This window comes from Vicugna pacos, chromosome 7 (genome assembly GCF_048564905.1).
Source record: "Vicugna pacos chromosome 7, VicPac4, whole genome shotgun sequence".
In the NCBI taxonomy this organism is placed as follows: Eukaryota; Metazoa; Chordata; class Mammalia; order Artiodactyla; family Camelidae; genus Vicugna; species Vicugna pacos.
The window spans coordinates 5,853,328-5,920,544 of record NC_132993.1 but is presented as its reverse complement, the minus strand read 5'-3'; the positions used below and the strand labels follow the sequence as shown (position 1 = coordinate 5,920,544).

Below are 67,217 nucleotides of genomic sequence, written 5' to 3'. Positions count from 1 at the left end.
CGAGCACTGCCCAGAGCTCCTAGTCTGCAGCTAAGAGAACCAGCTTTTAAAGGGCTTCCAGGAGGCCTTCTCAGACCCAGGTTGCAGAGGATAAAATATCCACATGTGAAAGTGAAAGTTTTGGCTGCATAATTATTAAAGGCAATTTTATGTCTTATTCAAGTTTTCAAAGTCAACTTCTGCAGAAGGGACTAGTAAATTATATCAACTATCTCAAAACCAAAGAATGTGATGGCTGTCTATGGTCTGGAGAACAAACAGCTGAACATTTGGGTAGACGCACTCAGAATTCATTGTGGGTTCAGGGATCCAGCACGTAATTCTGAAGTACAGTTCATGACTTTTACTTTCCCTGACACTAAATCTCTTTTATGACCTTCCTCACAACCATCTAAAACACATTTCATGATGCTTCAGGTTTATATAAACAACAGAAGTCTATACTTTATATGGGCTGAAAACAGGTTCTTGAAATAAAAGTATTTGACAGCAAGAAAGTCTTAGTCACTTACACTGACTGGCAGGAAAACACAAAAAAGAGAAACAGTCATTTAAGACAGTGCACAGTCAAGTCTAATCTTCCTTGAGACTTTGTCTAACCTGGTAAGTCGGCAAGCAGCTCTTCGTCTAACTCCCCGGGTTGTAAATATTCTGTTTCCTCTGAGTTCTCTGATCAGCCTATGACATAAGTGCCCGTAAAAACAAAACTTTCATCTTCAGGGACACGCTTCAGTTTCCCTTTCAGTAAAGCTAATTCATTTTGTTAACAAGGGACTCGAATTTTTAAATTAGGACTTTTGTCCTCAGGGAGGTGGCATTTGCTATTCCAATTTCATCAATACTTGGACTTTTGGCTTAGAATCCCGTTGCAGGTCCCTTTTCTGTCCCTGTCCTTCCTGGACACCTCCTGATATTGGAGATGATCTTGCTGACGACAGCTTCCAACTCGCCTCCTCATTGCTGCTTTGGATCCTGCAACCCGCTCCCCCTAGCCCTGCAGCCAGTTTGGGGCACCTCATTCAATGGGGGGCAGTTCCTTCCTCCTTAACCTTTCCCTCTAACCCCCTCTTTTTCAATTTGGTGCCAGTGTTTCCCTGAAGAAGTCCCTCTTCAATCTCCCACCCAGGGAGGCCACTTTCTCCCTCTTCTGATCCTTTATTCCCCACATCACCCCTTCTAGGTCCCAGCTCATCACTTCTCCTTCAGAGCCACCTCTGTCTCCTGAAACCACCCTCTCCTCATCCTCATTGATGTATGAACCCATGCTGGGGACTCCGCAGACTCCACGGAAGATTTCAGAGCCAGGCTAACAATCATATTTCCTTGCTTCCCTCTGCTTTCGTCCTCAGAAGTGTCCACATCACATAAGCAATCCTTCTGAGGTGGGAAGCCACATAAAAAAGACTGGCAGGACTCCCAGGCAGGGCCACCACTCTCCTGCCAGCACCATCTGGTTCCCTGGCCCAGAGGCTCTATCTCACTTTTTGCCTCTGAAAGGGCTTACTTGTAGGAAAGTGGAACTTACCCCTAAAATTCTATTGGTTCCTGAGCTCACTCCTGATTAGTTATTTCCTTCACTCATTATTGGTCCATTCCCCTAACTTCTGATTGGTCCATTTGTAGTACTTCATTTGCATGGAACTCACTCCTCATTAGTTATTTCTCTCACTCCTGATTGGTCCATTGCCTTCACTCCTGATTGGTTATTTCTCTCCCTCCTGATTGGTCTATTTCTACAAAGCTTGTTCATAATTAGTCAACTTTTATTATACCTTATTTGCATATGATGCTGCAAAGTGTAAACTGGCAGCCTATAAAAGCCTGTGTAAACCTACAGACGGGGTCCAGAGCTTGGAGTGTTAACTCCTGTGGGCCAGCTGGTGTAATAAACCTGAGTTCTCCAACTCTCTGAGTGCTGCTTGTTCTCTCACCTGAATCTAGGTTGCTGTCACAACTGAGCTATAACACTGAGCTATAACACGTTTTTCTGCAACACTTCCAGTGCTAAGGTTTCCATCTTCTTGGCTCTAGCAATGCTCACAAATTCCACCCCACTGCAGCTATCAAGAGGCATAGTGAAGCAGAAGTTGAGTGTTTCCCCCAGTCTCTGTTCCATCCTCCCTGGTTGTCAGCTGGGCACGTGGCTTCACAGAAGAAAAACTACATTTCCCAGCTTCTCTGGAGTTAAGGGAGGCAAAGGGCATTGGTTTGATCAATGAAATGTAGGTGAAAGTGATGGGTGCCCTGAAAGGGAGAAGCTTGTCTTTCCTATTCCCCTTCCTACTGGGTACGAGACAGACATGATGCTGAAGTGGGAGGTGTCGTATTGGAGACCTCTGGAATGAAAGCCGTGGAGGCTAGAATACCCGAAAGAAGATGGGTTCTTGACCCTGTGGAACCCCAGGTCAAATCTGGACCATCTGAGTGTCAGTGTTTACAGGAGAAAGAAACTTCTTCTGGTTTGTTGCTCTGTTTTAGTCCTTTGTGATGTTGGGTGCTCTGCACTCGTGGCCAAATCTACTCCTAACTCACACCCGATCATTACTCAGAACCATTCCTGAATATTACTCAGCTGTAAAAAACAAAAAACAAAATCTTGCCCTTTTTGACAACATGGATGGACCTCGAAGGTACTGTGGTAAGTGAAATAAGCCAGACAGAAAGACAAATATCATATGATCTCACTTTTTTGTGGAGTCTAAACAAACAAACAAAACAAGCTCATAAATACAGAGAACAGGTTAGTAGTTGCCAGAGGCCGGGGGTTGCATGAAATGTGTGAAGGAAGTCAAAAGTTATAAACTTCCAGTTATAAAATAATCATGGGGATGTAACGTAGTGGTGACTACAGTTAGTAAATCTCTATTGCATATTTTAAAGTTACCAAGAGAGTAGATCTTAAAAGTTCTCATCACAAGAGAAAAACTTTTATAACTATGCATAGTGACAAATGTTAACTAGACTTCACAATGGATATGAATATTGACTCATTACGTTGTACACCTGAAACTAATGTGATGTCCTATGTCAATTATACTTCAATTTAAGAAAAAGGAAATACTCCCTCTCAAGACCTTTGATCTGAAAAGCCATTTCTGATACCTCTTCTAATTTTTACATTTCCTTGCCCTTGCTGTTAATGAAACTGTGTCTTATTCTCATATTGACCTCAATCTCCTTCATCTCTTTGTGTTTTGGTGATCCCAGAGCCACCTTGTGCTCACCTGTCCCATTATGGCCCAACCATTGGCCCCTCAATCATGATTCCTAGCCCCTTTGAGGTCTTTGCCTGTGGTCTGTCTACCTTCCTTACACAGCCGTACTTCTGCAGATACAATGCCATTGACTTCCTCCACCTTTGCTCTAGGGTAGCCTGTGTTTGCTGAAGTGAACTGTAGAGCCAGACAGGTGGTCCCACTGCAAATCTACACCAGTCTGGCCTCAACTGGCAGCCCTCTGCTAATGCGCAATGATTCCATTCCTTTCTGATTCACCTCTTCTCCATTTCCCACAGTGCCTAGTGCAAAATTGGACCTTCTTCTCAAGTAATGAGTCTCACCCTCCTCCTGCATTCCCCTTTATTCTCTTTAGAAGAACTTGCTTCCTACTGGATGGAGAAGACAGAGGCCCTTTGATGTGAGGTCACCCAGCATCCTTAGGCCGTTCTCATCCCCTCCAGCCTAAGAGAGAACAAGTTTTTCTCCCTCTTTTTAGAAAAAATCCTGTGTTCTTGATGCATCCCTTCAGCTTTCTCTGGGAAACTGTTCCACCTATTATCTCCTTTCCTTTTTGTTCACACATTTTTCACATTCATATATTTATTGGCCCCTCACTGAACGTAAGGATCCCCACAGGCACAAGGTTGCAGTGATTCCAGTAAAGTGTGAAGTGTGATGAGACAGAAGTGCAGGGTGCCGCGGGAGCACGTGGCAGGGGGCCCACCCATCGGGAGGACCAAGGAAGGCTTCCAGGAGAACATCCCTCCTCTGCCCATCTCTTCCGCGTCACTGAAACTGCTCTTGTCAACGACATCAATGCCCACCTGCCATGTTGATTCTCAGTCTTTGACTCAACCTCTCAAGAGTGCTTTCTCCAATTGACTTTGGACAGTCACTCTTTGTTTTGGTTTTTTTGTTTATTCATTTTGTTTTCTTTTTATTTCCACTGCCACCTTTTCTTAGACCCCTTTGCTGGCTCCTCCTCAACGGTGCAATTTCTAAACACTTGAGGGCCTAGGACTTAGTTGCCAGACCTCTTATCTGCTCACATTTGCTCAGTGATCTCACTCAGTCCCACGTCCCATGGTGGATGACTCTGAAATTTACACGTTTTGCTAGGAACTCCCCTTTGAACTCCAGTCTCATTTTCAACATCTCCACTTGGCTGTTTAATAGATGGCTCCAACTTAATATGATCCAAATTTAATTCCTGATGTCCATTATCTGTTCAAATTTCATTTCTGCTGCAATTTTCCCCATCGCAGAGAATGGCAACCACCAGCTGCTCGTGCCAAAATCCTTACTGCTGTCCTTGCCTTTTCTCTTTCTCTTACACCCTGCATTCAAGTCATTGGCAAATGCTGTTCACACAACTTCAAAATTCGCCCAGAATCTGACCGCATCTCAGCATTCTCCACCATTACTGCACTAGATGAAGCCACAATCATCTCTCGCTTAAATGATTGCAATCACTTCCTAAGTTCAGAACCCTGTTTCCATCCTGGCCCCCCATTCTCCTCATAGCAGCCAGAGGAGAAAAGCAGTGCATGTCATTCCTCTGCTCAAAATCCCCCAGTAGCTTCCAGTCTCACTCAGAGTGATGAAAGCTGATGTCCTTACATGGCCTAGCCCAGTGGTGGGTAAAATAGACATGGCCTCTTGAAACAAGAAGGGTAGATAGATATTTACAAATATTTCATAAAAATTTTTAACAATGGAAAATTATGACAAATATGACAACAATGAAAACATATGACAAATGAAGAAGATGCATGGATTCTGTAAGAATGTATTACTAGGATAGCAAAGCTATTTCACTAGGCAGGGAAATTTTCCTTGAAGAAGGGGTGTTGGCATCATTTCCCAGCATACAGGTAAGGTAAAACACTTGGGTAATTAATAGGCAAAGTAGCATGAGTCCCACTGGGCCTGATGTGGAAAACTCCCCCTCGTGGGTGCTGAGGCCACACTGTCTGCTTCTTCCAGGGGAACCCACTGTCCATGTTGGCTGCAGAAGCGGTGCTGGAATTCAGCTGCTCTGCTTGTGCAGAGTGAGAGGAGGCAGGTGTTCTGACCCGCCCCTCCCTTTAGGAAACACAACTCCATCACTGTGGCTCTTCAAGCGCTGCCTCTGCACGTGCCCTGTGTGTGTCTAATTCTCCCAACCCCTCTTCAGCCTCCCTGAGAGACAGTGGTTCTAGATTCTCTAAGTCTGGGTAGTAGTTAGTTATAGATGGTTCTTCGCATGTTCTGGACTACCAGGTTGGGACACCAGGAGCCAGTCTTCACTGCCTGCCTAGCCCCTAGGAGACACATTCTCCTTCATAAAGTAGAGTTTGCCATTACCAAAGATGTTTGCTGGTCCCCTCTCCTCCCTTGCCGAGGGCAGTATTCTAGCCTCTGGAGCTGGGGCAGGGAGAGCAGCAAGTCTGCCTGATAATGAGCCAGCCTCTCACTTCCCTGGCCTCTGTGTCTCCGTCACCACCTCTAGTTTTGCTGAGAGCCACCCCTGCAGGAGGGGGGCAACTTGCAGCCCTCAATAGGCACATGTCTTTCAGCCAGAACTCCCCCCAACTACTGCTCCCTCGAGCCTTCCGTTCCCCTACAGTGAGCACATTAGGCTGAGTGGTTTGTGCGTCCTTATGGAAGGTTAGGGTGATTTCATAAGGGAATCAGAATGCAGGAGGGAAAGGAGGGGGGCCCCAGCTCTGGGCCCCGGGTTGCCACCGGTGCTCCAGTTGCTGCTGGCTGGCTGGCTGCGTTGGTGGACTCAGGACAGGAAGCAATTGGCCAAGGACAGTCGTTGGCATGTTAGGGCCAGACCAGTCCAAGCCCAGCTTCTGGCACGTGGGGTCAGTACCCATTTCAGGCACAGGGGCCTTAGTGTCCCCTTTCTCGGCGCTGAAAGAGGCTGCATTCGCCTCTCTTTCCTGCCCTTCAGGAGGGCTCCCCAGTGTCCCCCTCATCTAACCAGCTCCCTCTCACGGGGAGGGAGGCCTTGTTAGTCCCGCTGCCACCGTGTATGATTTAATTGCTGAGCTGGAACCTGTCCCTTCCTTGAATATCTTGCTCCAAGTATGTATATAAAAACCTTCCTCTGCCTTTAAAAATATGGCCGTCATAATCTGGATTTATTGCCAGCCTCAGCTGACCTGGGAAGTGAATGTTCCTCTCATTATTTTCACACACCAACGAAGTTTGTCTGCTCTGGGTGCCCCTCCCTCTACCTTGGTGCCAGTCCTTTTAAGTTTGAGAGGCCTCTGGGGAGGCTGCAGGGGGTCAGGGCGGAGGAGGCAGGTGTGGCCTGGGAGCCGCTGGGTGTGGATCACAGGCAGCGGGCTGTCCTGGCCCACTGCAGCGGTGCCCTGTGCCCTAAGTCCAACCAAGGACAGCATAGGACATCACCCCTTTTGAGCTGGGTGCATAGTGGACAACCAGTGAGTGAAACAGGAGTGATGACATTGGAAGGGAGGGGGCTGAAAACCAGCAGAAAGAGAAAGTCCTGAAACTAATGTGGCAGAGATGATGGATGAGGGAAAGACCAGGAGGGGTTTGGATTTGGAAGTGACTGGGTTCTGAGGGAGAGGGAGGATCTAGTACCTCCATCGATAAATAAATAAATAGACCTAATTACCTGCTCCCTTCCCCAAGGGCAACATGCTCAGTATAGAAAAGTTGAAAGATAAATAAACACATATAAAAAGCTGAAATCATCTGTTATTCCTCATAGACACACTATTTTGTAACTGTCTTTTCACCTGACCAATTATCATGAACATTCTGTGTCATTCAATAGCCCTTGACATGGCTCTGAACCTTCTTTCAGTGCAGAAGGCATTGTCACCTAGTCCCAGTTATGTCACCATCCCAGCACGCCTGACACACAGTAGATGCTCAATAACCGTTATTGCAGAAGCGGATTATCTGGGTGATTTTAAAGTTCTCCCCACCTGTAATGGTCAAGGCTACCAGGGGTTCCTCAGCCAGATGCACACAGAAGTGATGAGGGGAGAAGAAGGGCTGGTTCCTGGCAGGTGAGAGACCAGCAGTCAGAGAAGCAGAGCTGACCAGGACATCCTAACCAGCAAGACAGCCCTGGTGTGGCAACACAGGTAAAAGGTATTAATTATACCATTCATTCAGGTCAGGGGGTATAGCTCAGGGGTAGAGCATTTGACTGCAGATCAAGAGGTCCCTGGTTCAAATCCAGGTGCCCCCTGTTTTGTCTCACTTTTAATCCCAAAGTGAGTCTGTCATTACCTGTTCCCCTGACCTCCTCACAGGCCAGGACACCTGGAGAAGAAACAGAAAGTCTATTAAACTCTATACATTAAACATAAATACAAAACAGAAATAGACTCATAAACATAGAATACAAACTTGTGGTTGCCAAGGGAGGGGGGGTGGGAAGGGACCGACTGGGAGTTCAAAATTTGTAGATACTGACAGGTATATGCAGAATAGGTAAACAAGATTATACTGTACAGCACAGGGAATATATGCAAGATCTTGTGGTAGCTCATAGCGAAAAAAAATGTGACCATGAATATATGTATCTTCATGTGTAACTGAAAAATCGTGCTCTACACTGGAATTTGACACAACATTGTAAAATGACTATAACTCAATAAAAAATGTTAAAAACAAACAAAAAACCCTCTATGATTCATGACTCCTTAGAAAGTGCAGATCCGATCTAAATTTAAAGATTCTTTGGGTGACGTGTATGAAAATTCATGCTCACCAGGCACAGATCCCTGCCTCCTCCAGCCCCTCTGGGCCTCACTTAGCTCCAGCCAGAGATTTCATCTTCCACAGACCCACCCATTCTCCACAGAGAGGGCTGGTCTGTCTCCATCTCCTGCTGTCAGCTCCACGCACTTGGGCTATTACACAGAGCTGCACCGACAGGGCTCCTGCACCTGTGCCCCCGGGCAGCTGCTTAGCTTTCTGAGCCCTGAGTGCTGGGCTGTGGGTCGGAGGCCCTGGGCTTAGATTCTGTGTCCCCAGGCCCTGAGCTCCCACTGGGTCTGCTCCAGGCTCACAGACCGAGACCAGGGCCTGGGGAAGAACCGCATTCCACTTGCCTCTGTGGGATTAATGCCAAGGAGTGAGGGAGTAGAGAGGATGGAGGAAAGACTGGCCTGACCCTCTGTGCCTCTTTTCTCTCTCTCCTCTGTACAGAATCATGGGCTCTGGTGAGGGGAAGAGAGCTGGAATCACATTCCAAAATAAAAATGTAAAAATAAGAACAGGTAAGAAGCATCTGCCCTTAAAAGCTCATCTCATTGATCTAATGAAGACCTCTGGCCTCAGAACTCCTTCAGAACTCACTACCCTCTTCTGTCTAGTCAGTCCTCGAGAACTGCTCTACTGCACACAGAAGGCATCCCTGCTCACCATCCCCTTTTGCACAGTCTGCTGCCATGCCCAGCTACCCAGGGCCAAAGACAACAGTATAAGAGCCATGGCTGTGTCAGTGGAAGGCCTCTGGACTGAACTAAGGCCACAAACCTCCAACTGGCTGCCCATCACACACAAGTATGTGAGGTGGTAAGAGCAAGGCCGGGCTTTCATAGCATTGAAGTTCAAGGCTCCAAGTCAGACTTCCTGAATCAGATGTGCTGGGAGTGAGACCAAAGGACTCTATTTTGAACAAGTTCCTGAGACGATCTCAAAGGAAAGTGATGTTTGGGAGCCCCCAGCTCAGTTTTGTGCCCCGTGTTACAGGCTTGAAGGGAAGCTGTAATTAAGAGGCGTGCCCAAGCACACACACACCTGATTAATAATAGGGCTGAGGCCAGATCCACATGGCTGGTCCTGGGCTCTTCCCGCTTCCCCAGCCCTGGGGCAAAGCGCGACCTGGCCACCTCCTTCATCTGTGTCTCACTCCCATAGCCGAGCCCTCACTGGGTGGGGTGAGATACGCCCTCCCAAGAGACGACCCGAGAGGTTTCCACCCGCTGTCTAGGACTAAATGAGATCAGCCTCCAGGGGCCTGGAAACCTGAACCACACACCTCTTGACCTGCAGTCAGATGCTCTTCCCTGAGCCAGGAGCCCACCTCAAGCCCTTTCCTTACTGACACAATTTCATGACTGTGTTCTCCCTGGGAAGGCTCCCCCAGTAACTCGGTCATTTCTGTTTATCCCTGGTTGGCCCCAGATCTTGGCTGACTCACCCTCTCCTGACATAAGCTCCCTTTTCTACTGGCCCCTCATTTGAACGCCCAGCAGCACCTTCTGCCCTTCCTAGTACCTTCCCTCCTCCATCTCTGGCTGGTACAGATTCTTCACACAGAGTGACCCCAAACTTGCATCTGGAGGCAAAGAATCACATTTCTTGAACTCTGACACCTAGGATCCTCCTGTCCCCACTGAAATCAGAGAATTCCTTTCCACTGTAATGTCTCCAGACAGCATTCCTGTCTTTAGACAACCAAAATGCTTTTCAAAGACATGGACGCTCCACTTGCCCAAGAATTTCCAAGACTTCAGTGAAGGGAATCACTGTTGTTTGAAGGGGCAAGTCACATGTGATAAATCAACTCCGGCATTCCTACCCTCTGAGATCTATGACGCCTTTCTAGATTACACTAAGGGATCTCTATATTCCAAACGCATTTAGAATCAGCCTCCTGTGAATCCTGGTTCAAGCCAACAACTGAGTAAACAAGTTCATCCCAGCTGCTCCAGCTAGGATATTTTAAGTAGAATGTTGATTGGGTACACTCATAAAAATAAATTCAGGCTTACTTAAAATTATACTCTTCCTAATTTACAAAATCCTCCAAGAATCCATATCAACATGTGTTCTCTAGATCTTTGCTGATATAAATTAGCCGGTTTGAAATTATTTTCATGCGTGAGTCCACGTCCCAACAACTGGTACCCAGAGTCAGCTGAGCTGTTTCTGTAGCTGGAGATCAAGAGACAGTGAAGGATGGGGCAACTGATCGCCTCCTGCAATGAAATAACCCAGTCTCGGCTATTCAACTTTCAGACAGGGAGAAGGGGCTGGCTCCACTGACAAGGGAGATCCAGTAGAGTAGGTGATTTGGTATAATTTGAGTTTTCCAAATGCTCTCATACACCCACATTGAAATTCCTCATGTCCCACGCTTTCTTAACCACCGACCTATTTTCAGCAAGGAGACCTCTGAAAATTGTAGATTTCACTGGATCAGCTTTAACTGTTGTTTTCAGCTATTTCAGGTTCTGTGATAGGAGATAAGAGATGGTCCCAGTGCAGTCAGAGCAAGTGCTGGCTTTCAGCCCATACGGAGTGATACTTGAGCTTATGATTTGCTTTCTTTAAACTGCTAGGATCAGCCATCCAGCCCTGAAGCCACTTCCATATTCCATGGGAACTCAGCTTGATCACTTGGGGACAGCAGGCAAATATTCACTCAACTTCTTCTACTGGATCATATGGGCTCCTAGATTAGCACCCCCCAAACAACCTGATTTTCATTATTTTCAGGTCCAATGAGGCCAGAAGGAGACCACATTCCATCTTTTCTCTGAGGCTCTTTTGCTTATTAGTCATTCCTACTACCAGTCAGGGCACTTTGATTAAAGAAGATCCCACACTAAATGGAAACTCAGAAGGCAGTCGTTGCCAGGATGGCTAGGAGCTCATAGCACTGAAGGGAGGCCCGAAGAACTTCCCTTATAAAATGCTCATAGAGCGGGCAGGATTTCAGTAGGTCTGGGTGAGGGTGCCCTTGCTGCCACCACAATGGACACTGGCTGCAGCCACTGGTCCCACTGTCATTGCCAGACATCTCTGCCACCCCCAGAATGAATTCCAAATTCTCCTACCTCTAGGTGTGATTTATTCTACATTCACAGTCTTATTTATGGGCAGATAGTTGGCCAAGCATAAGGCATTACCAACTGTGTTGGTTAATTTTATGGGTCAACTTGTTTAGGTTCTGGTGCCCAGATGTTTGGTCAAACACTAATCAAGATGCTGCTGTGAAGATTCTTTCTTTGATGTGATTAACATTTACGTCAGTAGACGACTTTGTATAAAGCAGATTACCCTCTACAACGTGGGTGGGCCCCATCCAATCAGTTGAAGGCCTTAGGAGAAAAAGACTGAGGTCCCCTGAGAAATAGGAAATTCTGCCTCCAGGTGGCCTTTGGACTCAAACTGCAACATCAGTTCTTTCCTGGGTCTACAGTCTGCTGGCCTGCACCATTGCCAGCCCCCCACCATATATATATATATGTATATATATATATATATATATATATAGAGAGAGAGAGAGAGAGAGAGAGAGGGAGAGAGGGAGAGAGGGAGAGAGAGAGAGAGGGAGAGAGAGAGAGAGGGAGAGAGGGAGAGAGAGAGAGAGGGAGAGAGAGAGAGAGAGGGAGAGAGAGAGACAACACACATACATACTTACTTGGCATTTTTGCTTCCTCAGCCAGAGACAGGCCCTTGTCTTCTTTCAAGACTAAGACAATTGTGAATTCCCAAAATGGAGATAAGAGGGTTCACACGCTGGGCAAAAAAGAAAAAAAGAATAAATGCTCATTACAGGACCTATGAGAACTGACTCAGCCTTAAAGAAGCTGGGTTTATCTAGAGGTGCAGGTGTCCGGGGAGGCTTCCTGGTGAAGACCTGTCCTGCCTCTTCTCTTTGCAGGCTGAATCAATGTGGTGAAAAAAGCGGGAAGCAGAACTTGGTGTTTGGTGAGCAAAAAGCAAGTGTGGGTAGGGGGCACCCGGATTTGAACCAGGGACCTCTTGATCTGCAGTCAAATGCTCTACCCCTGAGCTATACCTGCACCTGTTCACCTTCAGTTAATAAGCACTCTAAGCCTCCAGAGCCACACCCTGAGTGTCATGTTCTGAGATGTGTTCTTGCTAGTGTTCTCCATCCTACACCCCTGTAAACGGATGCTCTTCCAACTATGACCACCTCCTGTGCCCCCACCTCTGCTTATAACCAGCATCCCTCTTTCCCTCAGCCCCTGGCTAAAGGCACTGATATTGAAATCATTGAAGTTCGCAGCTAGAACATCCCTCAGACTCACTTAGAAGAGCAGGATTCAAATCAATGGCTACTCAAGGAATCTTTGAGGTTGGGGTGGGAAGGGCAGGGTTGGGCAAAAGTAAACATGAGAATCTCTAAACCAGACTCTCCGGGAACCTGGGGACAATGTGCGCTTCTGACATGTTCCCGATGATTCTGACTCATAGGTGGTTTTGGAGCTTTAGTTTTGATTTAATCCGTACCCTTCATGGTCTAGATCTGAAAAAAATGACAGTAGTAATTTAAATCATGCACCTGCCAAAACACATCGGATTAATAACCAAGTCACAACTAGAATCCATGCATGTGATTAAGAGTGTCTTTGCACTAATTCCTGGGCAGGAGATGAACCACCTCCTTTATGTCTCCACTTCTTCCCTCTTAATCTCCATTTGCTGCATCCCTCCATGTGTCAGACGAGAAAAGTAACCTGAAGAGAGGATGCAATCCACGGAAAAATGATGAAGTGACAATGAGAAAGATTTATGGTCCCTAGGGCACAAAGGGCAGAGGGAATGCAAACATGTGGTCAGAACAAGAGCGCAGGCCTCCAGGTAACACAGACTTGAGCCAGGGAGGACTGGACGTACAGTCAGGTGCACTGCCTTGGACTGTATCCCCTTATCTCTTTAGACTTTTCTGATTTCCTAACACCGTTCACCTGTGTTGCCCACTCGGAGATCCAATGTGCACTGTAGTTTCTCTTCATTTCTAGTGACCTACTGGGACCTGACTGACTGACCTCATTTAGACAGACCTCTATCTGGCTTTGAACTTGCTGTGTCCTTCTCCAAAGACCTATCAAGTGACTTCTAGAAACCTCCCCAGCCCAGAGCCCTATGGCCTCCTTCTCAATACCTGTGTGAGGCACCAATCCGGAGAGTCATTATTTAGAGCTGAAATTGTCCCTCTCTCCTTCCCTCCTACTGAGTTTTGTCTTTACTAACCCATTCCCTGTACTCGCTCATAATCTCACTCTCATCCTCTGCACATTGGTGTCCTTTGGCTTTGTCTTGCATTTCTTATTCTCTTCTCCCCTTCTCATTTTCTACTGGCTTTAAAAGGGAGACACCTTGCTAGAGAGGTCACAGCGCCATGCTGGTCCCAAACCATCAGCTCAGCACAACTGGACAATCTGGGACCAGGCACAAAGACTGGCTATTTGAGCACCCAAAGTCAGGCCTCCAGTATCTTCTGAACTGGGATCAGGGATCTCTTCCTCTGTGGAATCCCTTCAAGGGATCCCTCCTCCCCTGGAAGTTGCCGCTATGAGGCCAAAGACCACATAGATCCCAAGGATTCAGAGACAGAACAGTCATCCAAAGGGGCATAGCATATGGAGGCAAAGAACTGTAGGAATGATGTCGGGGAGCCTGGGGCCCCAAATTCATTGTGATTTACAAAGATGATCAGGGTAAAGACAAGGTGTTTTCTTCTTGGGGCAATAATCTATTTAATTATTCTGATTAGATAGGAAATACACTTCCAATATAGAAAATATAATTCCTTGAATCTCTCTAACGTGCCTTATAGAATTTAAGAATATAGTGTGTTTTAAGTTAAGAAACAAGTAAGCATGAAGAAAAAAAAATTTCCTCTAATGCCATCAGTTTAACAAATGCTAATATTCTGATGCTTATTCATCCAAAATTATAGTTTAGAATCAAATTTCTTCCCAGGAGAAAGTTAAGGTAATAACCAGCCCTTGGCGGTCCACTGTTGGGCTCGCTCTCACACTGGCCGTCTGTGACCACTTAGAAACACTCCTATTCCTTTCCTGAAATTAAAAGAGAGAGTTCAAATTAAAGAATTCAGTTTTATCATCAGGTCTTTCTACTTGTTTATCTCCTGTTTCTAGCAAAACATAACTCTTAAAACTACATTCGTGGAATTTTCTTCAAAATAGGATGAAGGCGTTCATGGCATGCCAATAGTCCTGCTGAGATGAGTTTGCCTCTCCTGGGCTGAAGGCATTCACTTGGAAATAATTGATGTTTACCACCAGATATTGTTTAGAACTATACAGTGTTGTAAGTTCCAAAATAATTTTCCAGTCACTCAGAATCATTGGATTTTAGGATCAAGGTTAGCAGGGAAGTGTGCTTCCCCAAAATAAAGTTTCCCTAGGCCCTTAATCAGTCCTACTAAATCAGAATTTCTTAGGCTAGTCTGCATTTTTTTAATTTAAAATTTTTATTTTAGTATAGTTGTTGTACAATATTATATAAGTTACAGGTGTACAATATACTGAATCACAATTTTTAAAGATTATGCTCCATTTGTAGTTATTATAAAATATTGGCTATATTCCCTGTGTTGTACAATATATCCTTGTAGCTTATTTTATACCTAATAGTTTGTACCTCTTAATCCCCTACCTACCATGTTGCCCCTCCCCGCTGCTAATTTGTATTTTTAATAATGTCTCTAAGTAATTCTGGTGCAGTCAAGCTGGATAACCTCTGATTCAGTGTGTCCTCCATAACGTCAACTTTAAAGAGGAGGAACTCATTAAGAACTGAAACACACGCAGATCATTAAAGACAGAACCATGATATGTGCCACATAATAGAAGTGACCTAAGAAAGCTGATACAGACTATGGAAAAGTGGTGATGATGGTGACTCACAGTAAAAAAGATGCTGAAAAAGGGGAGTCATTTTTATCTATATCTGGCAATAAAGCAAGCTACCAGCAGGGGGCACCCGGATTTGAACCAGGGACCTCTTGATCTGCAGTCAAATGCTCTACCCCTGAGCTATACCCCCTTGCTGGAACAAAACTCCTCCTTAGCATATTTCACCTGTGTTGCCACATCCAAGGATTCCATAGTGCACTGTAATCTCTTGTTCATTCTCAGCCAGCCTGTGGAAACTGACATACCCCCCACAAACTGACCAGAGATCACTCTTCTGGCTAAGATTTCATCTTTCCATTCCCCAGAGACCCCTCACTGTCTAACAGGCACTCTTCTACTTTGTAGTCACAAACTGAATTCCTTCAAAAACTGAAGTCTCTTCCTCTTCCCTCAGAGGCTGGTGAGCAGTGCAGGGGGGAAGCAGTGAAGACGTGTAAGAATCACAGCTGTATTAGTCAGCTATTTCCACAGTAATGCTTCAAAACAAATCATCCTCAAATTCTAAATCATGCAATAAGCATTTATTTTCATATTCATAGGGTAGCAGCATGGATGCCAAACAGCGTATGGAGGCTGGGCTTTACCTGGTGGCCCTGCTTCAAGCTGGGGGTCCATTTGTGCCTGGTTTCTCTCTGTGAACTGGGCTTAGGTCTGCTCCCTTGTCTGTTCGTTCTGGAGTCTGCGCTGGAGAAGCAGCATCTAGCAGGGGCAGCTCTTCTCACAGCAATAGCAGAAAAACAAAAAGACAAGCCCAACAATACAAGCAGGTTTCAAGCCTCTGCGTGTATTACATGTGCTAGATCCCATCAGGCAAAGAAAGTCATAGGACCAAGCCCTAAATCAAGGGCAGGAAATATATACCACTTCTAAAGGGAGGATCTGAGAAGTCTTGAGGCAAAGGGCACAGAAAGAATGAGTGAAGAACAGGGGCTAAGAGTTTAATCTACCATGGCCTGCTCTCTTGGTTGTAATTATTTATGTCTCTCCCCCACAAGCAAAATACACTCATCTTTATCCCAAGCCGCCAAAGCCTCATCCAATTAGACAAAGTCCGGGATCTTGTGATCTACATTAGGTCCAGGAGAGGCTTCTCTTGATCCAGAAATGTATGCGCTTAAGAGACAAGTTATCCACCATGCACACATCCAGAAACCAGTGATAGTACAGGAACAGATTGACTGCAATAAACATTACATTCAAAGACTGGACAAAATGGGCAGCACAAATAGATAGTCACAGCAACTGGGTATGCAAAAGAAACTGTCACACTCCCTTCTACCTTTGGGTACAGCCACAGCCTCCTTCTAGATACCAGTTTAAGTCTTTGCTAGCCTTTTCACAATAATGTTGCATAACAAAACACTGAAAACTCAGTGGCACACAATAAGCATTCCAGGAATATGAAATGTTCCTTGCTTAGACCCTGGTTCTGCTACCTGGGAGTGGCTCCCAGTCCATGGCTCTACATGACTCTTGGCTCCACCCCCTGAGAAGTCTTCCTTTTTCATCATTTTCCTTTGCAAATTCTGAAGAGCTCATTGGAAAATATGCCCCTTTTGGTGGCTGAGCATTCCTCTCAGCTTGCTTCCCACCCATGGAATGTTGGAGGCCCAGAGATCTTTTGACTTCCCAGTTTCAGTCTTTTTTAGTTCAGGCTGTGGATGCTTTTGTTAGTACAGCTTTCTTAAGAAATTTGTGGGTTTCCTATGTATTTCACTCCTTGTATCAAAAGCCATGGTCACAATTTTTTTTAACCTATGCCCTCCCTCCACCTCCATTATCAATATTTGGGCATTTCTGTGAGACCACATCCTTAATCTTTCTAGGAACACTTTTGTACAACTGAGAGGATATTCTTGACATCACATTAATTCTTTTAGTGCTCTTAATAAAAGGCATTAAAGCCACACCCTTGATTTGAACTGTTCCCTGAGGCTGTGTTTTACTGGAAGGCTCTACATTTAGTCTTTTTTCTAAAGTGATGTAATAATTCTGATTACAAGTTCTCTTCTGAACTCAAATCTTTTTTTTTCCTTTTTAGTTTCTTATCCAAAACAGCCTGTAACCAAATAGCTTAGGCATTCAACATTTTGCCTGGAAAGATCCTACCTCCAATTCTATTGGTTCAAGTATTTTCTGCCTTTCAGGTGATCACAAATCTCCATTTTCCCTGCCCTCAATGCTAATTTTCTCACCATTTTTCCAGACTGATTGTAACAGCTTCCTTGCAACCCACTGCTTCATCATGAAGCCATGGCATGTATGTTAGACTTTCGTTACAGCAGGAGCCCTCTTCTAGATACCAATTTCAGTATGTGTCAGTCTTGTTCACAATAACGCTGCATAACAAGCCACCCCTCAAACCAGTAACACAGAACAATGGGCAGTTAACTGTCACACCTATGGGTTTGCAGGTTGAATGTGAATCAGCTGATCTAGGTTGGGCTTGACAGGGTGGGTGGACTTCAAACTGCCCATCTAGCTGCCCTTGGCGCTTCTCAGTGAGTTGGGCACAGGGTTGGGCTTTGTGTGTTCATGCTGGAGCCCAGGCTGAAGGAGAGGAGCTTACAGGGTTAAGCATATTTCGTGGTAACAGTGGAAGTTCCAGAGGCAAACCCAACCTTGCAATCAAATCTTCAAGGCTTGCATCATACCTGTCAACATCGTGTTGGCCAAAACAAGTCACATGGTGTGTCAGTTACCCATGTATTGACTCTCAGCTCCAAATTCACCCTTCCATACCTGCTGTGGGAAAACGGACTGGATTCTTTAAGCCTTTCTCCTTCAAGTGAGCACAATGTTAACAGCTGTCGGTAGAGGGCGCAGGAGGGATGTTGCGGGAGAAAGGGGTCTTCTCTCCCTAGTTTCTGCAGCAGGTGTTTGCTTGCCCCTCCGCCTTCCTGCTGCAGGGTGGTTGGTGGTGCAGGTGTGGAAGGACACTTGGTAGTGCTCTGCTCCAGGCACATGTCCAGAGAATGAAATCCCTTCGTGACCTCGCAGCCCTGGCTGGGCAGGCGACCACTCCCCCACCCCCACCCCCACCCCCAGCTCCCTCTATGCACCCGCCTGCCAGCTTCGACTTGTTTCTGCCCAGAAGTCTGGTTCCCAGGTCTACTTGTGAACAGTGCACACCCCAGGCTTCACACTTCCATATAGCTTACTTGTGTCCCCCGACGTTGCTTCCTGGTTGCCTGGCAACCGTGAACAGGTCTGGTTGAGGCAACCTGATGGGTAGTCTGCAATCCCAACCTCCCCAGATGAGGACTGAATCCTAGCTATGGGAAGTGTCCCCTTTCCGAATTTGTCCTTGCTTGGGCCCCTCAACCCAGGGGTACCTTTAGAGTTTTCTTTGCACCTTCATAGTTACTCTCCTTTCATAGCACAATAATTCTTTACATTAAACTTCTCCTATTTAAATTACCGTGTAGATTCTATCTCCTGACTGGCCTAGACTGATACAGCTGAGCCCAGATACTGGCCTATAGGGGAGAAAGAGCAAAGTCACAAAGGCATAGAAACAGAGAGATGTGAATTATAGCCAATAGGTCAATCTACTGCACTTCAAGGTGACAGAGGAGAGAAGATACCTTAAAAAACAACACAGTCTGGGTAAAAGTGGTGGGGGTGGTGATGAAAGAAGGCACTGATATTAAGCAGAATGTGCTCTCAGGGAAGCCATTTATCTGTTTTTGGTAATAGAAAAAAAGCTACCCTTAGGGGGCACCCGGATTTGAACCAGGGACCTCTTGATCTGCAGTCAAATGCTCTACCCCTGAGCTACACCCCCTTGCCTATTGGTGGCTCCTCCTTACCTTATTTTACCTGTGCTGCCACACCCAAGCAATCTGTAGTTATAAGTTTTACTTATTCCTTGTCGGCCTCTGAAACTGGCAAACCCACCACAAACTGACTGGAGGCCGTTCTCTGGCCAGGAGTTCACCTTTTCATCCCCCAGAGGACCCTCCCTTGTCTAACAGGCCCGTTCCTACTCAAGCCACAATCAGAACGGTAGGCTTTGGGTAGGGAGGCACCAGGTTTGAGAACCAGGGCTTTTAGGGCTGGAACCTCGCCCCTGCCCCATTCTTCTTGCCTTCCTTCCCTCCTCCCCCAACTTCCCCTACTCTGCTTCATCCTCCCCATACTCAGCCCACCTCACCCTTCCACTGGCATCCTTCACTCAGCCCTCCATCTCCACCTCACACTCTCTCCTCCCTTCTCCCCGGCAGTCTCCTAGGGGCTTGGCTGAAGAACCCAGGGGAGGCAGCACCAGAGAGACCACAGCCCCTGAATCCTTTGGGCAGCACAACCAAGAGAGCTGAGACGAGGTGTAAAGGCTGTTATTTGGGGCCCGCAGCCCGGGAACAAGGGGCCCTGGTATGGAGTCAGATCTCTTTTTTTCCCTCTGCCCAGTCCTCGGCAGCCCTCCAATCACACGATTGCAGGTCCACGCAGGGGACTACTACTCAGTGAGAAAAAGACATGTGCTATCAAGCCACAAAAAGACAGGGAGGAATATTACATGCCCATTGCAAAGGGAGGGAAACCAGTCTGAAAAGGCTACGAATTGGATACTTCCAACCACATGACATTCTGTTACAGGCAAAACTATGAAGATAGATGACTGGTTGCCAGGGGCTCGCTGGGGGGGGAGGGGGGAGAGTGATGAGTCAGTACAGCAGGGGGAATTTTTAAGGCAGTGAAAATACTCTGTATGATATTGTGATTGTGGGTAAATGACATTATGCATTTGTCAAAACCCACAAAACTGTACGAATCTTAATGTAAACCATGGACTCCGGTTAATAGTAATGTACCAATATTCATTCACCATATTTAACAAATGTCACACTAATGCAAGATGTTCATAATGGGGCAACTGGGAGGGGCAGCTGAGGTGAGGGGGTATAGGGCACTTTCTACTCAATTTTTCTGTAAACCTAAAACTGCTCTAAAAATAATCTATTAATTTTTAAATTTTTTATTTTAATTTTTTCAAGTTCTTGTAATTTTTTATTGCAGTATAGTCAGTTTACAACCTTCTGTCAATTTCTGGTGCATATTAATGTTTTTAAAGTGACAGCAGGTAAGGCAACTTGGGTTATGAATCAGAGACCACATGATCCGTGTTTAAATGATTTATGAGCCACTATTATCTAAAAAGTTCCTTTTCACCTACAGGGCTGTCCGGAACTCTAACACAGAGTCACCCTCATATTCGTGGTCTTCCATAAACCTGGGCGTCTGCTCCGTGGCAGGTGCACACCTTTCCCACCAGGTCTCCTTCCCACCTGGCAGCTCCTCAGGCCCCAGCAGAGGGCATCAGCTTTGACAGTAAATAGGAGAGCTAACCAAACACACGTATTTCTCATAGGGTCAAGACAAAGCCTCTAATTCTGGATGAGGAAAACTTCCAATAAACCGTTTCCTGAATCAGAAGATGAACTTTCCTGTGTCTTCCCTTTCCTTACCCCTTCCATGTCCTGTCTGCTAAGCCCCTCCAGAGAAAAATAGGCAAGCTTAAATAGCCACCTAAAAACTAGGGTGGGGGGAGTGAGTCCCACTCAGGGTACTAAGGAATTCTACAGTGACCACCTGTGTAGATTCAGGAAGAAAAAGAAAAGTAGCAGGGGGCACCCGGATTTGAACCAGGAACCTCTTGATCTGCAGTCAAATGCTCTACCCCTGAGCTATACCCCCAAGCCAACCACATACTCTTAACTTGCATCACTTCACTATGTTGCAATACCCAGGTATCCTCCAGGACACTGCAACTGTCATCCATCCTCAGTGAACCAGTGAGAACCTGCAGAACTGCCTCTCAGAGGGACACCCTCTGGTCATCAAGCTGCCCTTCATTCCCCACAGAACTTCTTGTTGGATGATTTCTCAGACTACATGTCAGCTGTTTTTTTCTCCTATGTGAAAATAGTTATCACTCAGCTCTCTGCTTTTTGTCCTGTGGGCTTATACCTTTTTTTATTGCTTTCTTATAATTAGGAAGACATTATTTTTTAAAATTATATATTTAAGTGAAGCTAGAGACATAAATAAAATAAAATAAAATAAAATAAAATAAAATAAAATAAAATAAAATAAAATAAAATAAAGTAACCTTAAATAGCTCTGACGGACAGATCTGTATTTTAGTAGGGAAAAAACCCACAATTTTCCCCCTCGGAAGTTAAAAACTCAAACCGTATCTCCAATCTTCATAGCCTGAAATGTACTGTTTGTACTGTTAAATGTGCAGGGCTTTTAAAAAGCATAAATATTCTCAGACTAAACTCAGGATAGTCATAATTACTAAGGATTGTTCAGAATGTATATTTTCTCATTATTTTTAAATTGTGTAATTCCTTCCCTTACTATTTGTGTGTTATTAAAAAAATAAGACAGATGAGGGGCCGAACAAAAAGGTGGAGGAAGGGTGAATCTGCTGCCTGCTCAAGCTGGGACATCACTTTCTCCTGCCTTCAGACATCAGTGCTCCTGCTTCTCGCGCCTTTGGACTCAGACCAGAATTTACAGTACTGGCTACCCTGGTTGTCAGCCTCCAAGTTTGGATTGGAACTATACCACCTGTCTTCCTGGATCTCCAGCTTGCAGAGTACAGATGGTGGAACCTTGCAGCCTTCATAATTACTGAGCCAATTCCCCATAATAAATCTCTTTATCTATATGCAACTATATGCATCCCATTGGCTCTGTTTCTCTGGAGAACCCTGACTAATACAATGACTATATGTCCCAATTTGCTTGGGATATTTCCAGTTGATGCCTGGGGTCCCAGCATAAATATGGGTATCATCCCCTCTCTCTCTCAAAAGTTTCCTGGTTGGAATTATGGTTCTCCCACACATGATGAAAATGGAATTACAAATTAGTGGGGGAAGTACCAAATTGTTCAACAAATGGAAATTACTGGTTTTCCATATTAAAAAAAAACACAACTGCTACTTAAAAATCCTCACCACACAGAAAGGTAGATTCCAGATGAATTAAAAACATAAATGTGAAAAAAATCTTTAAAATTATTTGAATTAAAAATAGGAGACATCTTTGGCTGTACCACCCTGAATGCACCCAATCTTGTCTGATCCTGGAAGCTAAGCAGGGTTGAGCCTGGTTAGTACTTGGAAGGGAGACTGCCTTGGAACACTGGGTGCTGTAAGCTTTAAAAAAAAGAAAAAGGAGATTATCTTTATTCTCTCAGGGAAGGGAAGGATTTCTTAAGACAACACAGAAGACACATACTACTTTTGTTAAAAAGACCAATTTGTCTTCATCAAAATAAAAAGTAAAATATAATATTTTAAGATGAGTAACAGTTGTTACTCAACAGGGCGTTTCACCAGATTACCTTTATCTGGCTTAATGACAGCCAGCTTGAACCACAGGTCAGATTTCCAAATCTGGTGATTTCACTTCACATTCCTGATTTCTGCTAATTTATGATAACTAAAAGGCCATCAGGTATCATAGCAGGTATACTGGAGGTCCTGGCAGATACTGCACTTATTCAAACTTCTCACTGAAGGCTGTCTTCAGCACTCACTCAGATACGAGGCTGACAAGTGCATTGCCCTTAAATCTGGGAGCTCAGAAGGCCAACATGGGAGACAGTGGTGGGTGGATTTCTGGTCCCCTCTGGCGTGGGGAGGTATTCCCTTAAATTCTTTTGCAGCATTTGGATGTGGTTTTCAAATATGCCTAGTAACACACGATCAATTCAGGTCCCTACCGTGAATGAAGACAATCATCATGCATGGGGAATAAGCTAAACACAGCTACTGAATTAACATGTGCCACAAACAGGTCTTCTTAAGCAAACAACAAAAAAGCACAGTATTAAAGCCCTGGAGTGATACATTCTGGGCATTCAAAAATATTTGTACACCTGAGCTATTCCACTCGAGCCGCATGCCTCAATGTCATAGAAATGGTCCTTACCAGCATTTCAAAGACATGTTTTAATGTTCTCTCTCATTTCAAAAATTCATGCAAGCACTCTTAGTAGCCAGTATATGTCAGTGTCAATCTATGGAAATGCAGATCATGTATTCACTCCCCATTTCTTTGACCAGGATGCTAAAATGATGTATATTTAGTGGCCACCATTTTTTTCCTCTCATTTTATTACAATGAAATTTTTTGCTTGTTTGTTTGTTTACTGGCCATCATTTTATCAGTTACAATTTCTACTCTTTTCTCTTACGGTAATCAAGAAACCTATTTTTCTCCAAATGAAGCCACATGTGGATTAGCATTCAGGTGCAAGCTCTTCTGTATGGCCTTGCCCTCCTTTGCTGCATACAGCTGGGGGAGGCAGAACTGACCCCAGTACCCTCGTGCTAAAGTCTATGGCTCATCAAATAAGCATTAACCAAGTGGACAGCATCTTCTCCAGGAGGAGAGCTTGTCAGTGACACACAGAACCAAGAGAGGGAGGCACTTTCCCCATCTGTACGCACACACGCCAAGGGGCTGATTCAGACTCTGCTCATCAAGAATTTCATCCAGAATTAAGCAAAATATTTGTTAATCCACATAGATAGTGGCCACTGCTCTCCCACACTGTACATCTGAGATGAAACAACCAGTAAGTTGGCCCCTTCCAGTCCATTCTCTGCTCTGTACTCAGAAAAATTCGAGGCTGCATTTCTGCCCTGTGTTCTATGAGATACTGCTGGTTCTGACAGTAAGTCTGCCCTTTTTAGCTTCAGCTACCCACAAGTCATTTTTGAGGCCAGGGCACCTAAACAGAAGGTATACTAGTATCCTAAGGCTGCTGGGACAAATAGTTCCCAAAGCTGGGTGGCGTAGAACTACAGAAGCCTATTCTCTCACAGACCTGGAAGCTAGAAGTCTGAGGTCAAGGCGTAGCTGAGCCAGGCTGCTTGGGAAGGGTCTAAGGAAGAATCCTGCCTTGTCTCGTCCAGCTCCTGCTGGGGCAGCAATCCTCAGTGTTCCTGGTCTGATAGCCACATTGCTCCAATCTCTGCCTCTGCCTTCATGTGGGCCTCTCCCACGTGAGTTTGTGTGTCTGTCTCTTCTCTTTTTATAAGGACACGAGTCATGGGACTAGGACCCAGCCTAATCCAGGATAGACTCATCTGAACCAATTACATCTGCAGAGGCCCTATTTCATAGCAGGTCACTTTCACACGTACCAGGCTTAGCACTTCAGCATACCTTTTGGGGGCAAATTCAACCCACTGTGCCCCTTAGACACACAGAAGCAGCACTGAGTTCCTGGATTCTTAAGTGTGGTGTCAAGAAGAAAAGGTACCCATTAGGAGATGTTCACATGCAAGGGCTTATGGCTTTCACATCCACCTTGTTTATTTTCTCCTTTTCCTCACAGAGGGTCTCAGAAAGTAAAAATGAGCTCAGAGAGAGAAAATAAAAATCCACTCGGATAACACTGAGCAGGAACAAAGCTAGCTACAGTTAACAGTGAACTATCTCTCTCCCAGAGAGAGCTGCAGCTGTCAAATGTCAAAACAACCCTCTGAGAGAGAGAAACGGTCTTCTCTAAAGTCAGAGACTATCAGAAACTTTGCTGTATGGAATGTTATCAGAAAGAATGAAACAGCTCACTTCTGCCGGAGCTGATATCATTTGCCCGGTATCGCCAGAACCCAGCGCAGTTTCCAGCTCAGGGCAAGTGCTCCAAGACATGTGTTTTACCAATGTGTGCCTATTTATTCCCCTCAAAGAGTACTGAAATCTCAGCTTCTGCTGAGTGTGCCACGGTGCCCAGCACACAGTATGACCCAAGAAATGAAAATTGAATAGATGTTCCAGGAAACCTCGATGTCAAGGACGTGGATGCATCACTGGGGAACTCCGTGCTTCCATAGTCCAACCTGGATACTCTCCTTTATGAGGCCCAAGATACCCTCTGTCTTCTGTTTCCTCATTTGTAACCCTGGAGTAATAACCCAACCCCCTGGAGCTGGATTTTTCTGAGACAAACTGAGATCTTCAGCTTGTACTGGGCTGCTCTGGGCGGAACAGGCGATCTCCTCCTTGACTTGCTTGGACAAGTTTTCCCCACCTTGGGGAAGGGGAAAGAGGCTTCTTCAGATTTAGTTTCCTAAATGGTAAACTGAGAAGAGGACAATGAACCCAGGACAATGAAGACCAGCCCAGGGGTTTCCGGCAGGCTCTAGGGGGAAAGGGAGAGGGACTCGGGACACCGGTCTTCAGTGGAGCTGACGCTCAGTGACTGGTAAACACACACTTGTTAATCAGAAACTTTTAGGGTGGGGGCCATCATCCCTGTTTTAACAAGCCCTCCTGGTGATTTTGATGCACCCTAAAGTTAAAGAACCATGGGTCTACAGCAGAGTTCAGAGGATGAGCAGTCTGACTGTGGTCCCTGCTTTTAATCCTGGCTCTTCCCACCAGCTCTGGCTGATCCTGGGGCAGATGGTAGAGTTCTAAACCCAGCCCCTTCTTGGGTATTTCAGTACCTAAGTCTTCCTGCAGGTGGCGCAAAAGGAAGCCGAGGTAGATCTGTGGCAGGTGTTTCTCAAAGAGCGGTCTCCTGACTCCATGAGGAGCTTGTTCCTAACCCCAGATCATATCTGCATGTTTGACAAGTTCCCAAGATGATTCCTAAGTACAGGAAATCTGAGGACTGGACCACAGGGTGCAGTCCATATACCAGGTCAAATCCTGGTGTCCCCATTAGCTTTTCCTAGTAATCCTTGTGCTGCATGGCTCTCTGTGCTGTGCTAAGCCCACAGTCTAGTCCCCTTGGTGGTTTCGAGTCTGCATGAATCTATTCAGAGGCTCTCGATATGCATCCTTTACATATTTTGACTGACGGAAGATAGGCACAAGAGGAAGATGAGAGAGTCATTGGGTCAGCTGCAGGGTCCTGAACCCAAAGCCAGGAAGACTGGATGCAGGTCCCAAGCCTATCTGTAAGGAGCTGTGTGTGCTTGAGCAGACCAGTAATCCTGAATCTCTCTTTTCAGATGCACATTGCAAAGGGCACAGATTAGTGACCCTGAAGGCCCTTCCTGCTATAAACTTCAGTGTCTGTGCTTTCCCAGAAAGAGCAGGGAGGGAAACCTGTTCCTTGTTTTGCATCAGGGAAACAAAATTATAGTGAGGCAGGCTTGGCAGCTTCCAGCAGGCTCAGCCAGAATAATCATTTGTGGCAAAATTTATAGGAATGTTGGGCATGGCTGCACAGGTAAAAAGGTAGTACTAAGGCCTATACCCACGCCAGGGGGTATAGCTCAGGGGTAGAGCATTTGACTGCAGATCAAGAGGTCCCTGGTTCAAATCCAGGTGCCCCCTGATGTCCTTCACTTTTGCTGGCTGGAGCTGGTGTCCAAGAGTCAGCTCCTTTCCCTAAATCCGAGTCTCAGGATACTGAGCCTTCTCAAATCCGAGGCGAAGTTCAGGTTAACATAAAACCCTGTCACTGAGCATGACAACCCGACTGAAAAGTTCCTCCAACTCTTGACTTTTTATTTCACTTGCCACAGGTCTTGTTCTATATAGGCTTGTTTCTACATGTTTTCATTGTCCCAAATCAGTGGTGTGCTGGTAAATGTTTAACAACCAGCCCTTGGCGGGGAGGGGCAGTGCTGATTTGTAGTGTTTTCCAATTTCATGGTGTAAATCATCTCATCATATCTAATTTCAAGCCACAAACATAAGATCACTGATCATGGAGTTGGGAAGACATGCTAACAAGTGACTCTCTGGTGCAGGCCAACTGAGCACACCACTGTCCCTAGTCCATCTTCCCTAGAGTGCCATGGGCTCTTTGACCCCCGCCCCCTCGTCATAATGCTTGCAGACATCGGGGCAGTGGCTGTCATAAAAGATGCTTTCACTCAAGACATATTTGAATCCTGCTCAATGCCAGACACAGGAAAGACAGAGCTGAGTAAGAACTGTCTGTGGTGAGCAGTCAAATGAAGAAGCGGTGAAGTGAACAATAAGGAAAGCGAGGCCAAAGAAGAAGGGTGTGGATTTAAAATGAAAGGATTTCTGTTACTAGCCACATGCTAGACTAAGTCTTCTAAACCCCCTTCTACCTCAAAACACCCAGAAATGCAAGGAAAAATACAATGAATATCCATCCACAGGTATAGCTGAGCTCTCACAGCAGTAAAGGTATCTTAGAGGTGGCATGGGGATGAACTAAAAGTCCTATGAGGTCAATTTGAACTGAGCTTGAGAATGCCTCTGGTAAACTATTTGCTTGAATCTTAACAATTTTGTGAATCCAGGAAATTTGGTCTTAGGCCTGGGATTCTGTTTCTTTGTATAAAGTCAGACTCTTAGAGAGCTACCATTAGTAAAAGGGTGGGCTAGCAAAACACCAGCAGAGGAAGACAAGAGGCCTTTCTCTCCTCAGGAGGGAGGAGGCATTTTCCTTGAGAATTCATGACCACAGATCTATCCTCACGCTTGTTAGGGCTTTGAATTCACACTACCTGCATGGTTCAGGAACTGCCCAAGCTGAAAGTTAACATAAAAAGTGTGCTCAGGCTAACAATGATTCTGGAGAACCCAGAAGAAGCAAACAAACTCTTGTGGCATGCCTGCAAGAGGCCACACAGAATTTCACTGATGAAACCTGGCTTACAATGGGCTCACAGTTCAAAATAATGAAACACATGAGGAGTCAATCTATCATGAGTGAAAACTATCAGACAAAACAAAGATCAGATAGCAGAATTATCAGATGCTATAAAGTAAGTATAGTTAAAAGTTATTAAAGAAACAAGGAATTGAATTTATGAGAATATATGATATTTAACAAGATGGAGATTCACTTAAAACGAAAAATACAATCACTGAAACTAATAATTTAACAGCAGGTTAGACAGACAGAGAAGAGAGATCTGGGAGTGAAATAGAATATAAATATTAAAAAATTACCAAGAATGAAGCACAGAGGTCTAAAAAAAATTGCAGAATATAAAGGAGTAGCTAAAAAAGGTGGAGAATAAAGAGTTCCAACAAATATCACATATGAATTCTACAAAGAGAAAATATAATGGAGGAGAGGCAATATTAAAAGGTAGTATAGCTGAAAATTTTCTAGACTTGTACAAAACCACAATACCTCAGACTTAGGAACCATGAGTTCTAAGAAAGACAAAAATAAAATCACACCTAGGTAGAGAAACTTCATAACACCATAGACAAAGGGATGATCTTAAAAGAAGCCAGACAAAAAAGACAAATCTTGTGCAAAGGAATAATAATAATTAGACCGACAACAGACTTTTCAACAGAAGCAATGAAAGTTCTAAGACAGTGGAATAAAGTAGTAAGAGTGTAAAACATAGTAACTTAGAATTCTCTACTCAGCTCAACTATCATTGAGGTGTGAGAGAAAAAGAAGATATTTAACTTAAATAATTTACTTCTAGCATATCCTTGCTGTAAGAATCTTAAAAAGTTGTACTTCAGAAAGAAAAAGATGGAACTCGGAAGAAAGGAGAAAGAAGAGAAAAAATAGTGAACAAAGATATTAGTGAGCATGTTGGTAAATCTAAACAGCATAGATTATATAAATTAGTATAATAGTTGTTTGGAGAAATAGACATTTCTCCAAAGAAAACATCCAGATGGCCAACAGGCATATGAAAAGATGCTCCACATCACTAATTATTAGGGAAATGCAAATCAAAACTACAATGAGATACCACCTCACACCAGTCAGAATGGCCATCATCAAAAAGTCTACAAATAATAAATGCTAGAGAAGGTGTGGAGAAAAGGGAATCCTCCTACACTGTTGGTGGGAATGTAAATTGGTGTAGTCACTATGGAGAACAGTATGGAGTTTCTCTAAAAAATTAAAAATAGAGTTACCATACGATCCAGCAATCCCTCTCCTGGGCATATAGCCGGAAAAGATGAAAACTATAATTCAAAAAGATACATGCACCCCAACATTCAAAGAAACACTATTTACAATAGCCATGACAGGGAAGCAACCTAACTTGTCCATCGACAGATGAATGGATAAAGAAGATTTGGTATATATATATAAATAATAGAATACTACTCAGCCATAAAAAAGAATGTATACACACAATGGACTATTACTCAGCCATAAAAAAGAATGAAATAATGTCATTTGCAGCAACATGGATGGACCTAGAGATTATCATACTAAGTGAAGTAAGTTAGATAAAGACAAATATCATATGATATCACTTACATAAGGAATCTAAAAAATGATAAAAATGAACTTATTTACAAAACAGAAACTGACTCACAGACACAGAAAACAAATTTATGGTTACCAAAGTATGCAGGGATAAATTAGGAGTTTGGGATTACAGATACATGCTACTATATATAAAGTAGATAAAAAACAAGGTCCTACTGTGTAGCACAGGGAACTATATTCAAAATCTTGTAATAACCTATAATGGAAAAGAATCTGAAAAGAATATATATATCTGAATCACTTTGCTGTATACCAGAATCTAACACAACATTGTAAATCAACTATAATTCAATATAAAAAATTAATTTCAAAAAGTATTATTAGGGATAAACAGAGTTAATTAATAATAAAATACACAATTTCCCAGTAAAATACAATCCTAAACTTGTATACACTGGCTCAAAATATATAAAGCAAAACTTGTCAGAAATACAGGAAGAAATTGACAAATGCACAATGTTGATGGAGACTTAACACATCTTTCTCAGTAACTGATAGATCAAAAGGGCAAAAAAAAGATAAGATATAGAAAATATAAATAACACAATCAATAAGCTTGATTTAGTAGCCCTAAGTAGATCCCTACAACCAACATCAGAATATACATACTCTTTTGCAGCAACCATGAAACATGTTGAAACATTTATTGCATACCTGGCCACAAAGCACGTATCAGAAAATCATAAAAAAAAAAATCAACATCACATACTCCATTCTTTTATTATAAGGTAAAACTCAACAACAAAAAGATAAAATTTTAAAAGACTATACATTTGGAATACATTTCTATACATTTGGAAACTAGAAAGAACTTTAAAATAACCTCATATAGAAAAAGAAATAACAAAAATCAAAAATACTTAAATATTCAAATTAAGTGCATTCATTTTCACAAGGAGAAACAGACAGGGCCATTTACCTTTGGAGGAAGCTAGTTAAATTGTTTGGAAAAACTGCAGCTGGCTAGTTTACCAAAAGCCAATTCGTAGAATGACTGGAGAGCTAAAAGTTGAATATGAAGAAAGTTAAACCACTGAATTATCGATTTGCTGAATAACCAATTTGAATTATTGAGAATCTTTAAAAATTCTGTTCCATCTGCATTCCTTCCTTTGCCTCTGTCCTGAACTGCCAAATAAACACTTTAAACTTAATTTAGGATGGTTCCCCACAATCATTTTGCAATGCAGATACAGAGACAGGGGTGGATGCAGGCACTGGGTGGGAGGTGTAACACAAACTTTGGGGTAGGAAGGAAGTTTCTCAGTCACTAGGAGAATTGGCAATTCAGCAAATTGATTTTTGGCAAATTGGTTATTCAGCAAATGGGATGTTGGTGAACTGCTCTAAGCAATCGCTGACCCCGAGTATTCAAATGGGACCCAAGCCTGGCCAGTAGGGGGAGGCTGAGTCAAAGCGGTGCCAAGGCTCTGTACATGCTAAAAGAAAGATGTGTCTTTCTTTGGTAGAGATACTACCTTTTTTTTTAAGTTAAGGGATTTTAGGATTTAGATTTTAAGTTTAGGGTTCCCGAGACTGAGGGTGGCTTGTGCGGACGAGCTGGGAAATGGGACACCTACGAGGAGGAAGCCAATCTGAGCAAGAAGATGGGACACAAGGCCCAAAGCACAGGCAAGGGACTTACCACGAGGCGCTGTGGCCTTTAGGGATCCTGAGACCAGATGTTGAACTTTAAATGGTCCTTTTCCATAACATGAAACCTTGTGATATCTTCAGATCCTCAGGACAGTAGGCTACGCAGACACGGGTCCTGTGTCAGTGATTCCTTGGGTGTGGAGGAGGGGGCTATGCCCAGGTCTGGAGTGGGCAGTGACCCAGCGTAGTGGTTTCCCTTGGCCTTTCTTGGGAGGCCAGGCCGAAGTTATCGATGCTGTCCTCCAGAGTTCTGGGAGATGCAACAAGGCCAGCAGAGACCCACGGCAGGCTACAACGGCTGCAGGGACCAACAGAGATTGCTGGCCGAGGAATACCCCTTCTCCAAACATTCCAGAGGAAGAGAACTGTGGGGATGCGGGGAAGGGCTCTCTGGGCAGTAGGCGCCTTCTCCTTGCTAGACCCCTGCTTTCTCTGCTTCTGCTAGCTTTTGTCTCACAGAGCAGGTTTAGCCCCACATGCCCACCTTCTTTGAGCCGTCCTAACAGGGGGGTCCTCTAGACGCGGAAAGAGGCTCTTTGGGCTCGGCCAGCGTCCTCTCCTCCGGAGTCCGCCACTCTCTCCAAGGCCCACTGCGTCCTTTCTGACCTGGAGAATGGTGGGGCTCACGCTTCGCTCATTCATCATGTTTATTTGAGGGCCTACTACGTGCCAGAAACTTTCAGGGTTACCACAATCAACAAAATAGGCCAGCAAATAGCCACACAGATATAATGGCACACGGGTCAAGTGCCATGGGGAGCGCGGGCGCGGGTAACAGGTCTGAGCATGCGCCAGGGTCCCGCGGCCACTCGGGCCCACCCACTACTGCCACCGGAGCGGTCGGGCCTGCAGCCCCCTCACCACCTTTTGGGACTCGCTTTCCCGACGCCTCCCCGGAGGCCCTGGTCACGGTCGGTTTACGGGATGCGTCCTCTGGGAGACGAAGGTCCTGTTTAATCCGAACATCCCCAACGTGGCACATACGATGCTCTCAGTAAATGTTATACGCAAGAACGAATGGATGGATGGATGGATACACGCGGGCAAGCACACCGCCAGCTGGCCACGCGGGTCCCTGCGCCAAGCCCCTCCTAGCAACTTTGCGATGTCGCTGGCTGAGCCAGTGGGGAGGGGGCGTGGACCAGGCCGCCCCGCGCTCGCCCCGTCCTCACCTCCCCCGCCCCACGCCGGCGCCGCGGCGCCTTCTGGGAAGTGTAGTTTGCGCCTGCGTCCGGATTGGCTGCGGAGGCCGGACTCCCTCTCCTGGGATGCGAGGCGCCGGGCTTGTCCAGACGCCCACCCCGACCCTCCCCAGCGGCCTGCGCCCCCGACCCGATTTCGTCCTGCGAGGACCTAGGTCACCAACGCCGCAGAGGGTCGCGACGCAGCCTGCGGACTAGGAGCGGATGCCCCCGGCCGCGCCGGAAGCGCGGAGCGGAGGCTGAGTCCGGGATGGCGCGCCAGGTAAGGCGAGCCCGGACATCGCCTCGAGCTGGGACCCCGCTGCGAGCTGGGGGGGACGGCTGGACTGACGGACGCCTAGGCAATTCCGCTCCGCGCGGCGCTGTACGGGCCTTGGGGGCGGGGACGAGCCCGGGACCCGCCAAGTTTGGGATCCGACTGCGCCTGGCCGAAGGGGGTTGGGTGCTGGTGCGCAGGATTTGGTGCGGTGATTTCCAGGTCCTCGGACTCCCCCCTCCCAGCCCCGAAGTGTGCACGTATTTGGAGGCTCTCTTCACCTTTGGAAACCCGTTCCTTTGGGTTAAGCATCAGTCTCCCTCGGCGTGGCTTTCAGTTATAAATTATCCTGGGAGAGGTGGGAATGAAGGCCCAAGAGGAATGAGTTATATCTGTTAGTTGCTTTTCTTGATAGGATCCTGGACCCGGGGCAGGGGGCATGGAACAAGGTCCCAGGTTTTATCCATTACGTAAAATGTGTAGATCTGAGAGCTGGAGAGAGAGCCCCCATCTGTTGTAGCCTGGGACCAGTTGGGGCAAGTTGTGCACGCGACTGTGAAGGTACTAGGAAATATGATGGTACCCAGCGGTCTGGGTGGGCCCCTGGAACCAGTTCTGTAATTGTGGTCACTCATGAGCTTGGGCCGACCTCAGGCAACTGTAGACCCCATGGTTTGAGGGCAGGAGAGGGGAGTGGTGGTGTTGGACAATGTCTGGGGCAGTCTGTGGCCAGGCAGAGCAGCACTCTGCCAGGACCTTGGTGTCCTTAATGCCCTGAAGGTCCTAGGGGCAAGGGAGAAGCCAGGCAGATTGGATGTTGTGGGAGCAGGGGCAACCTCCTTTGCAGATCTGGTCGGGTAGTTAAGCAGCGCAAGGACACTGTGGCTCAGATATGTCCACTGGCCTCATGCTCAGGCCTGCTTATACCACAGTTACCTCTTCTAAGAAATGAGGGGTTGGACCACTGATCTTTCAGTTCTTGTATTCTGGGGTGTGTCCTCACACCAAGTAGCTTCATGGAGAAGGTGCCAGGAGTGGCCTGGGGGAGTGGTAGGTCACAGTCAGAGAGGAAGAGGAAAGGCCTCCTGTCTTCATCTCCAGTGCCACTCCCAAAGGCCCAGGGTATGGAAGCACAGCCCACAGGTGGAGGCAGCAAGGTTCAGGGTCTGATCTGGAAGCCCGAGCCTGAGGAACGCTGGCAGAGTGGGTCTGCTCTCGGAAGGACCTAAGGCGCGTGTCTGTGGCCTGAGCATTTTCACATCGTGCCGGCACCCTCCCTCTTGGGCACGTGCACAGACACACACACTCCTCACTCTTCCCCTTCTTTTTCTGGATAGAGGAACACTACTGATGGAACCCTCTACCCTGGCCACAGCCAGTTCCCATTCCCGTTGTATGAGAACTTTGTCACAGAAGAGTTTATCTTGGGGCTGAGGTGGTGAATGGCCTGGAAACCATCCCTTCCGGATGTCTAAAAGAGCTGGTATATTTAGCCGGGAGATAAAGAGGCACTCAGGGTCAGAAATAGTGTGTGCAAGAGCCTGTTTGTGCAACTGGAGGTGCCAGGCTGTGACCTGCAGGTGGACGTTAATGCAGACAGATTTGGCTGCAGTAATAGGAGTCTTAGCACTTACTCTGTCCCAGCATCTGTTCCAGGCACTTTTCCTGTGTTAATTCATTTTATCTTCACAACATCCCTACAAGAGAGGTTGTTATGATCCTGGTTTTATCAGTGAGTTTGCCAAGCCCACGGCAAATACGAAGCAAAGCAGGGATTGGAATTCCAGCAGCCTGGCTCCTGAGGTCAAACCCAAAGCCCCATACTCTGCCCTTTGGTGTGTCCAGTACATAGCTGCCGGGTGAGGCCGGCGATAGGATTGGTGAGCCCCTCATTGCTGTAGGTATTCAAGTAGAAATTGAAGAGCTCCCCTGTTTTGAGTGGAAGTTGGCATTGTATCCTCTGCTCCTTAAAGGGGTACAGCAGTCGTCTGTGATTTCTAGTTCCCAAACGTGCTGCGAGGACAGCTGGCCCCTGGGGAGAGGGCAGGGTCCTGTTCACCCGAGTAATTTTCACTTCCGGCAGGCCGGGTGTGTTCTGCCCAGTCTCCAGCTCGTGACTGGACCGCACCCTGTGATTCTAAACTTAGACTGTGTCAGAATCACCTGGGAAGCTTGAAATGTCGAATTCTGGGCTCTGAAAGCACTGAACATAATCATGATTTAGTAGATCCAAGATGAGGTGAGAAAATCAATCCCAATTAAAAGGAAACTGTGAAGTAAATCATTTGAACCTAAAAGAACTTTTGTTGTTTTTCAGTTGTTAGGTTATAAATAACTTCTGATGGGAGAAGAGAAGGACACAGAGTATTTTTCACCCAGTTTTCTAAACAAAGAAGCTGCCTGTGACTTGAGCTAACTCTCCAACAGCAAAGTACCACTTGGCTCTGTTGGGCCCTTGCTCTTTCCACTGCCTGCTCCAGCCACGACCATGCTGTTTGGACTCTGCCATTTACCAGTGGCTATAGGATCATTTATTTGTACTCAAGACCCTCCCCTCACCCCCCTACCACCACCGCCTTAGAAATCTTGTTAGATGTTCAGATTTTATTTAGAGGTTACTGGGAATGGGAATTCTTTTTGTAGATACCCTCATGTTCTATCTCTACAAACTTTACTGGGTAATAATAATTTTCTAAGAAGTGAAAGTTTACTGATCTGATGACTGGTTATAGTCACAGTCCAGCATAGCAGAAGGGGCACCAAAATCTCAGTGCATCCTTGTGGGTGTTGAAGTTAGAGGGGGAGAGGGAGAGGCAGATGGAGCTGGGAGGCTGGCCAGGGGTCTGTGCACCTGATACACATATTAATGCAGTGTGTGGAGGAAAGCGCACATGCAGAGGATGTCCCTGGGATCCCCAGGTCTCGCTCCGATGGGGAGGGGTGCGGGCTGGTGTTAGTTCACAGTGTGGCTGGTGTTCCCTAGAGAGGCTGGGGAAGGGCTGTGCTAGGTGGACACCCCCCCCCTCCACCGTAGCTCAGTAACTGGTGTCAGCATGTCCTTCCCTTGAGCTAACTTGGACCTGCTGAGCCAGCTCTGTGTGGAACTGCCAGAAGGCGGAGAAGAAATTGCCTCCAAGACCGTCCCAACTCGTCTCTTCTTACTGGCCTTCTATAAAATGGGGGTGTTCTGGGCGGAACTGTTGTTTTGCAGGTGCAGAGCCTGGTGTTGGTCAGTGCACCCCCAGCTTACAGTTCTCAGGGGAATCGACCTACTGTCACCAGACTCACACAGGACAAATAGATAAATGAGAATATGCCAATTCCTTAATTTACAGTGAAAAATAGAGCAAACAGTCAAACTGGAACTGTGTGTTGGCTGACTGAGTCTTTGACTACCTAACGTGACACCTGCTCTGGGAGCCCAGCTCATGGAGTTGGAGCACAGAGGTTTGCAGGATGAGCTTGACAGCTGGCATCGTGGAGCCAGGATGGCCTGAAGCATCCATTGCCATTAGGAAGAGCCCTGCGGTACAGGACAGACATTCGCATCACCTGGGCAAGGCCGGGGACACCCAGGCAAATTCTTGCCCTCACAGTATCCTCTAGACTTGGTCCACGATAACAGTGCCTCAGCGTTGGCGCTGTCTGTCTTTGGGCAGCAGTAACCCGGCTCCGACCCCTTGGCCTGCCGTCTAGCCTCCCTGACAGGTCCGCAGGCCAGGACCTGGGCATTCCAGACTCCCCTGTCCCCCAGCCCCAGGCCCCGTCCAGGAGGCAGATCTTTCCCCCACGGCTTGGTTTGACTTGTTTCCAGGTTCTGGGGACACTGACTTTGCTCTAATGTATTTGTCATACTAGGAGTTTAATAGATATTTAAATGTTTAAAAGAAAAGAGAGAAGTAATTATAACTTCTCGGCGCTTTCCTGCCCCCTCTGCACTTTTTCTTGACTGTAACAGTAAGAGAGTGGGGCTTCCAACCCTTTTGACTCTGTGACCCTCTTTCTGAATGTTGAAAACCTTAGATTGTGGTCTTTCCGTTTATTTTAGAATAAATTCAGTATTGCCTTTAAAGGACATACCCGTATTCACACAATAACATCTATGAACATGTGTGCCCAGCCCATTGGCAGTGTCTGTGCCCTGGACCTGTTGGGACAAGTCTGAAGCTCCCAAGTGTCTAAAAAAATTAACCAATAGTTCATCTAAAGGAAAAACAGAGAATTTTGTTTGAGCCAATATGAGGGTTATAACCCAGGAGAGTCTTTCAGAAAACTGAGAACTGTTCTGCTTGTTAGAGATCGAAGGCACAGTTATATACATTTTAGAGACAAAGGATCATTCATCAGAATGACACCCTGAAAAAAAGAATAGCACCCTGACGATTGTATATAACGTTCACCAAAGATACACTATCCAGATCTACACATACGAAGTGAGCAGCTGGTCACCATGACCTCTTACAGAATTAGGGAAAAGAATGAAGAAGGGGGAAAAAACAAAAACATTGATTTTTATGGTGGAGCAGACATTCCTGCCTTTGCAGTCTGGTTAATGTCTAATGCAGATACACATTGCACATTAGGGAGGGCCCAATATAGGCAGGGAGTGTATTATGCTTAAATTTTCTTGTCCTGCCTTAAAACCAAATTTTACTCCATCTCAAGTCTGTAGCTTAGATGCGGACTCCGTGACCAAAGTGTCTCCCTGCTCCCCAAGCCCTGGGCTTCCCGAGCCTGTCTGGGGTTAGGACTCTAGAAGGCAGAAAAGGAAGAGGGGGTAGCGGGAGGAGTGGAGGGGAGCAGAGGACAGAGCGAGGCAGGTGGCTGTGGACGCAGTGGGGGGGTGAGGCTGCAGAGCTGGGGCCAGACCGGGTGGTGAGGCCTCCCTGTCGGAGGTGTCAGGTGGGGCGCCCTCTGAGCCCTTGCAGCGCTCATGTCCTGTTGGGAAGTGTAGTGGGACCCTGTGTTGGGATCCCTAAGACCACCGCAGAGTCAGCAACTTGCTAGGAACGCTCCCAGGACTCAGTGTAGAGTTGTGTTCACAGCTGTGATTCATTACAGCAAGAGGACACAGCAAAATCAGCAAAAGGCTCAGATGTGGGCCAAGCCCCCCAGGAAACCCAGAGAAGCTTTAGCACCCCCTCCCGGTGGAGTTACACAGGCCGTACTTAATTCTTCCAGCAGTGAGTCGTGGCAGCCTGTGCGGAGTGTTCTTTCCGGGGGAAGCTCGCTGGGGATCTGCGCCCAGGGTTTTCACTGGGGGCTGGCCACGTAGGCCCCCTCTGCCTAGCACGTCCCCAAATCCTTGAGTCCCAGAAGGAAAGCAGTGTTTTAAACCACGCTGTTTGTACAGTCTGGGCCCAGTGAACCATCCTTAGCAGTCAGGGAACCATGGGAACCTTATGAAATCAAGTTCCCCGACTCTAGTCTTGGGCCAGCCTTGCAGGCAGCCCTTCCTAGGCCTCAGGCCTGCTCTGCTGGCTCTTCTGTGCAGACCCGAACATTGGCTATGCTGTGTCTGTCCAAAAGGCCAGGCAGAGATGGGAGTGGCCCTTTGAGAGATGTTTTGGACGGTGTCTGAGCATGTTTTGAGAGCGATTGGCCAGAGGGGCAGAGGTTCGTTCAGGAGAGTCTGCCAGCTGCGCGGCCGTTAGGTGGTCAGGAACGCGCAGTGAGCTTAGGAGGAAGAGGCCGAGGTGTCTGACCGCCTTTTGGGTCCTTGGGCCTCTGAAACAAAGGTAGGTAGTCCATGGAGAGGCTGCCTCCAGCTGGGTGTGTCCTCACAGTGCCAGCGGCCAGAGGGAGACAGGCAGAGCGGGGGCAGGTGCCATCGGTGACAAGGCTGCGAGTTGGTAGCAGCGACGGTTCTTAAAGTCATTGACTAAAGTTGATGAAACAAGGCAGTAGATTTTTACATTATCAGGAATATCTTCATTTTATTTAACAGTTTTTTCTTACAGATAAATAGTTAGCGTTTGTTTCTAAACCCGAAGGACCCTTCCCATAATTTATATTCTGTCTGCCTAATGTGCACAAAGTTAATTTTTACTATAATTTTAAATTCATGCCTACCAGATACTGATTATCTTTTAGGGTCTGATGGCCACGTAAAGCCCACTTAATAACTTTTTAAAGAAATTAGGACAGAATGTTTCTTTTCTCTCGCAAAGCTGTAAGGTAGCAGGGGATGCTCTGCTAGGGTGACCCCAGGTTTCTTCTGAGCCCTTCTCTGTGAAACCAAAAAACAGTGTAACAGGCTCCCAGATCAGAGAAGTGAAGGATGATTCTCCCGGGACACACCTGGAGATGTGGGCTGGGTCCCTCAGCTGGGGACAGGTAGGCTGGCCTCGCCGGGAGGGAACCAGCCAAATCCCCTGGGATTGTGCCCACAGGTGCCCGTCGCCTTCCAGGACCTGGCCGTGCGGTTCTCCGAGGATGAGTGGCGGCTGCTGGGGGAGAAGCAGAGGGCACTTTTCCTGGACGTGATGCAGGAAAACTATGAGACACTGGTCTCCCTGGGTAAGGATCTCCCTGGGTAAAGAGCAGGCAGGAGCTGGGCCGATGGTAGAAGGGAGGCCGCATCCAGCACCATGCGCGTCCTGGGTAACCCTGTGACCCTAGGGCCTGACACACCCATCTTCATTTACAAAGTAAGCATCCTTTGAGTGGCCATCCAAGAACCTTGGGCTGAGCTGGGGGCCTCGCTCACCTTTTGTGCTGTGGCTTCTGTGAACTGTCCCAGGATTCTGGATATGATTTGGTGGGGGCTTTAAAAAACTGGCAGAACTGAGCACTGGTCTGTGAGGTTCTGACAGTCCTTGGGGTTTGGATGGTCACGTGACACACACACACACACACACACACACACAGGATTTGCAGGAGCCTGGGCCACCTGCGTGATTGTGTGTAGGAGGGCGGAGGTCAGCTTCCACTCCTGGGGAACTGTCCCTCTTTTCTTTTCCAGGGACAGCAGAGCTGCCCCCCCTCTCTGCCTTCCTGTCTCCCACGGAGCCTGGAGGACCCATGGAGGACGGGAGCTGCTCTGGTGACAGGCAGGAGCGTCCTAGGGGAGGAAGCCCCTTGAGTAAGTAACCTTGGCAGAACCGAGGTTCAGGCCCCCTTGGGCATCCTGGTCTCCCGGGCAACCTGGGCCCAAGTGATCTCACTCTTGTCCCTCCCATGGTGTGGTCCTCAGTGCCTGGCTCCATTCATTAGGGGACACTGTGACCTCAGCCCTCCCCACATTGACCTGACCTTTCACTCCTCACCCCTCTGGGCCAGGAGCCTGGTACCCTGTTGCCCATTGCGTGAAGTGCTCAGAAGAAGCCTGGAGTCACCCTTGGAGAGCACCCCCCGCTCAGACTCCCTTCCTGCCACCACCCGTTTAGAGCTAGCCCGCAGCTCCTGCAGGTCCAGAGACCTCAGGTGGTGGATGTGGTCCATGGTGGGCCAGGAGAGGCAGAGGGCCTGATGGTGGCAGGGATGGGGAGGCAGCCCTCCTTGGCAGTCCCCTCTGAGGAGTAACAGGTGACAAGTGACAGAGTATAGAAGAACTCAGTTACCCAGAGTCCCCAGTGCCCTGCTCCTGGCTGTGCCTATGGGCAGGTGACCTGCTCTGAGCCCAGATCTTCTTTATCTGTGGACGTGGAGCTCTCCTTTGCTGCCCCTCATGTGGCAGGAGGAACACACGAGACGCTGTGTGAAGCTGGGGGCAGAAGCATGAGTGCTGTAGGGCGTGGGTGTTCATTGTGGCCTCTCTGGCAGGTGGAGTGCCCCAGCACAGCCTGCACCTCACCGCCCTGGTGCAGCTGGTGAAGGAGATTCCAGAGTTCCTGTTCGGGGAAGTCAGTCCCCAGAGCGGGGGAGCCGGCCTGGATGGGGAGGGGGCTAGCCCCGAGGGTGAGTCAGACATCAGATGGCCTCCCTGCCTCCCACCAGAGAAGCTCAAGCTGTGGGCATCCCTGTGTGCCTGCCCAGCCCCTGCCAGACCCTCTGTGGGGTCCCCCCCTTACACGAACGCCCGGGCGGCGTGCCCGTCCTCTGAGAGCACAGGGGTAGTGGTGAGACACGCCTTCCGACTTTCCTCACAGTTCTTTCCACGTGGCTTCGTCCATGTCCTGGTGGCCCGTGAGGCCGATCCCTGTTCTGTAGACAAAGAATTTGTGCTTTGTCTGAGTGGCCAGCAGGGACCCAGGCCTCCTCCCACCAGACCCTCCTTCCTTCCCAGTGCTCTGCCCGCCCTCCCTCTTACCTCCCTGGGGGTCTCTCCCACCGTCCCCAGCCCATAGGGCTCCTTTGAGTCCTCTCAGTTGATGGTAGGGTGGGAGGGGTCTTACCAGAGCAAGAACATGGCTGTGACTCTACATTTCAGAGCTCAGGGATGACAAGGTAGAGGTTATTGATGTCCTGGTTGTTGTCAGTGGAACACAGCAAGGAACAGCCAGACCGGGAAAATACTGGGTGCATTTAACCTCCTGCTGGGCTTAAATTCTAGTTCCAGTGTCCTCTCCCTTCCCCCCGACAGCAGCTGTGATGGAGGACACTTGCCCTCTTCAAGGCCCGCTTGGCTGCCTCCTGGACACACCCGTCAGCCGGCCTGGCCTGGCCGCCACGCCCAGCGGTAGCTCATCCAGTGGCCCTTCTGGAGCCAGGGGGCAGGGGAGCCCCTTCCCCACCGGTAAGTGACTCAGCACGGGCCCCACACCTGCTTCATTTTCTCCAGAATTCGGTTTCTTCCCTGGTGACTGGGGTCAGGTTCCCCAGAGAGCAGGCCCAGTGTTGGGCCTCTGTCCGTGGACCAGCAAGGGCGCAAGGTGCTCGGCCTGGGTGGCCTCTCACCCAGACCCACTTGCGGATTTCCTGTGTGCCTGTGGTGTCGAATCGGACTCTCGGACCTCCCCATCAGGGCAGCTCTCGTAGCAGGAGAGGACAAGGTGGCCATTAGAATTTTTCTAGGTCTTTTATTACAATTTTTGCAAATTTTGCATTGTTTGAATATCTCTTTTTATGTAAGACATTTTTAATTATTATGGCATGAAATTGGCACTCCTGAAAAACATACCCCATCTAGCCTGTAGTTTCAGGTGTCGTTTGGCACCTCTGCTCTGGGGTCGCACCTGCCCAACTTGGAGAAGCATGAGCACAAGATTGAGGGCTGCCTGTTGAGGCTACGGGCATTACTTACCCAGCCAAAGTCAGAGGCTGGAGCTGGAGGAGGTCCCGGAGTGCACAGTCTTGGTATTTACGTTTACACCGGAAGAAAACGGGGGAGACCCCACCTCCGCCAGGAGGGACTCCTGGAACGTGCCTGTGGGAGCTGGCTCTCCTGGGGCGTGGCTGCCCTTCAGGGATTTAGAGGCTGGAGAAGCCTGTGCTCTATGGGGACCAGATCTGGGGTGATTTCTCAGGGTCAGGAGCCGGGGTGAGAAAGACCTCCCTGTCTCTCTCGCAGCAGAAACTGCTGACAGGCCAAGGTCCGTGGAGGAGGAGGGCCCAGCAGCCCCGGGCGGGGAGCCCAGCCCTCCCCCCTGTAGCCCCGGCAGGAGGGAGAGCCACGGGAATCGGGAGAGAGGGCCCCCGGGCACAGGTAAGGGGCTGGCCTTCCTGAGACTGGGGCCTGCCAGGAGAAGGAGGCGGGCTTGGATCCAGTGAGGCAGCGTGTGACCCTCCCATCTGGGCCTCCTCAAAGCCCTGTATGGCAGATGTCATCCTGTCCTGACGGGTGGGAAATCTGATGCCCTGAAGGCCCCACGGGCACCACCATCAGGGCCACCCTGACTACGGCTGGCCTTGCAGGAGCTACAGGAAAATCTCCAGGGAACAGCCCCTTGCAAGGCCTCATCAACTGCCTGAAGGAAATCCTCGAGCCGGGGCCCCAGCCCTCCGAGGGGCCCCTGGGCATACCGCATCCTGTCCCGACCGGTGCTTCACGGCTGACCAGAGCCGAGCTGGGGCCTGCGAGCCCACCCTGGGCAGGTGAGTCCCTGTGGGCCCGCCTCCTCAGGCCAAGATTTCTGACCCCGTGAAAAGCTCAAACTGCCTTTCTGTAGCTCCTTCTCTATAAATATAAGGTCTTCATAAAGTCTTCCCTAAGGGCCACTGCTAATGTGGCTGCTCCAGGATCATCAGTGTCATGTTTCTGGAGCCACGTGGCTTTGGTAGAACAGTGCTGGTCAGCTAGTAGAGAACACTCAGAAACAGACTTCGCCCTGCATGCTTCTGTGTTCTTTACCTGTCCTCATATGGGATGTCTGAGGAGGAGATGCTGAGTGCGTGTCATGTTGGCACTAAGTGGGGTGCTTGGGTGGACCTGGGGCATTGGGGTGACATGGTGGGGACAGGGGCACCCACACTGGACTCCAGCACCTGTTAGCCTTTGAGCCTCAATTTCCCGTCTGTAAAAGGGATAATTGTTCCCACCCCAGAGGGCTGTTGTGAGACTTATGTACACTAACGACCTGTATATGTGCATGTTTGTAAAAAGCTTGGTCCTCCTCAAGTTAAATTCTGTTCAGGGCCCAGAGACCCGTCTACAAATAGTGCCGCAGTCTGCCTGCTTCCTTCATCTGTCCTCAGAGCGACACCACATGTTCTCCTGTAGGATGCACTTTCCCATTTTCCTTTCATCCATCCCGTTCTCGGAGGTGGTTAGACAGGCATTTTCAAACTGAGCACTAAGAAGACAGTGTCCTGTGCAAGGCTAAGTGAGTTACAAGAAGACCCACATCTCAAGGTTTCTGGCCTTGGACGTTTTAACTGTGTACCTCTTTCAGCTGTTTGTCACCAAGACAGAGGTCACTGGGCTCAGGGTGAACACGTGTTCCTTTTCCCTATAGTGAAGACAGAGGCAACCTCAGGGGATTGTCCCCTCCAGGGTCTGCTGAACTGTCTGAAGGAGATCCCGGAGCCCCAGGACAGGCATCCCAGTCTCTCAGGGGCTGGGGACTCGCGGCTGCAAGAGGACCCGGCTGCCTGGAAGAGGAGTTCTGGAGGTAAAGGCCACTGACTGGGCAGGGAGGACCCCTGGACGTCACCCGTTTCTTCTCCCTGCTCCGCACAGCAGGACCTCCGGCCCACACATCTGTGTGCTGGTTGGAGCACTTACATGTCAGGGGTCATCACTGTGAAAGGAACTGGGCGGTAGGAAGAACAATAAAGTGGTAATATTCCAGGTTGGCTCTTATGGTAGGAGCTGAGGTTCCAGAAGGAAGGAGGGGATAGTTGAAGGGAGAGAGAAAATAGAAGACAGCTCCGCCGGCAGACATTCGGGGAATCATTTTGACTTGGAGGTTCTTGTCACATTCATCTGGGCTCACCAGTGGTTCTTAGTGACCCAGAACATTGTGGAAGTGGATCCGAGGTGGGCGTGCTGGCTTGGAGGAAAGCCCCGACTTGCTGCTGCCTGGGGGGCTGACTTGACAGCTCTCAGGAGAAATCTCTGGAGGCAAGGGTGTGATTTGGTCCATCTGCTGGTGATTGAGCAGTGACTGCCTTCAAGCTGAGACTGCTCTGGGGACTGTGGGCCTTAGAAGCCCCATCCTCACCCTATAAAGGTCTCATGAAAGGCTTCCCACAGGGCCGCGACCCCTCCAGACCCCTCCTCCCGGGCCTGGGCCTGGTCCCGGAGCTGGCAGCGTGCTCTCTGCGGTGAAGACGGAGGACAGCTGGGCCCCGAGCCCCCTGTTGCCTGTGTCCTGTCAGCTCAGCAAGCAGACGCACAGCCCTGCTGCTGCTGGCAGCCCTGGGGACAGCGGAGACACCACCCGGGTCCGAGTGTCCTGCTGGGGCCCTGCGGCTCAAGGTGAGGCCTGGGGTCGTCTGCTCAAGTCCTCCCCGGTGAGACTCTCGGCCCCCCAACAAGGTTCTGCCAGCCACCAGGGGAAGGGGCACCTGCCTGTCTCCTGGGCAGAGAGGCCATCCCCCGGCCGTCCTACTCAAGCAGTTAATCCCTTCCCTTCCTCCCCATCCTCCTTAACCCAGGCCTTGCCCAGGGCGCCTTCCATTGTAAGGACCTTCTTTTTGCAGAGAATTCCTGACTCTCAGAAAGCTGGCCACTAGGTGTGCATCTCTCTACCCCGCCCCTGGGCCTGGGCTCATTCCCCCTGATTGAGGGAGCAGAGAGCAGATCAGAGGCCCCACAGAAGGGAGTCCTTCCTGGCAGCCTCCCATGCACGCCTGGTGCAGGGCTCGCCACCCCTGCGGAAGGCAGGCCGGGGCGGCCAGCCTGGGGCTGGGCCGGGGGGACGTGCCAGAGATGGTGATAGGGCCATCTCCCCCGTCCCAGCCGGCAGTGCCTCGAGCTCACCCCTGAAAGCCCTGGAGGCCTGTCTGAAGGGCATTCCCCTGAGTGGGTCGTTACCTCCCCAGCCGCCCATCACCTCTTGGTCCCGGAGCCCCCAGCCAGGAGACACCGGGTCTCAGAGGCCCGAGCTGCAGCCCCTCGGATCACACAGCAAAGGTACACGGCGCCATGGGCTTGGGGTGACGTTTGTCCCTGTGCATGGGATGGAGGGGGATGCTGAGGGCACCATTAGGTCCCCCTCTCCTCATCCCAGGCCTCCTGGGGCACATGCCCCTCTCCCCAGCCCCTCTCACACCTGCCCCCAGACAGCCCCTGCATTTGGTGGAAGCCAGTGAAACCCTCCTGGCCACTCCCTCCTCTGATGAGCTCTCACTTATCCTCTAGGCCCACGAGACCAGCGGCTGGGTTTATGTGGGTTAATGTGCTGTGGTATTTTAATCTGTGCCCTGAGCTCCCTAACCTAAGGGGAAATCCCAGTCAGAGATGCGCTGGGGTAGATCTGGGCGCCCATCCGCAGCTCAGGGCCCAAGGGACCTCTTCTGTGGTTTTCCCATGATGCCAGCGTGTTGTTCCCGCAGAGGTGATCATGGGGCCTCTTCTGGCTTTGGGCCTGCAGGGCTGCATGAGAGACAGCCCTGCCCTCCCCCCAGGCTCCCAAGGCACCCCCACCAGCTTCTCCTCGTCCAGCAGCACTGACGGGGACCTGGATTTCCAGAGCTCTGAGGGCAGCCAGGGGCACCGGCCTGGGAAAGGTGAGCTGGGCGGCCAGAGGTGGGGAGTGGATCCTGGCGGATCCTGGAAAAGGACTGGAGCACCCCTCCCCCACCCCCCATTGTGTGTCCCACCCAACCAAGTCTGGCTGCAGTGCTGGTACCACCAGCAGAGCTGGGGATGCCGCGACAGGAGCAGAGACAGGACCTATTTTGGGGGTCTATTTTAGTGACTTGGCTCAGAAGAGACAGGACAACATCTAAGATCTTTTAAAAAAATGAAAAGAATCCCAGTTGCAAAGAAGTCAGTGTCTGTCACAGCAGACTACTTCCAACTCAGAAAAATCACCCTGAGGTTTGTGTAAAACCACCTTAAAGGGTGTGTGTGGTGGCCTATACCCAGGTCCCTCTGAGCAGAGGCTTCCGTGTGAGCTGTCACCTCTTTGGGACCTTACAGGACCCTCTGGTGTCTCCTCTCAACCTTTTTTCCACCTGAATAATCCCAGGGCTGTCTGTCTGCCGTGTCCATGGATACCAGGTCCCTGGGGCTCACCTCTGTGTCCTGGCCTCGCCCACTGTCAGTGGAAAGGTCTGGGGCTGCACCTGGGACTCCGCCAGGCCAGCGGGGCCATCGAGCAGGCCCGGGGCCTCCGGTGTCCGTGGGCCTGGTTCCTGTACCTGCCACGGGCCATCTCTCGAATGTGGGGGTTTTTACCTCTCAACATGCCGCTGACTTTTTAATTTTTAGTTTTCAATAGATAATGTGGTCATTTTGGAGGCTGGGGAGGCTGTGGAGGAAAGGTGGCGGCTGCCTCCCTCCCCTGCCCTCCTCCTCCAGCCTGTGTCCTCCCAGAGCCGCCGCCGCTGCGGGTTCTTGCACTTGCAGGGACTGCACGTGGCCGGATGCTCTGTGCACTGCCTGTCCCCTTGCTCTCTGTCTCAACACTTCCCTTTGGCGTCTTCCTCTGTTTGGTCTCAGGGTCCGTGGACACTACCGCCCCGTCCCCATTTTCCCACGGCTGTACCGTGTTCCGCGGTCCACGGTCCCGACCAGTACGTTCCTTCTGTGCGTCCTTTGTCGACGGCCCTGATTTCCTAAATCACCCAAACAGCAGTTTCACGCCACATCATAGAGGCTTCCTCCCCAGAACTCAGCAGCGTCCACAGGGAAAGCTTGGCAGAGATGTCACCTCACTAGGAATGGCCTTCCCTTTTCTAGAATTTCGGTCCATCTAGTTCCTGTTGCTTGCACAGCTCTATCACTAGAAGTAAGATTTTTGCAATCTGGTTTTTTTCCAAGTTGAAATGCATTAGTGTTCCCCTTCTCGACCTGCTACGTCATGAGCGTTTTCCTCTTTGAGTAGTGATGATGACCTTCCAGCCTCGGGGACCCTCTCCCTCATCACAGCCCACTGGCCATCTTCTGTGTAAGTGACCTAGGCCTGGTGGCTTCTCCCAGGGCCTCCCAGAGGCAGGACCGACCAGGGTTTAGAGCCAGGTCCCGTCCAGGTGCCCTGAGCCGGCATGACAGGCCCCTGCTCTGTGCCGCCTCCCGTGGCCCCAGCTGCGCTGGACACAGGGCACAGGCCAGGCTCCTGGGGTTTGTAGAGACCGAGCTCCAGCCGGCCAAGACTGCAAATGTTGGGTTTTCACAGGAAGCCCTGTGGGAAGCTCCCCGCTCCAGGGCCTGGAGAACTGTCTCAGAGAGATACCTGCACCTGGGCCGCAGCCTGCCGGGTCCCGGTCCTCAGTGGGGGACAGGGGGCCACGGAGAGCAGAGCCTGGGAACTGGACAGCAGACAAGGAAGGTAAAGCACTGCCCAGCATCTAAGACGGCCATGGAGCTGCCTCCCCAAGGCCTGCGAGGAGATGGCGCTCTGGAAGTGGCCTGGCCAGAGGCTTGCCGGTGCCAGAGTAGGGGGTGGAGCAGGACAGGACACCCAGCCCCACGGTCTGCTGCTCCGAGTCCAAATCTGAGCTGGGGCTTTGGCAGCGGAGTGTCTGTATCCTGGCTGTGTTGGCCCTTCGAGCCTCAGTGTCCAGCATAGCCAGTGAGCTGTGGGCCTCCCAGGAGTCTAGGTGGCTGGGTCTGGGAATAAAGAGACCCCAGAGGACTGGAAAGGCTTCCGTGAACATCTGCAGGGCTGGGCTGGTATCTGTCCCACACCTAGAGCTCGTATACCCGAGAGTCCAACAGTGGTGGGAGTTGTTCTCTGTCCCGGAACTTCCTGGCCTTGGTGCCAACACGGGGCCCCTGGGCTGATGGGCCACTGGCTTCTTGTTAAACCAGGAATAAGAGGCGAGGCCTGCGAACCAGCCCATCTGGGACAGCATCGGGGGAACGTGCCCACCAGGAGCCTCCAACTGGCCAGCCCGCAGGTGCTTGCCTCTGGCACCATCCCCACCTGCTTCCATCGAGGCCTCAAAGACCCTGGGGCCACCAGGCCAGGACGGTGGAGGTGGCTCCAAGATGGTGAGCAGACGTCTGTCCCCGTACTTAGTGGCATGTTTTCCCTCCAGAAAAATCTTTGATGAGAGAGTAGATTCCCCTTCTCTCTTATTCCCCTCTCCCTCCCCATCTACATCCATCCGGGATGCCAGCCGGGGCCTGTGTGTATTTTGCAAAAGATGCCGGCTGGAGTACTCTGAGGTGTGCTGAAAGAAGATAAAGCGACCCAAAGTGCTGAGAACAAGTGGGGAGAGCACTGCTTTTATCCAGCAATTGGGTTTTTCTGGGTGAAGGGTTATTTCCTTTATCATTCTAGGTGCCTGAGGGCTGGGGGTCTCCTGCTGCTGCCGCAGCCGCCACCGCCACTACTGCAGCTTAAGCTTATAGCAGAATTCCTTCCTAGATTTGCTAAAGTCTGGTAGGGTCTGACTTACTTGAATAAATACAGTATTTCTAAACTCCCACCAGGCAGAAACTGGCTTTGGGGAGCCCTCCTGTGGACAGAACTGAATCTCTCCTCAGGCTTCTGGCCCTGAGTGAATGCAAGTAGGAGGAGCTGCCCAGCTTATAAGACCCAAGGCCTGGCTGGAAGCAGACTGCTAGTGGCTTCCAGCGTCTGTTGACTTCTGGAAGGTTCCCCAGCTGCTTTCTAGAGCAGCTGGAGACCAGGCCAGGCTCTGGCTTTGCTTCTGTCCACCTTCCATGCCCAGTGAAGGAGCTGCTCAGGGTCCAGCAGAGCTGGTGTGGAGCGTCAGCTGAGCTGAAAGGGGTCTGGCTCTGCAGGCCTGCCCATTGAGGCAAAGGGTCCTCCTGCCTGTTGTTGGGCTGGTGGACAGAGGGTTCTTTTGTTGCCATTTGCCAGAGCCAGCCTCCAAGCCCTCCCCACTCCACTGCCTGGAGAACTCTCTAAAGGGGATCTTGCCCGGGGGGCCCTTGCGCTTCGCCTGCCTGGCCAGTCCCAGCGCCAGCACCAGCGCCAGCCCTGGCTCGAGCTTCAGCAGCTCAGAAGGAGAAGACCTGCGGCTGGAGCCTGAGCTCTGGCAGCCCCTCCTGCTGGGTGAGCTTGTTGGGGAGAGGAGGGTCGGGAGCCCCACCCCAGGGTGCTGGCACTGCCCTGACACCCACTCTGTTTGTGACAGAGAGGGATCGCCTTCCCAGCTGCAAGGGCCTTGGCCCTCTATCCCTGCGCCCTGGCGGCCCCTGCGCTCACAGCAGCCCTGGTGAGGGCCCAAAGAAAGGCGAGCCCAAGTACCACTGCGGTCTCAGTGCAGGTGAGCCTGGGGTCTCCTAAGAAGGGGGCGTGTCTCCCAGGAGGGCCGCTAGTCCAGAGATGGAGTTGTCTGAGTCCCACCCGTCACTTTGCCTGACTCGTGCCAGAAAGTTCTCTACTTTTGTCATGCTTGAGGTCCCATAGGATGAACTGTGTCCAAGAGAGAAGTTGGAGTTATTGAGGCACATGGGGCCCCAAGAATGTTAAATGAGTATGTTTCATTACCCTGGTAATAAACTTAATACCTATACGTTATATATAACGTGCACATTACACGTACTCCATAATGTATGTACCTGTATACACTGTTGTGTCGGCCCCAGCCTGTTGTTGATGATGCTCTCAGCTAGGAATGCCTGGGGCGCTCACCCCAGCCTGTGTTACTTGTAGGGAGCAAGCCCCACATACAGTTCCCCACTGGGGCCAGTGTTCCAGCTGGGCTGGCCCTTGAAGTTCTTACAAAGATCATAGGACGCACTTCATCAGGGAACTTTGAGGAATGGGATTTATTATTCACAGGTCCTAGAGGTTACATGGTATACCCAAGGGGCACTCAGCAAATTGTGGGGAGAGAGGCCGTGCATGGGCCTGGGTTCTGTCTTTATTATGTCGAGGGTGGGCTGTCTAGTGTTTGGCAGGTTCACGCTTTATTGGCCTATTTAAAACCCAAGTGTGGAATTAGGGTACAGGAAGGGAGAAGTGGGGGTACCCCAGTGGTCAGTGATCTAAGGTATCCAGATCTGCGAGCTGCCTCGTTCCTTACCTGGTTATGTTGCCAGTAGCTGTGTTCGCTGATATGTTTATCCCAGAAGGATGTCTTTGAGATGGATGCCTTGACAATCAAAGCTTAATGGCAGGTGCTCACACTGCCATTATGTGTATATATGTATACGTATGAATGTGTGTAAAGGAAATAATAATGTACATTTGAAAAAATGGGCAATAAACAAAAATAATGTCAAAAGTGAGATAACTGTCTGGAAGAACTTGGAGGTTGTCTTGTCAAGAAAGCTGGAAACAGCTGCCTGCTACCCGAGGCCACCTGGATTATCAGTCCAAGCTTGACCCAATGTTTGCTCCCAGCAGGAAAAACAGAAGAGAAGACCAGAGGCAGGTCCCAGTTGCCCTGGAGAGAAGTGTGCTGCTCAGAGACCCCAGGTCAGCCTGGCCCCCTGGGCAGCACTGGAGGAGGTAGGGGTGGGTGGGGGGTGCAGGGTCAGGGAAGGGAGCTCACCCCCCGCTCCCACACTCAGGCCAGTGACTCCACATAGTCCTTGGCCTTTGTGCAGGCCCTTGCTGGACCCACGATCCTCACTGCCCAGTGCGCCTAGTGGGAAACAGCCAGCATGGCCCCCAGGCCCCCCAGCTCATCCCTGGAGGGGCCTCATGGGGTGGGCCTGCAGGTCGTGGCCCTCTCCACCTGCTCTCCCAGCCTCCACCTCCTGGTAGATCCAGAGGCGTCATGCCAGAGTTGCAGAGGACTCCAGAAACAATACCGCCCACCCTGACCACTCGTGCCCCAGTGGGCCATTCAACCAGAGATGGGCCCCCAGCAACTCCGGTATATTCATCTTACATCTCATTTAACCAGTATTTGAAAGTTGAAAGTTTGATTTTTATTTTTTAGGCCACGTCCAACAATCCCCTGTCAGAATGGCTCTGGCAAAGTGGTGTGTGTCCACACCCCAAACGCTCTGTGTTTTTCCTGCAGGGACAGCTGTCGATCCCTGCCCGGCCCCTCAGCTGGAGAAAAGAAGGGGGCCAGAGCCCTGCCAGCCCCCTGGGTCAGCCCATGGTCCCCTGTCCTGGAAGCCGAGGGCAAGTGAAGAATCTAGGGGCCTGGGGCCTGGAGACGGAAGACCAGTTGTTACAGGTGAATTGACGGCCTCCCCACCCCATCGCATCATCATTGCTGGGGACCCTGCAGGTACAGGGGCTGCTGGGGCTGAGCGTCTGCTCGGTCACCCACCTCCCTCCCCGTGGCTCAGCTCCCTCTGACAGGGTGGGCTGGCCAGACCTCCAGAGTCACAGCTTGGGGAAAGCTTTTTCTTAACACCCTTCCAGGCTCTTTGGGTCATAAGTAGGAAGAGTTCACCTCGAGCTCGCTTCAGGTTGCTTGTTTCATTTCAGTGTTTTCCTATAGAAATAGCTGGCTTTTTCATAAAAGTACACACTTTGTAGAGGCAAAACAGACACTGAGATTTTTTTTTTTACCAGAATAGATATGTCCAGAATCAAAGTTTGGGGTCGGAGGGGACTTTAGAGAATAGATGGGGAAACTGAGGCTCAGTAATGTCGAGCGCCCGGGCCGGGGGCGTCCCCGGAGGGTGATTCTGCATCCCCTGACCCCGAGAAGGCTCTTCCCTAAACCGCATCAGAGACATGCCTGCGGGGGCTCCGTTGTATGGGGGCTTGGCGACCTTGGAGGTGCGGCTGCTCTGTTAGGAGCGCGGGGCTGGCCCAAGGCCGGCAGACCCGCTGCCCCCACCTTGCCTACAACTCGACACTGTCGCTCACCCTCAGCCGAGATCCTTCCTGGGGAACTTTGCTGGGCAGCGTTTGGGTCCTTGGGCTCCAGTCTTCACTTTCTCCTCTGTCTGAAGCCCTGGAGGCCCTGAAAAATACAGGCTGGAGCCGGGCTGGGGACTCAGACATGGCGGGAGGGTGGGTCTGTCCCACAGCTCCGGTGGTGACAGGGCTTCCTTGTGAGGCTTGCCTCAGGCGGGGCCCAGTTCCAGGGGAACTGAGGGTGAAGGAGTAAGGTAATTTTTTTAAAAAGTAACTTAAGCTTTAACTTACTTAAGACTATAACTTCTGATTGGGGGGGTATGTAAATGTCAAGAGGGGTGGGGACCCTTGTGCTTTGCTTTTGCCCAGTAGTGCTGGGTGCTGACTCGGCCCCCTGGTCAGCCCCTAGAAGCACCTGGGCCTCAGGCTGGACTGGCCCTCCTGGGCCCTCGCCCACAGCCTGGCCTCATGCCATCTGCAGCATCTCCAGGCCCTGCTCGCTGGCTCCTAAGGGCAGAGTTAGGTGCTCTGGGACACCAGTAGGGCCAAAGGTGGCACAAAGAACCCACCAGTCCTTTTCCTAGAAGGTGAGGAGGCCACTGTTCTCAGCAAACTTGGTTACCGTGGAGACCCAATCTGTGACCTGTCTTGCACATGGACTTGGGGAACAGCCTTCGATGCTCCCCACCCTGAGTTGCTTCCTTCTTGGCTGAAGCCAGGCCTTGGTGGGGCTGGATGCCAAACGCACTAGCTAGAGGGACCCTGGGGGAGGAGAAGGTCTGACGCTCCAGGGCTCTCACCCTTGTCCCGCTCTGGTTGCAGCCAGGACCGGCGGGAGGCCCCTGCCCCGAGGTCTGCCCGAGCCGCCCGCCGTGGCCGCTGTCCCCCCGGCTCTGCCGCTCGCCTGCCCACAGCCGCCGTGCCCCTGTGGGAGTTCCCTGCAGCAGGAGCTCCGCAGCCTTGGCGCTGCCCTCTTGGAGAAGCTGGATCGGCTCGAGGTGGCCCTGGCAGGCCTGTCTCAGGAAGTGGCCGCCGTGAGGACCCAGGTGGATCGGCTGGGGCGGCGCCCGAGGGGCCCTGGGCCTAAGGGCCTCCCCCGGGGCCCTCGCTGGGCCAGTAGCCCTGCTCGCAGACACCGGCCCTACTGGAGGCAAAAGGGCCCCACCAGGCCCAGACCAAAGATCCTGGGGGGCCCAGCAGAAGGCAGCAGGGCTGGCGACTTGGGCCTGTCCAGCGGGAGGCTGCACCTGGTGCCTCAACTGCCTCCAGACACCCACCCAGCAGAACCTTCTGGGCCCAGCTCCAGCCCTTCCCAGCAGCCTCTCTCCTCAGCATGCAGCAGCTGCACCATGCTGACTGTGCATCACCCCCTCAGACACACTGGGGGCTGCAAGAGCCCTCCTCCCCCTTCAGTGCCCACTGCCTTACCCCCCCAGGTGGCCCCTGCCATGACCAGTGCAGATGTGGAACTGCTGGCTGCAGTAGCTGTACCCACCAGGACTCTAAACTGGCCCAAGGATCCAAGCCGCCTGTTGGTGGGGTTCCAGAGAGCCCTCGAGGGGGAACTGTGGGGCGGGGAACACAGGGACCTGAAGTGGGGGCCCCCTGATTGCCGTCTTCATGGGCTCAGTCCTGCTGAGGATGCTCCACCCAGGCTGCCTCTCCAGGGGGCCAGCCTCCCCGCTCCCTCGCCTCCAGCAGAACCTTCCCCATATCTGGGCCGTGAAGGGGCCGGGAGGCTGCCCTTGGCCTGACTGCCCCAGACTCCAGGATGCTGTCTGCTCAGGGATGCCACCCTTTGGTGTGCATCCCCCAGCCAAGCCTCTGGCTTTCCTGACTCAGGTTAATTTAAATGTCACTTCTGTCCTTCCTGCCAGAACCCTGGAGCTGGCCAGGGTGGTGTGTGTTTGGGCACAGGCATGCCACGTGTGCCTGGAGTGCTCCCAGCAGCTGCAAAGGGGCCAGGAGAGCACGTTTTCCCAACACCTGCTGTCTGGATCCCAGCGCTGAGAAAGGCGGAACTCCGCCCCCCTGGTCTAAGCTGGATTTACCTATATGGATTCTAAAGTCAAAGAAGGGGGTTTCTAAGGGAAAGGTCCTTGGCTTCTACAGAAAGGAGGTCAGTGGGGCCACACTGGAGTGTGGCTGATTGGCTGTTACCAGCACTGGAGACAAGCCGGCTCGGCTGCCTGACCTTGCACACCGTGCAGAGAAGTCATCAGTCCCTCCGCAGGCTGGGGGAGGAGTTCCCGGGTGACTGCTGGGGGCAGAGTGCACACAACACGCGCTGTACTGGTTCCAGGGCCGCAGTAGCCGGGAGCCTTAAACCACAGACATTTACAGTCTAGCCATCCTGGAGGCCAGAAGTCTACGGTCAAGGTGTTGGCAGAGTTGGTTCCTTCTGAGGCTGTTCCAGGCCTCTCTCTTTGGCTTGTCACTCAGTGGCCATCCTCGTGATCCCAGGGCGCTCTCCCTGAACTCACATCTCCAAATTTCCTTTTTGTCTAAGGACACCACCTTCGTGCCCTCACTGGAACATGGTTGCTTCTGGAAAGACCTTGCCGCCAAATAAGGTCACATTCTGTGGTGCTGGGGTTAGGACTCCAGTATATGAATCTGGCCAGGGGTACACAGTTCAGCCCCTAACACACACAGGGAGCTGGGCTTATCCGGGTTCCTTAAGGGAGAAGAAAGCATGTCCAGGGTCACTAGGCCTGCTTCCCTGGTGGCCAGGCAGGCCTGCTCTGGGCCCCACCCCTCAGGTGGCACTTGGTGGAGTCTCGGAAATGGCCTTCTAATCATCTGCCTCACTTCCCTCCCCAGGGTAAGATCTTCTCCCATTCGAGTCCTTACTTGGGAATCCTTGGGAGGGCTCTGCCTGGCGTGGTTAGCTGTGCTGTCGGGGAACCTGGGTGCAGTACTGAGGCTCCAGCCAGCTCGGGGGCCCAGAAGGGACTGTAGGCATGATGACTGCACAAGGGGGGGCCTTGTGGCTGCTGTACCAAGTGTGTCCCTAAAATCGGGGTCTTTGTGGACACTCAGGGCCTGGCCTGTGCTCCTCGCTGTGCCTGTGGAAGAAGCAGGCTGCTGATGCTGATGGGCCAGACAGACAGACCATGACAGGCGGGTGCTAGAATGTTCCCAGGACTGGCATAAGTCCCAAGATGACTAACTTGAAAGCTAGTGTTGATAAGATCATGTAAGTAGGATGTTTAAAACACAGTCTCTTCACGTTTAGCCATCCTAGAGACTCAGGAACAGGAAAGTTCTAGACTTTCCACTCAGGAAGGTGAGACCAGCTCCTTTCCAGGCTGTGCAGGGAGCAGCGCTGGGAACGTTTCAGAGCCAGTACAAAGGGCAGGACTCAGGGGAGGAGGAGCTCCCTGCACCCTACTCCGCACCCCTCGGGCCCATCCTCTCCCTCCTGAGCAGGGGTGATGAAGGCTGCACCCCTGTCTACCTCTGGGTGGCATTTTAAGGTTTGGAGCTTCAGACTTGACAGATACCAGCCCCCACACAACCCAGTGCAGCAGGCAGGAAGGACCACAGAGGCCTGGGGGCTGAAAGGGCTTTGCTTGTGGGCGCACAGCCTCCCCCGGCACAGTGGTCGTCCCCTGGGCACAGCCTGCCCACCTTGGCCTGCTGCGGCCCAGGCCAGAGGCTCCAGAGCCAACCAGACCCTGTAGGAAACTCATCTTTTTCAAGAATGAGGCAAGTAAGTAATAAAATGAAAGGGAGACTCCCTGATCTGCAGCCGTGTTCATCACCCAGTCCTCTGCCACCTGGACAAAAAGCCTTTAGGTTGTTAACTGCGAGGCCTTCTGCAATCAGTGATTTGGTGAAAAGTCTGTATGCAGTTGAGGAGTTTGGTACCATGTCCATCTCCATCTACTTTGTGAGGCAATGTGGTCACCTTGGTGGGAGAAACCGGGGGCCTTTTTGAACTCAGGAATTTCTGGGTCTGGAGTCGGGGCCATCTCCACCTGTCACCGCCCTGGGAAGTCACCAGAAAACTTTCCTTCCCTTCCAACCCTTCCAGTCACAGTCCTCAGTGTCCCATCTACCGCCAGCCCACCCAAGGTCACTGTAAACCTGGAAAGTGGCGAGGTCTTGCCTCAGCCTGTCAGAGCGGGTGCCCCCCGGTCTCCAGGCCAGCCCTGAGGGGTCCAGTGGAAGGGGGTCTGCATTAGGGGTGGAGAGGTGTGGGGACACAGTGCCCTGGCTGAGACGCCCCATGATGTCACCGGTCTCTCCTGAAGGAGCTTCGCGCAAGGGCAGACCAGACCTGCTCCCCACCAGTGTCCTTGTGTTTTAGGTGTGGCTTCTGTAAATGGCTGACTGTTAGACTTTGTCTTTTAATCCGGCTTGACATATTTTGCTCTTTACTTGGAGCCCTTAATCCACTTAGGTGTAATACAATTGCTGATATATTTAGGTTTGAATATACTCTTATTTTGCGCTTGTGTTTGTCTCACTTGTCTGGGGACAGGGGTTCCCTTCTTTCCCACCTCCTTTTGTACTGACAGTGTTTCAGGGTTGGTTTTTTTGGGTGGGAGGGGGTTGGTTGGTTTTAAATCATTCCATTTCTCCCTCTACTAGTCTCAACATTTAAAGAACTGAAAGGGAAAATACCCAACTTTACAATTGTATTTGGGAAGTTTTAGCATACTTTTCCTCAGAAATTGATAGGACAAATCAAGAAGAATATAGAAGATTGGAACAAGCCAATTAAAATTGGCTCAATTGATGAGTATCTGGAACACTGCACCTAGGACTACAGAATGTACATCTTCAGGGGGAGGGGAATAGCTCAAGTGGTAGGGTGCATGCTTAGCATGCAGGAGGTCCTGGGTTCAATCCTCAGTACCTCCTCCAAATACAAGGAAATAAATAAACCTAATTACTCCCCGCCTCAAAAAATAAATTATAAATAAATAATGTATAAATAATTTATTATTTAAAAAAAGAATGTACATTCTTTTCGAGCCTACACAGAACATTTATAGAAATTGACCATATACTAAGACCTAGAGCAAGTTTAAACAAATTTAAAAGTATTCAAATTATATTAAATTTTTCTGACCGCTTTAACTTCTAAGCTAGCAGCAAATAACAAGAGATGGGAAATTCTTACATATATATTTTTAAGTGTTCCTAAATAACCTGTGTGTCAACAAATCCTAAGAAAAATTTTGACCTGAACTATAAGAAAGTACCACATACCAAAACTTGTAAGATAAAGCTAAGTCAGTAGTTAGAAATATGTAGGCATAAGCGAGTGTGCACAGAAAGGAAAGGCTGGGAATGTACAGGGAGGTGCAGATAGGGTAACAAAGGAAATCCCTCCCAAAGTTAAGGGCGTGTAAAAGTAAGAGTAGGAGTTACTGAAATAGCACACACATAATAGATGTAATCAAGAAAGCGAAAAATTGTGGTTCTAGCAAAATGAATGCCATTGACCAGCTTGTGGCGTGATTCCTCAATTTAAAAAGAAGGCACAGGCAGCCAGTCTCAGGAGGGAAGAAGGTGACATCACTGCAGATGCTGCCACAGACCACATAAAGATTGAAAACGTATTTCAAACTTTGCCAGAATTTGAAAACTCAAAATACACAACTACCACAAGAATGCAACATAACAAAACAGACTCAAGAAGAAATAGAAAACCTGACTAGTCCTGTGCCATTGGGAAAATTGCATCAGTGACCAAACCTCTTCCCACAAAGAAAACCGCAGACCCAGAAGGTTTCACTGGTAAGTTCTAACTCATTTAAGGAGAAAGTTATTTCAGTACTACACAAAGTATTCCAAAGAACAGGAAAATATAGACTACTCTGACTTATCTTGTGAGGCTAGCAGAATCTTGAAACCAAAACTTGAGAACAGTACAAGAGAAGAAAATCACAGGCTAATCTCAAAAAATGTTCATAGACACAAAATCCTAAACAGCATTACTGAACAATACAGCAATTTATAAAAAGAATGAAACATCGTGACTGAGTTGGGTTTATTGCAGAGATTCAGAGGTGATTTTGGGCAGGGGGTAGGAGGTAATTAGGTCTATTTATTTATTTAATGGAGGTACTGAGGATTGAACCCAGGACCTCATACATGCTGAGCACGTGCTCTACCACTAAGCTGTACCTTCCCCCACACAGAGGGTTTTAACATGTGGAAATCACTAGTGGTAAACCACTGTCATACTAAAGGAGAAAGATCATGTGAGCATTTCAATAGCTGCATAGAGATCATTTGATAAGGGCCAACACCTGTAAATATCTAAACTAGGATGAAAAAGAGACAGACAATTTAGCAAATTGTCAGTTGCTGAAGATTATCTACAAAAAAAAAAAGCTTTTAGCAAGTATAGTTAATGGTGACACACTGAGGTGTTTCCACAGATCAGGAACAAGAAAAGGAGGCTGACTTTGACAGTATAATACAGCACAGCAGTGGATGTTCTAGCCAGGGCCGTAAGCAGGGGAGATGAAGGTATGAGGAGCTGAAAAGGAACATAGGAGTTATTACTCACCCGTGCTATGTCTATATACATAGACAATTGAAAGGAATTTATAGATAAACTATTAAAATTACTGAGAGTTTATAAGGCAACTGGGTAAAAGCCAATATATCAAAGTAAGTTGTATTTGCATATACCAACAGCTGGCAAATAGAAAAAAATTAAAATTTTTATTTCTGGTTACCAAAACTTTCAAATATCTAGGAATGAATCTACCAAAGATTTATATGGAGAAAACCATTGAGCACTTTTTATGATTTCCTTCATTTCTTATTCCTCACAACAGTGTACACAGCTGTAAATACTATTATTATCATTCTTTTTTTACAAATGAGAAACCTGAAGTACAGAGAGGTTAATGAACTTGCTCAAGGTCACACAGCCATGAAGGGATTGAGCTGCGCTTGTAGCTTGGGAAATCTGGCTTCAGAGCAAAATGAGGCCCTAAAATATGCAGAACAGGAGTGCGCTAAAAGCTGGCCCTTCAAGCTAAATTTGGAGGTGCCTGAGGCAATTCAAGGAGGAAGGAAATAAAGCTTATTTTCAAAACTACTAATCTGAAACACCTACTTGTACATTATTTGTTGAATGTCTGCTCCCCACCCCCAACTGTGAGCTCTATGAAAGAGGGCAGATATATGTGGTATCTCTGCACCAACACTGGGTCAGGGACAGAGTAGGGGCTCAACAAACCTGTACTGAATATCGGAAGAACCCTTATTTGGCTTTGAGACACCAGAGAGTGAGGGTGTTGGAATGAATTCACCAAAGTTTTCCAAGAGTTTATAGAACCCTAGGATTCTGATTGAAACTATGAATTGATACCATCAACACCTGGGCTCGGTACTGTGTTTTCGTTTCTCCCCGTTAACGGGCTGGTCACTCATGATCACCGGAAGTTAGAAACGGGTTCTTTCCTCATCCTGGAGCATCTGTGTCCACCCGGCATGGACCAGACCCTCCATCCTCTCCACCAATGCTTCTTGCTTGGTGGTGATCTGGGCTTTAAGGCGATGAAGGACAAGACCCTAGAGCAGCAGACCTCATCCCTGGTGCTCCTTGAGGTCTGGTTGCAGCCCACTTACACAGATCCTTTTGCACCGCTCTGGGAAACCTACATGAACAGAGTGCTTTGCAGAAGAGGCGCAGGCAGCCTCTAGGGTCTAGGGGCCTCCACCCAACACCTTGCAGGGAACCGCAGGCCCCAGTGTGTAGCCGCGGGAAAGGCACCTGCCAGCCTGAGTGAGTTAAGAGCGGATCCTTCCCGGCTGAGCCTTGGATGGGAATGCAGCTGCCTAATTCAGCCTGCGGACCCTGAACAGACAGCCCAGACTCCAGACCCACAGAAACTGTCAGATAACTGTGTTAATTTAAGCCACTTGGTGTATGGTTATCTGTCATGTAGCAGTTGATAACCAATGCACCTGCACAGCCGGCTTCATCTTCTTCCAGTATATTTACCTTCATTCCAATCATTTTTAAAAAGCCATAGAAAATATGGAAAAGGCAAAAGTGTAAAGAAGGAAATGAGGGGAGGAGGATAGAGCTCAGTGGAAGAGTGTGTGCTTAGCATGCACGAGGTCCTGGGTTCAATCCCCAGTACCTCCATTAAGTAAACAAACAAACCTAATTATTTCCCCTCCCCTCCAAAGAAAAATTAAAAGAAAAACACCCCACAATATCTCACATTGTTAAGTGCTTACTCAGAGCCACATTCTCCACCGCCCTTTACCTAATTTAACCCTCCAACCACCCCTGAAGGTAACTGAAGCTTGGAGAGAGTAAAAGGCTTGACAACAGCCACACAGCTAGTAAAAGTGGTGGATTCACAATAAAAACCACATTCTGGCGGGTTTACAGCCAGAGCATCTCACCGGCTTGATCAGGACAGTCCACGTTTTTGTGTTCAAGGCACACTTTCAGACAGACTTTTGGCATCCACTGGAAAGGATTTTAAGATTTGAAACAACATTACACAAGTCTGGGGGGAAGAAAAAACAACACGTAATCACCATGACATTTTAACAATGTCTCCAAGAGGCCATAAAATCCTCCAGCTGTCATGCGATTTACTTAGTGGACTTGTCTCCCTGTGTTGCTGCTTCAATATAATGATTTCTAGCTGAGACCGTATTCTAATTTAGACTCTGTATTTTCTGGGAACGTGTCTCTGGCATTGACTTGATCTTCGGCTGCAGCAGTTACTTGTCACTCGCCATGAACCGCCCCTGCTCTTTTCCATCGCGGCGACAATGCTGGTCCCACTCAGCAGGCACCTGCTCTATGCTGCTCAGTCAGGATGCTTGGGGAGGACCGAGGTTGGAAAGACTGGAGAATAGTTCTGCCCTGGACGCGTTTTATAAAATAGATATAATGTGCTTTTTCAATTAATGTTAGCTAATTTTATACCCAGAATGTACCAGGCCCTGTGCTCCGTCATGTCATTAGTCTACACTATGTCCTTTCATCCAGTGAAGTGTCACTGGGTCCTCATTTTGCAGAAAGGAAATAGAAGCTTAGAACCGTGAGTCCCTTGCTCACCCAAGTGAGCAGAAGGACCACGTCGGTGCCAGGTGAGCTCCCCCGAAGGTGCCGTCTGACCCCCCTGCCAGACCCTAATTCCCAACCCCTCCCTTTTCCTTACAGTCTCAGATATCCTTCCCACATCTGAGTTGGTGCAGTTTGCAACTTTATGTCACAATAAATGCAGGTCTAGAGTCCAGGCAGTGAAAACATTTATCATGTGTTTGTCATGACCCACGAGCTTTTCATCAAGAGATCTTTTCAGGCATCTCATTGTTCAGCATCGCAGCTCCAAATGTACTGGGTAGAGAATCACAGGCGTGCTCCTGGGCTGGCTCCCGGGCGCGTGGTCAGCCGGGACCTCGGGTAGCTCTTTACAGAGCGCTGAGGAGCCAGTGGAGGGGCAGGCCCGAGACCTCCTTGGGCTCCTCAAGCCTCCGGCCAAGGTCTCTGTCAGTGCCAATCTCCCCGCAGAGCGAGGCCTCTCAGCAGGCACACCAGAGGGCCCACACCGTGGCTTCCGGTATATCCACGTCCCCCTCCCACCCGAATTCAGCTCGACTCCAGCTACAAGAGAACTTTTACCAAGGTTTTTTCCTGTAGGAAGGCTGACATGGAAACGGGGAGGCGGAACCGTCAGAGGGATGTTGTCCAGCACATCTCTGTCTGAGCACCTACAGTCAAGGCGTCGTGAACCAGGAACCTCAGATCTGGAAGAAACCAAACCCTGCAGGTCCTCCCCTCTCATGAGACCTAAAAACACAGTGCAGAAGCAAATCAAAGCCCCTGCCACCCGTCCCCTTGTGGCAGCCCTTACATAATGGCCTAAGAAGATCAGTTTCCATTAAAGGACAATTTACAGAGAATATGCACTATTTGCAAGGTTCACTCTCAGGGAGCCGAGTGGGTGAGAGACTCTGAACCCCTCTGTCCTATTCACATTTGTTGTTTCTGTCTCTGGTTCCTGGCAGGGAGGGAGGAGAAATCGGAGCCTCTTGGAGAGCCCACTGGGAGCACAGACCAAGGACCTGCCTGCTGCTTGCCAGGTCCAGGGCTGCTCAGGTGTGACTGCCCACCTGGGCACAACCAGGAAAGGTGATGCTAAGAGGAGCAGACCAATGCCTTGGCTGCTGTCTCACAGAGGACCGCCCCGTCCCTCCAGTGCTCTGAGTTGTGGGCAGTGAGCCCAGCGAGGGGAGGCCAGGCCTCCACTGCAGTTCGGGGGTTGAGCAGACCCCAGCTGCTGTATCCTGGTCCTCCTCCCGATCACGCAATCTCCTGTCCCCAGGGTCTTGATGAAAATCTGCCTTATCACGTCCAGAACCTGACCTTTTGTTAGAGACAAAGTAGCTTCAAGGAGGAAACCGGGTGGTTGTGTTCAGTCACTCAGTGTTGGAGTGATGGTTGCACGTCAGTGGAAATCTGGTCCAGTGGAGAAGGCGGATCTGACAGTGGGTTTGAATGTGATGATGGAAGAAAAAAGAAAATAAAGCTGCTTCTTGCTTGTCACCTAACCAGTTCAGCTCATTAAATGAACCAGTTCCATTTGCGAAAGGCAGGTCCCCACGGTGGCACTGGATGGGTCCTTGATTTTTTCCAGGTAGTCTCAAGTGTCTAAGGACCTCCTGGACTTCAAATAGACAATCTGAGTCTCTGGGCATCTCCCCTGTCCCGCTCAGCAGTGGTTCCCCAAACAGCCGTTTTCACGGAGCTATTGAAAGCTCAGAAGACTGTTCTCTCAACCCTGATGGGTGGTGACTAGCACGGGCCCTCGGAGGAGAGGGGAAGCCGTGACCTTGACTGAGAATAGAAGGCGTGGGGTGAGCTGTCGCTGCTTTGTTTCCTCCCTGAAACGAAGCACAACAAAGCCAGATGAGACAGAGCAGTGCCTGCGAGGCTGGAACTGAGAATGAAAAGCCCCATAAGACAGTTCACGTGGACAGGAGGTGATTCATGGCCGCCACGGCACAGAGGCCCTGGGCTTTCTGGTTCCAACCCAGGGAGGCTCACCCAGGGGTGCACTCTGGCCTCCAGGACCAGTGAAGTGGGTGGGCTTCAGTCAGGACTCCGAGGCGGAGTTAGTCCTTTGGCCAATTTGGGTAATGACTCCTGATCTGGTCCCAGGCCCTTAGCTCACTGAGTCATGGGTCTGAACACCAGCCCCCAGCCTGCTGAACAGGAAGGGAGTTGCAGAGCTGGGGTATTTCCTCTGGTCCCACAGAGGTTCCCAGATTGCCTTTAGGCACCTCCTGTGGCGGGGGCAGCCCAGGCCCAGGGTCACAAGGAGAACCAGACACCTGCCAGCAGGGCCTACCCTGGCGAAACCATGGATTCCAGCTTCCCTTCCCTCCTGCCCTCAGTCCCGTGAGGATCTCTCTCCTTTCCCAGGCCTCTGTTCTCTCATGTGCAGGATGAGAGGTTAAAGTTTCAGACCGCAGAGGTCTTTAGCCAGCTTCAGGGACCACGGAATCCATGGGTGGGCTCGGGGTGGGGGGAGGGGGGCTCCAGGTACCTTCTGAAGGGACATGCAAACTATTGTTTCTGTGCACATTTTTCTGGGGTGAATTTCAAATGTCTTACCAATGTGCTCTGTGGTCCACAGAAAGTTAGGATCCACTGGTCTAGAAAACTCCCAGGCCCCTCCAACACTGATAATCTTGCTTTCCCTTTCCGTACACTCTCCCGGGTGAGGCGTTGTCCTCCTCCGGGTCTGTGTGGCTGACTTCTCATCCCGTATGTACAGAGGCTCTGGAGGAACCACAAATAAAGGCCACAGGTGACAACGCGGCTGTTACCATGGGGGAGACGTAAGTATGTCAGGTAAATCAGACGTCCAACTCGGAGAGTTGCACCTGAGCAGTAAATTTGGCCTTAAGCATTCTGGCAGCTAAGGGGGAAAACGGATTGCTGAATATTTACTCTCTAGGATTTTTGGCTGCTACTGTGACTTAACCCAGACTCTGAAAATGTGGATTCTAGGCACTAGGCTCCTAGCAGGGGGAGATAGGTGAGCCTTGCCAAGGCTCCTCTTCCAGCTGCCCAGTTCAACGAGCACCCAGTGAGCATATGCAGGTGTGGGTCTGAGGAATCCAGACAGTAAACACAACACCCGCCCTGGAACTGCCTCCCATCCCCCATTAGCCTGGGGAGACGAGGCCTTCACACCCATAACAGCTCAACCTCAGTTTCCTTCCTTGAGAAATGAGGATAATCAAAGGGGATCTCGGAGAATTAACTAAGAGCCTAGGTCACAGCCTGCACTCAGTAAGTTCTTAGGTGTTTGGAAGCAGTGCGGGATGCCATCTGATGTGTCCTTGGGTACCTAAAAGAGGAGATCCCTGAGGCTGAGCCCTCAGGAAAGACCACCCTGAGGAGGGGGCCTCCAGCTGGGCTTGAAGAAGAGGTAGGAGTTAAAAGGGAAGTCAGAGTGGGAGGGCACTTCATGATGGGGAAACCAAGGGAAGGAAAGGGGGGAGGTGGGAAAGACTCGATTGGTTGGGGGGACAAAAGCAAGGTCACTTGGGGTCGGGGAGGGTTTGTACCCCAGATGTTTGGGAAATAAGTTAAACAGGTTTGTTGGAGCCAACTGTGAGGGCTTGGAATTAAACCCCCAAACATTTACTGAATGCTGGCTGGGCCACGGGTGTCAGGCTGGATGCCAGGGAACCTCTCGACCCCTGTGCTGATTTAAGATGCTTAAATTGTAGGAAATGAATGAAAGTTTCTAGGCTGGGGCATAACAAGCTAAAAGAAAGACCATCCCATCAGCTGGAGGATAAACTGGAAAGTGAGAGAAGCTGGAGCCCAGACTTGATAGGAGGCGGTATCAGGCCGGGTGATCCGCAGACCCAGGCTTGGGTGAACATGCAGTGAGGACCACACGCTGTGGATGCGAAGGCCAGCATCCCGGAGGAAATGACTCAAGGATCAGCTACTGGGAGACAGTTAGCCTCACCCACCAAAATACAGCCCTTTTGAGAGTAAGCTGGGGCACAGGATGGAGTTCCGGGGGCCCTGAAAGCACTCCAGGGAAATCTTGAGAGAGGAAAGCTCAGCAAGAGAGGGGCTCTGAGCGATGCAGGAACTGCTCGCCTGGGCTGGAGGGGAGCCTGGGTCTGGCATCTGGAGAGCCTGAAGCAGAATCCATCTGCTCCTAATGAATGTTCCGTAAGTCAGCCGTCAACCCCCATCCTGGTGTGGACCAAGAACGCGCCTGCCCTGAGGCTGACCTAACCCTAGCCTGAAACTCTGTCCTCTGTCAGGTAGTTGGGAAGATGTTTCCTAAAAGCCTTCAGTCAAGCTCTGTCGGCAACGCCTCATCGTGAGGACTCCAGTGCCCCCTTCCTCTGAGAGCCCTGCTTCTCCCATACTTGCGAGGCCCCAGGACAGCACCCTGCAGTCTTTCCCTAAATAATTGCTCCCACGAAAGGACAGGATGTCACCGTTTGCAACAGACTGAACACCTATGACTGTGAAATATAGACTTGTCTCTGGTTAACAAAGTATCCACAAGGTAGAGTGGTCTGTTTCCCCAACCTAGGGGTGGGCACGGGTCTCTACCAGGCCCCTGGAATCACTTTCCTCCAGGAAGGCATCTGCCATGCTGTGACCACAGGCCATGCCCCACCACAACTCTGAGGAAGGTTCTTGAGTCTCATGGAGCAGAAAAAGATTTCACTCTTAGAGAATAATCCATCTTGCTTCAGTCTTCCCATCCTCTCTCTCCCAAGTTGCTGTCCAGAAGCCCCCCACCCAAGCTCAGCCCATCTCTCTGAACCCCCCTGCCCTTCAAACCCATTTACCCCTCAAGTCAGTGTCACCCACATGTGACTCCACCATCTCTTGTCTCTCCACAAATAAATTCTAGAACAGGCACACACACACACACACACACACACACACACACACACACACACAGAGTTTATGGAAACACTAAACAAAACAGTCACATTTGATGGAAGATAGCTCAGTTCTCAGCTGCTCCTACAGTCCTCAAAGTCAACTGTGCTTTTTCTTTATTTACAATCACGTCAAAGCTATTTTACTGTTATTGAAGTAAGAAAATAGACATTTAAAAAATCACTTGTAAAATAAAGGAACAGAAAAACAACATTTCTGTTAGTATCGTTCAGCTTTTTTGAATGCTCTGGTGCATCTCCAAAGCTAGTTTCTCAGCCTTCCACGTGGAAGGCCAGAGCTCTGGAGAATGCAAGTCCAGTCTGGTCAAAACCACGCTGCCTGCGCCCCCTTCCCTCCTCAGTGAAGCCAGTCCACCCCTCCTCCCAACATCAGGAGCTTGCATTTCAGTCTCTCCTCCTCCAGCTTTGGCACAGTATCTCAGTGATTTCCTTGCGATGGGTTTGACATGTGTCCCCAAAAGTGATGCTGGAGTCCTCACCCCAGTAACTGTGAATGTGACCTTATCTGGAAATCTGGTCTTTGCAGATGCAGTCGAGATGAGGTCACTGGAGAGGCCCTAATCCAACATGACTGGGTATAAGGAAAGAGGAGACAGAGACAGACAGATGCACACACAGAGAGAGCAGGCCGGGGTCGGGGGTGGGGGGCGCAGAGGCAGCAGTTAGACTGAAGAGGCTATAGGTCAAGGAACAGCAAGGATTGCCCTCATCACCAGACGATGGGGGCGAGGCCTGGAACACATCTGCCCCAGAACATTTGGAGGGAACGTGGCCCTGCCCACACCTTGATTTTGGACTTTTGGCCTCCAGAACTGTGAGAAGGTAAATGTTGGCTGTTTTCTGCCCCTCAGTTTGTAGTGCTTTGCTCCAGGAGCCCTGAAAAATGAACACGGTGCATTTGGTGAAGGAGTCTGGGAGCACAGACCCGGCTTTTCAGAACCCCGAATCACCCTACGGGCCCCACCCCACTCCAGCTCTGTGTGCGCAGCAGGGAGGCCAGCAGGGCAGGTGAGATAGACAGGCAAATTTTCAGACCCAGGGCCCTGGAGATGGGCTGGGCTGGGCAGTGTCACTGAAGCCTGTGCTGCAGGCTCTTACCCAGATTACAAGCCAGTCACAGCTGACAGCCACCCTTCCACACAGACTCCCATGTCCTCGCCTCAGGGTTCTCCACAGTTCACAATCACTTCTGGAAAGGGAACATTTTACAACTGATACGTGAACTCACATTCAGTTGCTTCATGCTTTTTCTCAAGTGTCTGTTACCCAGGAATGTGGCTAGCTGCCTCAGGCACTAGGGCGGGAAGCCCCGTTCCTCTCCCAGGAGACAGACATTGGTGAACGTGGTGGGTGAATGTAACCGCGGTGCCCGGCTGGCCAGGAGCCCAGTCTGAGCAGGTGTGACCTCAGCAAGTCACCCCACCTCCTCGGAGACCACCCCCACCCTCAGGTGTACTTCATTGCTCCCAAAGCCTGTATCCTGAAGAACAGACTCTAACACCTGGGCCCATACCACCACGTGTGATGGTCTAAGGTGTTTTGTGAAACTCAAGCCTCTCTCCCATCTATGATTTAGGCTTGTGAGTGTCTCAGAGCACCCAGCATTCCGGGTGCCAAAGTGACCAGCTGCTTTTCTTCTATGTGGACCGTAAATGCCACGACGCCAACTCTTCTGTTCAGTTCCCTACAACGTTTGCTCCAGGCTGTGTCGACTTTAAAGCTCGCCAGTCTTTATGTGTAGAGGGATCCAGTGCCAGTCTCCCTGCCTGCTGAGTTAGCCCAT

General features: G+C 49.6%; 1 protein-coding gene and 6 non-coding genes across 7 annotated transcripts; 3 read left to right on the top strand and 4 right to left on the bottom strand.

Moving 5' to 3' along the window:
• The first annotated feature begins 7,365 nt into the window (after positions 1-7,365).
• TRNAC-GCA (transfer RNA cysteine (anticodon GCA)) lies at positions 7,366-7,437 on the top strand. The gene has a single exon. It is a non-coding gene; the product is annotated as a tRNA-Cys (tRNA).
• A 4,504-nt stretch (positions 7,438-11,941) lies between these two features.
• TRNAC-GCA (transfer RNA cysteine (anticodon GCA)) lies at positions 11,942-12,013 on the bottom strand. The gene has a single exon. It is a non-coding gene; the product is annotated as a tRNA-Cys (tRNA).
• Positions 12,014-14,957: 2,944 nt separating this feature from the next.
• TRNAC-GCA (transfer RNA cysteine (anticodon GCA)) lies at positions 14,958-15,029 on the bottom strand. The gene has a single exon. It is a non-coding gene; the product is annotated as a tRNA-Cys (tRNA).
• A 3,585-nt stretch (positions 15,030-18,614) lies between these two features.
• Positions 18,615-18,686, bottom strand: TRNAC-GCA (transfer RNA cysteine (anticodon GCA)). Its single transcript has one exon. It is a non-coding gene; the product is annotated as a tRNA-Cys (tRNA).
• A 1,838-nt stretch (positions 18,687-20,524) lies between these two features.
• TRNAC-GCA (transfer RNA cysteine (anticodon GCA)) lies at positions 20,525-20,596 on the bottom strand. The gene has a single exon. It is a non-coding gene; the product is annotated as a tRNA-Cys (tRNA).
• A 5,547-nt stretch (positions 20,597-26,143) lies between these two features.
• Positions 26,144-26,215, top strand: TRNAC-GCA (transfer RNA cysteine (anticodon GCA)). The gene has a single exon. It is a non-coding gene; the product is annotated as a tRNA-Cys (tRNA).
• A 5,793-nt stretch (positions 26,216-32,008) lies between these two features.
• On the top strand, positions 32,009-55,935 carry KRBA1 (KRAB-A domain containing 1). Its single transcript, XM_072964213.1, has 18 exons — positions 32,009-32,240; positions 38,627-38,753; positions 39,199-39,318; positions 39,999-40,133; positions 40,759-40,911; positions 41,686-41,820; positions 42,030-42,209; positions 43,070-43,225; positions 43,810-44,034; positions 44,518-44,691; positions 45,114-45,287; positions 46,901-47,053; positions 47,536-47,718; positions 48,557-48,751; positions 48,834-48,965; positions 50,051-50,155; positions 50,676-50,891; positions 52,295-55,935. Exons 1-18 carry the CDS (start codon positions 32,229-32,231, stop codon positions 53,224-53,226), a joined length of 3,507 nt encoding a protein of 1,168 aa, XP_072820314.1. The 5' UTR covers positions 32,009-32,228; the 3' UTR covers positions 53,227-55,935.
• The last annotated feature ends 11,282 nt before the right edge of the window (positions 55,936-67,217 follow it).

Excerpts from the sequence above, each read along its gene's own strand:
- KRBA1 (XM_072964213.1), top strand. Across the intron at positions 39,319-39,998 it reads TAGGGGAGGAAGCCCCTTGA|GTGGAGTGCCCCAGCACAGC; the intron begins GTAAGTAACCTT and ends CCTCTCTGGCAG. Across the intron at positions 44,692-45,113 it reads CCTCGGATCACACAGCAAAG|AGGTGATCATGGGGCCTCTT; the intron begins GTACACGGCGCC and ends TTGTTCCCGCAG.